We start from the raw sequence: 60,703 nt of genomic DNA, 5'->3' as shown, positions 1-60,703 counted from the left end.
CTCCTGTCACTGGGCCCCTTGGGAAACACACTTGTGAACTCTGGGTAGCAGAGGTCTTACACAGTCTACTGAGCAGCTCTGGGCGTGGGAAAAATCCCTCTGTATCTTTATTCAGGCAATAAATAGTGAGCTCATATGCCAGCAGGATCTGTAACAGGTCAGGTTATAGCCAGTGATAAGATGGAGCTGATAACAGAGAGGCATCATTAAGTCAGAAGAAAACCACTAGTGATAAGAGAGGAGAGTTTTTGTGTTTGTATTGAATATATTCAAGAAGTGAGATTTCCTGACCTCGTTGGCCCCAATGCTTCACTGCTGCAACTGTAGAAAAACTATTTCCTAATATCAAACCAGAATGTCATGTATTCCAGTTTGTGTCCATTACCCTTTTTTCTTCTACTGTGCATATTTGAGAAGAGCCTGGCTCCATATTCCCTACTCTATCCTACTAGGTGGCTGCAGATAGCAATAAGATTTCCCCTTTGATCTTCAGAAAAGTCTGTCTTTATCCTCCACAGTGCTCTGAAACTGCCACCTTCAGTTCAGCAGGAGAACAAAGCAGTTGCTGGAGAGTTTGGTGCCCACTCTGTTAGAAGCAGTCTCAATCCCTTGACCAAAACACAAGATCTTGATTCCTTTCCCTTATCTCACTCATTTCTTTGTGATTGATATGTTTCTAACACCTTCACTGACAGAGGAATAATTCCCTAATTCCATCTGACTTTCTGCTTTTTGTCAACACTAACTCTTTTCACAATAGATTTTTACTCATCTCATGTTGTTCCTGGGTGGCACAGAAGAATTTCCACCTCATCCAGGAACATACTTGGTTGATGCCTACAAGTCCTTGGAAAAATCCAATTTAAGCAAATGCTTGATCTTTTTTTTTTTTTTTTTTTTTTTTTTTTTTTTTTTTTTTTTTTTTTTTTTTTTTGTTGTTGTTGTTGTTGTTGTTGTTGTTGTTGTTGTTGTTAGCCTGCAGGTTACTAACACAGCCTGACAGTCTGTGCCATATGCTGCCTCCTCAGGATTGTTTCTCACATATAAAGTCCTGTAGGTGGGCAAGAGCTTTTTAAACAATTGTGCAATAAGAATCCATCCAGATCCATTCTTAAATCTCAGACTGTCTGTTTTTCTCATACTAACCCTTCAAGAAGCTGTACATCTGCTGGATATCTGGTAAACAAATCCACTCGATGAAATGCAAGATTTCTTATCCCTATTTGTAATCCAGGGTTTCACATTCTGGCCCTTATTTTAACTTTTGACACCCAACAAGTCCTGGAACCACATTATATGAAAGTAGAGGAAAAACACCAGCAGCATTTTTATTCTGATTCATTAGATCAAATCAATTTTGATGAATATGGCATCTCAGTAAATTTCAGACACCTGTGGCACAAGTACACAGGTCGACAGTAGTCCTGATAGCCACTGGAAGTTATTGACAGAAATAGGAACCTCTGGGATGCAATTCCTGCTGTCCTGAACTCATCTTAATATTTCTTTTTCTTATCATAATATTTTTATGTGCAACACATATCTACAGGTGAGACAGTGAAGCAAAGATCAACAAACGAAATTGAAAACTTCAGATTAAATAATAGATTTCCCCAGAGGGAAAAAAAAATACTGTGTCTGAAATACCAGTGGAGAAACCTCATCTTCAAGATGAGAAAAAGCCACTGAACTAGAGACAAGTGTGACCCATTTAAAAGGTCATCTAATCCTTCCTTTATTCTAGGCAGGATAAACTAAAGCTACATTGCTTTTTTACAGATGTTTCATTAATCTCTTCTTTAAAGCTTCCAAAGGCAGGCATTTGAAATTTTCTGTAGCAATTTATCCTTTGTGCTTAACTATTCTTAGCAGAAAGTGCTGTCCCTGTAAATCTCCTTGGCAATAATTTTAGCACATTGTCCAACTCCAGCAGAAATGGAGAACAGTTCAGTTCCTACCCTCCCTGCAGTCCATTTTAGGAATTTGAAAATCATTAAGATACAACCTTCGTCTACTTTCTAGATAAAAATAAATCTGTTCTTTACAACTTTTTTCAATAGGATACAGGTGTTATTTTACCTCTTTCCCTCTCACTGCCTTCTGCTGTGGCTCCTTGAACTGTTCACTGTTTTGAAGGGAAATTGTGTGAAGAATTCCTGCTGATCTCTAAGAAGTGCGAAACGGAGCAGAAGGATTAAATTCAGCTTATTTTAACACATAATCCACTTGTTTTTACAACAAAGAAGGGCAATAATAGAAATCATAGAAATCACAGAATGGTTTTGGGTTGGAAGGAACCTTAAAGAGCATCTATATCATTCCAACCTCCTGCCATGGGCAGGGACACCTCCCACTGTCCCAGGCTGCTCCAAGCCCCATCCAACCTGGCCTTGGACACTTCCAGGGATCCAGGGGCAGCCACAAACAGTGTTGATTCATGTTTAGCTGGTGGTATGGTGTTCAGCTAGTCCTGTGGTGCCTGATCGTTTTCTGATGAAATTATACTTATTCTGCATCTTGCTCTTATGGAAATGTCGAGGGCTCGGCTGTTATTGAGGTACAGAAAGAAATATAACTGAGATCACAGCAAACACTGTGATTTTTTGAAGGAGTAGAGTTCTGCTGAAGAATGAGAAAATTTTGAACAAATGATGGTTTGACTTCCCAGTTAAGGGCATAGTGACTCACACTACAACAGAACCCCAGTGCTACAACAGAAAATAGATGGAGCTCCAACAGGTGCTGCAGGAACTGACCCCTTCATCCCAGTGGTGAACACCTCCCTCAGTCAGGTTTCTTGAAGCCAGAGCAATTCAATGAGAGATACAGCAAAAGGTTCATGTCCCTGTGAGATGACATACATTCCTTTGCCCTCAGAATTCCTTTCATGGTGGTGATTCTACTGATGCATGAGGTATAGAAGTGAGCTGGTGCTGGAAGTTAAATGAGCAGTGGGACTTGTTTGGTTCCAATGGCACATTGACATAATCTCTAAAACCAAAGGAGTGGAAGCTTTATAGATGAATGTGTGTGTCAATGACAGTGGCATTATTCTACCCACAGCAAGCAGCACAACTCACTGACATTCAAAACAGAAACCTTTTTTTTTTTCCAGGTCAAAAGCAAAGAAAATAACAGAACAAAATCAACTTTCCTCTTCTGTCTTCAGCCTTTCCCTAATCCCTGAGGCAACAATGGCAAAAAACAGCTCGGGAAAGAATGTTCTGATATACACTGCTGCTCTGGGGATGGGATTTGCCATAAGGACCTCCTGCTTCTTCCTGCTCACTGTGGCAAGGACTTCCTCTGCCACCTCCACGGGGTGCACACCATAGGACACCTTCCTGAAAAAGACTGGAAACAAGAGAGGAGTGAGAGCTACAGACAGACAGACAGACAGACAGACAGACAGACAGACAGACAGATACTCTGAGGAAATGGTGTTGAGAAGATACACATCTGTGAATCAGCCAAATCAGTTTAATTTCTGTGCATTTTCAATCCCTTCCCCACTCCACTCTCCTCATCAGTATGTGGCCAAGATGTTTTTGCAATTGAGGTAAAATCCTTACAGTCCCTAAGAGAAGGAGCAACCTGAGTGCAGTGGAATTGTCACTGTGGACCTTTTGTGCTCTCCTCCCCCTCCATTCCTGATGCCCTGATTTATTTATTTTCTCACAACATTGTCTCATTCCACATCCCTTCTCTTTTTACCAGTCTATATCACCTCTCCAACATCTCTTTTCTTTTGCTTCTCACACCTGTTCATCTTTCTGTCATTTCCACCTTTTTTTTTTTTTTTTTCCTTTATTTTCACCCTGGAAAAGCCTCCCTCCTGCTTTATGTGCCTCATCTTCATCCACCGAAACTCACATTTCCAAATGGATGCCTCCCAGTTTCCTGGTGCTGGCGGACGATGGTACGAGCAGATGAAGGTTGGACTCACAGTGCTGACAGAAATATCAAATTCTTCCATTTCAGCTCGAAGACAATCAAAAAAGCCTACAGCAGCATGCTTGGAAGCAGCATCTAAAAGTGAAAAAGCATACCAGTTTAGATACATGGTTTGCATGGAAGCAGGTGTATAATAAAGCACCAGTGTTTGGGAAAATGAGCGTGGAATGATAAACCAAAATGCAAAAGGATTATTTCACCCAGTGAAATGATCATGGGACATGTTTAAAACAAGCAATAAGAAATTATCTCCACAGGACAGTTGGGCATAGAGTCTCTTGGACGTGTCAAACAGCACGTTGTCTGCATTTCCCAGTCAGAAATAGCACATCCTGGGCTGGGAAATAACAATTCTGTTATCTCCAAAGTTCACAAATGTCTTTGGTGGATGGAATTGTCCCTGACACGAGTCCTCACACCTCCTGTTTCTTCAATTTGTAACACATCCATACAATGCAGTTAAATACATGTCCAGTGCTGGAATGCAGTGCTCCTCATGCTGTGTAAACTGATTAGGACTTTGCCCTGCAGCAGCAATCTGAGCTACTTTTAATGCTAAAGTGAATCTTAAAGTAACTGAACGTCAAGACTTTTTTATCAGCTGAGGTCTTGCAGACTTTCTAATCCAGAGCCCATTGCTCACTCTGACTTTCTGTCAAACTAAAAATGTCTGTTTACATCTGCCCCAAGTTTCAAATGTCTGTTTACATCTCTCCTATATTTTATGTCCACTGATTCTGTATTTTATTAATGCGCAGACCTTCCATCATAGTTCAGAACAGCCTCGATTTTTTAGGAACTTTGGATTAAAGACCTTGAAAATTTTCTGGAAAGCTAAGCAGAAAGCAATTCCTACATCTCCTATTAAACTCCCACACCTAAATACATTATTGCTTCACAAAGCAGTAGCTCTTATCTACTCATATTTTATATTTACACACTATTCTTCATGAAGGTTTCTATCAATATGCACAAGTATAGATCAGACATAGATTTTAACTACACAATTTGTTTTTATATATATATTTAAAATTTACTCTCAAGTCCCCTAGGCAGCAGTTCCATTTCGCCATTTTAACTATTTCAAGTTGAGTTCCAATTTAAAAAAAGATCAGCCAAATGCTGTAATAATACTGAATTTGGATACAAAATAGCACTTTTAATAACCTATGATGAGTGTCATGGACTCCTCACAGCTTGTGCATTAGAATGGATGTTTTTGCAATGGATAACTTACAGGCTGCACGAAATGGAATTCCTATTTTCCCTTGGATGCTATTAATTAGAACAATTTGGCCAGTTCTTCTTGAGATCATGTTAGGAAGAATGGCTGCAAAAAGATAAATACAAGAAAGAGCCACATAAGTAAAAGAGCTGAGTGTAATTAGGGAAAAGGTGAGACAGCAAAAGTGGAAATAGCACAAATTCAATGGAGGTTGTCTCAATACTGCAAGCAAAAGTATCACAAAATCCAATAGCTGGAAATTGTTTTCTAGACTTCACCTGAATTCCACATGCAGAGTTGGTTGCAGCATTAACCCATTTAATTTTCAATGTGCTTTAAGTGGTAACAGAAAAAAAAAAAAAAAAAAAAAAAAAAAAAAAAAAAAAAAAAAAAAAAAAAAAGAAGAAAGAAAGAAAGAAAAATTTAAATACCTTTGGTTAATGTTATAGGTCCAAAATAGTTGGCATCCATTATCTTTTTATCAAGTTCCAGTGAAATGCTCTGCACTGCTCCTTTCACCTTCATACTTGCATTATTGATCAGGATATCCACACAGCCATAGCAGTTCAGGATTTCCTTGGCTACATCTCGAATGCAGCTTATGTCTGTGATATCCAGGAGTATCAGCTTTGGTGCATATGTCTGATGAACAAGAGACTCATTTCAATGGTACTTGCTATATACAAACTATAATTCTATTTCTATAGATATTTCTATTTTTATTTCTATATGTATTTTTTATATATATTCTTATTTATATTTATTTGTGTCTTAATCTTTGTCTTGTTCTTTGTCTTGTCTCTGTCTTTGTCTTGTCAGCTATGTCTCTGTCTTCTTGAATTTACCTTGATACTCGAAGTGTTTTTGTCATTCTCACATAAATTTAAGATTTTAAGATTAACAGTCTAGAAAGAAGATCTAGAGCAATGAGAGCTGGGGTTGTTCAGCCTGGAGAAGTCTCTAGGGGACTTTAATGCTCCTTCCAGTGCCTAAATGGGCTCCAAGAAAGCTGTTGAGGAACTTGGGACAAGGCATGGAGTGACAGGACATGGGGAATGGCTTCCCGCTGCCAAGAGGGCAGGGATGGACGAGATATTGGAGAAAATGCTTCCCAGATAAGCTGTGGCTGTCCCTGGAACCTTGGAAGTGTCCAAGGCCAGGCTGGACAGGGCTTGGAGCAACCTGGGATAGTGGAAGGTGTCTCTGCCCATGGCAGGGGGTGGCACTGGGTGGTGTTTAAGACCTCTTCCAATCCAACCTATCCTGTGATTCTGTGAGGATGGGTATTCATTAATTGACTTCAGATGAAGCAGAACAGCATGGGAAGGGTAAGCTGGACTATCTCCTAGTGAGTTTTCTCTCTCTTGTAATCAGTGGAAACAGAAAATAGACACAAGGGTGACCCCTACCAGTTCAAGTCATGGTCTTTTATGGGAAGAAGCCTTTGCTGACAAGGGACTGGGGTTAATGCTGAGACAGATGAGCTACATACACATGAGGGCAGGAGGAAGGTAGGAATGGTTTGGTTTGCTATAGGTTTTATGAATGGATACATCATGGATAAATCATACATTTCTATGATTTCTGTAAAAACAGATTTTACCAACTGTGGAACAGAGGAATGAACTTGAAGTTTGGGGTTTTTCCCTCACTGTATTACTTAGACAACATAATGCAGAATCCTTAGTCATACTTAATATTTTTTCCTAGTTGGATCTGTGCAGGCTAACATGAAGACACCACTTTTGTGGTTATTTATGCAGATGAATGAAGCCCACTGAAAAAAAAGAATAAAATCCTCCCAAATATTTATAGGTCTGATGAGTGATGGCTGCAAAAATGTATGTGATGCCTTCAGGAACAGCTGTGCCCTGGAAGGAGTCAATGTGTATTGGTGACAGAAGGGAAGCTTTGCCATGGGCTTCAAGAAACACCTGCCAAAGAGCTGGAGCAGCGGCAGTCCTGCATGCCCCCATCAGTGTCCTTTCTACTCCAAATCCCTTCTACCTGGGACTTTCTTCCCCAAATAGTGGAGAAGCTCAAAATGAATTTGATCTTTAGACCTATCTCCCACTCCTTGAACACACTAATCAATGATGGCATTTCCTGTCATTAAATGAAGCACTTGGATCCCTCTCATCCAAATTATCAGAGAAATTCCTCTGCTGAGGGTTTCTCTCTGGGTGGCTTGTTCAGAACACAGGAGCACTCAGATGCTTTAGAGAATCAGCTCCAGAGAGCAGGATTTTGGCACTGTGCTGTAAAGACCTTCAGAAGTGTCTTCTTTCTCTGTCTCTCTGTGTCTGGTGTTATTACCTGGGTGACCAAAGCCACCACTGACAGCAAATCACGTTTCTTGTACATTGTTTTACTGGATCTAAGATGACATTCTGTCCCTGAGTGTAGCTGATGGCAGAGATCTTCTGTCCCACGTGCAAGAACTGTGAACCTTGGGGTTTGTGTCAATGTAAAATAGAGCTCTATTGGCACCAGCATGGTGTACATCCTATTAGGATTCAGAATCCTCAAAAAAGTACGAAGTCATTGAATTTTTAGGTGCAGTTGGTCAGAAAGAAGAAAATAGCCCCCGTTCCTCCTGCTCTTAGGGAGGAATATAGAAGAGAATTTTTGAGAGAATCAAAAGAGATTCAAATTTGCAGAATTGAATGCAAACAAAATAATTTAATGCCTTATATTTGGTTGATTCCAGAACAAATTTGGGGGAAAGCAAAAAAAAAAACAAAAAAAAGGCAATGCTACTTGAACTTTAAACTAGGCTTTAGGGCTTCTCTTACTAAACTTGCATTTCTACCTCATGTCTCTGTGGATTTATGTCTTCTATTTTTTTCAGAAGGTTCTAATTCAATCCTCACATTTCTGGACACTCCTGGGCCTGTGTGGATTTGCCCCAGGGGAATTCATACTCCAACACCTGAGCCAGGTTTGTCCCAGGCTGTGAATACCTACCACGCTGGGGTCTGTCACGCTAATTAAGGCATCATACAAAGCTTCCAACTTTTCCCATGTCCTGCCACACAACACAAGCCTTGCTCCTCCTGCATGAAACACACGAGAACATTCTAGGAGAGAAATGCATTAAAAAAGAAAAATTACAATACTGGCAAAATCATTTTACTTATTTTGCTTGAAATGGTTTTGCTCAGGGTGTTGAATCCATGCTTTAAAATTCATTAATTTTGAAATAAAATGGAAAAAAAATTCTTTTCCTCACCATCCTGTCTGTTTGACCAGAAAAATGTATTTAAAAACATCAAGTATAGACACGCCATGGGCATCCCTGAGAAATTCACTGTTAGCTGGGTCCCTCTGGCAGCTGTGGGCTGCTGTTCTAGCTCAGCTGAATTGAACAGTGATGCTCAGTCTAGGAATCCATCAAGGCTGTCCTCCTAACCAGGAAAAGTTCACAACTGCCTGCCTTTTTTTTTTTTCTCAGAACAGATAAATTCTTGCAGGTAGGCCTGAGGGTGCAGTGATGATGTGCCCAAAACCAGAGGTCTGCTCTGGGTGCAGCCAGGGAGTTAGCTGGCAGAGGATCACTTTATGTGCTCATATGACTGAAAATCAAGACTTATTTTTCCTGATTGCGTCATTCTCAGCCTTGGAGCTCTCCTCTTTGGTCCCTAAGCAAATCTCTATGACAGCCATTATCATAATCAGCATGGGAAGAAAAGGAACATGGTCTTATAATGCTCTGCCAGCCTGTTTGGTTTGTCTCAGCTCCCATGGATAGCACAGGGTTAAAATGTTTCTAAAATCATGGGAATTTTATACAATAGATTCAGGGGAGGTGGAAAGAAAGGTTGGGCCTGGATAGGCCTGGGAAAGGGAACCAAAACTACGCAGGGCCTGGAAACAAAGATTAGGTTTTGTCTTTACTAGATAATGGGAAACTGCACCTGCATAATCATCATATGATAAATGATATGATTGTTAAATGTAATGATTGTTTGGTAATTGAATATGATTATTGTTTAATCTTAACAAGAATCATGAGAAACGATGTTTGGGGGGGCTGATGAAAGCTACAAGAATTCATGCTTGGATAAGATCAGTGTATACAATAGAACAATATGGGTTTAATAATTAATATTATATAATTATATAACGAATGGGTATAAAAACATGTCCATTTAGAATCCATATGGGAGTCATATTTGGGTCTGTACCCTGTACCCTGATTCCCAGAGCTCTTCAATAAAAGCACCTGCACATAATCATTCTGTGATTATGAGTTTCAGCACTGACACCATGGCCTTTGCTGAATGGGCAACAGAACAAGCCCAGGGCAATGACTTGCTGTCCTCCAAAAAACATTTCAATACCCACAGGAAATCCAGTTAGGCCCATCTACCCATTTTAGATTTCTTAAATGATCATGTTAGACCCTTAATATCTGTATGCCAGTATTTATGGATCCACCCTTGTGGTTTTGCAAACCTGTGCAGCTGGGAGCTTTTATTTAAGAAATCTTTTCCATTATTTACAACAGTAATTTTATGAATGCCTTCTATTTTCTTTTTCTTTTTTTTTCTAGCACAGAAGGATTTTTAATTTAATGCCCGAGAGTATTTGCCAGAATATTTACAGCAGTATTTTCCCTATAAATAATAGTTGAGATAATCTTGTGAAAAACAAAAGGAGAAAAAGACTTCTATGTGAACAGCAATAAAGGTGAAAAAGGGAAACAAATTATGTTTTCCTCTAGAACTTCCCTGTACTTTTCTGAGTTCCAGCACTCAGAAGAAACAGGAACTAAGTTTCAATAACAACCACAAACCATTGAAAACATCTTCAATCATCATAGATTTGTTTCTCTTTTTTAACTTTGATGACTCTTGCCTTTAGTCCAGAAATTCTGGCATGTAGGAAAAGAATTTGGCTGTTTCCTTAGAGCCCACATCCACAGCAGCTGGCCACACAGCTGGTATTTTAAAGCTTGGAATGAATGGCCATCACATATGCCTGAGTGGAAAGTTAATTTTGCATTATTTGGAACCATTCAAGCCTGCAAAAAACATCCTGGTGCCAACCTATGGGGTACTGGTCATGGGTATACTTAGGATAATAAAAGGCCTTTGAGCTACCTCATTTTTCATCTACATGAAAAGGAGTGTGGGGGCACCACACACACACAGTTGCCTTTCTAGCCTCAACTGACAGATAACAGCTAGCCACAGGGGGAAAAAATAAATAAAAATGAGGAAGAAATGTAAATAAGGAAACTGAAGTTAGGAAAATACTCCCCAAGGGTCATGCACTGCTGGAGAAAGACAGCTGGAGAAATGTTCAATAAATTTTCTTTCACCTTGGAGTATTCCAAGATTTGGCTTCATGCCTCAGCCAAACAAATTCAGCACTGGTGATATTTCTGCTCCAAGTGAGATTTTTTTTATCTAGCAACCCAGACATCATATAATTCTACAATACATCCAATCTCAGTGGAATACTCTAAACCATGTCCCTCTAAAAGAAATTTGAAATATAACTGCTCCGGTTCTGGCCAGAACAGGGTGAACCTTGCAGCAGCCAGAGGGCAGACAGGACCCTGGGGTTGCTCTATCCCATCTCATCCAAGGAGTTGAGGAGTCAGAGGGAGGTCACAGATTCCCAGAACATCCTGTGATGGACCATCGAGTCCAACCCCCAGCCCTGTACAGCACCCATCCCAAGAGTCCCATCCTGTGCCCAAGGGGATTGTCCAAATGCTTCATGAGCTCTCACAGCCTTTGGTCTGTGACCATTCCATGGGGAGCCCGTGCAGTGCCCCATCACCCAGGGCCACCCCTGCCATGGCAGGGACACCTTCTACTGTCCCAGGCTGCTCCAAGCCCCGGTGTCCAGCCTGGCCTTGGGCACTGCCAGGGATCCAGGGGCAGCCACAGCTTCTCTGGGCACCCTGTGCCAGGGCCTGCCCACCCTCCCAGGGGACAATTCCTCCCCAGTATCCCATCTAACCCTGCCCTCTGGCAGTGGGAAGCCATTCCCTGTGTCCTGTCACATCAGGCCACTGCCCAAAGTTCCTTTTTGGCTCTCTTGGAGCCCCTTTAGGCACTGGAAGTGGCTCTAAGGTCTTGCCAGAGCCCTCCCTTCTCTGGGATGAATAACGCCACTGCCAGCCTGTCTCCAAGGTAGAGCCCTCTTCTCATCTTTGTCACCTCCTCTGGACTAGAGATGCTCAGTGGCTGGCCACCCAGGCCATCAGTTCTTAAAATAGATAAATTATTGCATTCCCTTGATGCCTTCAGTTTTTAGCTTTTATATTTTTCAGGTCCTGTACTGCACTAGTGTATAACTCTGAACTCCATATACAGTGTTAGCTACTGTCTTCACATTTTGGTCAGACAAAAACAATCCTTCTAAGCCTGAGATCCAAGGATACGCTGCCTCAGGCCCTGAAAAGTATAAACAAAAGTGAATTGAGGGGATAAAGCAAACTGGAGGAACATGACTTCATTACCTAAAGCTGTAATTGGACAATTAACCCCTGACATGCAAAGAGACCAAACTTATTTCTGTCTGAAAAACTGCTGAGCATCATCCACACTGGATGCAGCCTCTGGGAGGCTTTTGGCTGCCCAAGGTGCATCTATTGAAGGCCTTTAATAAACATCCACTTTATTCTCTCAACTCTGTCTGGTCTCTGTTCTAGGGAGCCACTCCAAGGCACCACCCTCCTTGTCCTCTGACTGCACAGAGCCAGGCAGCTCAGCTGGAAGCACTGGAGGATGCCAAGGGAAGAGGAGTAATTAGGGTAATAGGGAGTGAGGAGATGCAAATAGGGACAGTGGGGTGAGCATTGCTGTTCACAAGAAGCAGGAACTGTTGAAGTCTCTAAGGGCTGAAAAGGAACATGTAAAGAGTAAGGTGACACTTGTTTGTGCAGATACCCTGCAGTGACAGCCTGTGTAATGAGATCTTAGAGTAGCAAGATGTTAAAAATAGCACTCAGTGTTCTTGTAAAACTTCTCATTCTATTGAATTAAATAAATACAAAGCTCTGCAGGCTTCTGATAGTTTACCAATAGTTCCCGTGGCTGAGGCTAAAAATAGGCTCTTAAAAATCATAGGATTTGTTTATAAATATATTTATTAACTTCAGCTTCATTCAGCCAGTTCTGAATACATCCAAGGCGATGTGTGCACATTTATCACCCAGAGGGTCACTCCCTGGCTGCTTCTGTTCTCTGACACTGAGAAGAAATGAGACAACTCACCCTTGCCTAGTCCAGAGATGGCATCTGTGATCACCACCACCTTGTTCTGCACCGCTGACTTGGACAGCAGCCACTTAACTGACTGGTAAATATAAATAACTCCACTGATCCCTAAGAGAAGCAATGGTAGAGCAAGCACAGAAAAGATACCCATGGCTGTGGGAAACAAAAGACCTCATGAGAGTACAGCAATCACAATACACATTCATGATTTTTCAATTATTCCTACTGTAATCACAATACACGTTCATGATTTTTCAATTATTCCTATCTAAAACCCAATGATTTCTTATCTAGAAAATCCAGTGGTCAGCATGCCAAAGCAGCGCCCTGAAGTAGTAGGAAGGTTCTTTTCCAGTCAATGGTGTAATTTTTTTTCAATAAACAGGGTAATATTGTTTCTTTGTCTGTTTTCCTCTTTTTTGTATGGGCTGGGCAAAAATTGATTCTTTTTATGCAAAATTACTGTATGTTGGCAATACTATAATAACATATATATATTATGCATAAATGTATGTATATTCTATTATGCCTTGAGGCAAAACATAAACACTGAAATTTTAATTACATTGCTATTATTAGAAAGCAGAGAAAAAACTTTTAATCCAAATTTCAGATAAAACTCACAACAGAAGTCTTTTTTGTTGCAAAAGATAGAGAAAATACAATCACTTACCATGGCTATGAGGACTCCAGATACAGACAGATCATTCTATTTTATTTTTGCCATTTATTTAATTTAATTAAGATCCTTTAGACATTTCACAGAGCATTTGTTGAGGCTGCTTCCCCTGAATGAGAGTGGCTATGTATGGGCTGGTGTAAATGGTGTACGGTGCCAGGGTAAATATAGCCTGTCCAGTGTGATCTGCATGCCTGACCTACCCACCCCAACAGCCTGGGCAGGCACAGAGAAGCTCTCAGTACAGTATCAATCCACCTACACAAAGAACCATCTCTCCTGCTGCCCTGTGGTCTGCTGCAGTTGTCTGTGGTGCCTCAATTTCTCGTGATTTCCTCCGAGTGACTTTACATACCAAAACATTTGTGTAAACGCCGTAACGGGTCTTCAACACAACCATAAAGAAGTTGCCATTTGAAATAATCCCAGTTCAGCAATAGGAGTGAAGTACAAACGTGTCAGGGACAGGTCTCTGAGGAGGTTGGCTGGGGAGTTGTTGCTTTTTTATCTTCTTATTGCCAGAGTCGGGATTAAATGCTTGAGATGGTATTTCTTGTTTGGACTCAGATGTTTATTAATTTTCATCTATATTACAGTCTCACAAGCTGTGAGTTCCACAGCACTCCTAGATAAAAAATAAAAAATGGCCCCTATCTCTCTCTTTACAAGGCCCATTTAGGGATAAACTGTCCAATTATGAATTGACACCTAAATTATTCTTACTTTTAACCCAATAACCAACTACCCATGGCCCGCAATGTAGATTTTTCTATCCAATTACAAAACACGACCCAGAGCCATGAAGGTGAAAAAGATGGACTCCACCCTAAAACCTCCATCTTGCTTTATATAAATATATTACTATATTCTAAAACCTTAAATTCTAGGTTTTCCACCCTGTGATATCACACACTTCTATTCAAACCTCACACCTAGAATCCCAGTGCTGTCACTCAATTTTGGGAGCCTTCTCCACAGCATCAGGTCAAATGCAGTGTTTGCTTGGAGGTCATAATAAATTAAGTTTTGTTTCTTAAAAAAAAGAGCATATTACTATCTTAAAACTGCAAGTTCTGACAACCAGGTTCATAATTCTGTTTGGTCTGTGTAACTGGTCACCTAAACCCAAATTTTCACTCCCACTGTGAGAATGCAACTCCACAAATGACAGCCATTGATGTTGGAGATTTCCAGCAAGGAACAAGGACTTCATGGTTAGTTCAGCAGGCACCAGGACCGTGGTGACTTTGGATATGTGGGAATGGTAGAAGATAATTCAGGTGAGTGTAGGAGGGGGTGTTCAGACATGGTTTGCAAACCTAACTTACTCCAGAAGCTACTTCAAGAACCAAGATGTGTCCTCTTGCCTCAGAAAGGCGAAGTTGCCTGTCAAAGAACCCCTGGTTTAAGATTTCCAAACCACAGAATTCTACAATGTGTCAACATGTGAAACACTGTGTGCATTTCTAACTAAAAGACATGAATGACAGGTAGGAATAAATACCTGGTTTTCAATGCAAAATGGCCACAGTGTCCTGTAATGTACATCAGTTTCTGCAAGTGAATGTAAAAACATTGAGTCATGCCAGGCCACCTGCAGCAACAGAGAGGAAATCCAATTTTCCATCATTCCTAAAGGCCCAGCTACCTTCTCTTACTTTTAAAGCATCAGCTTTTAATAAACAAATGAGCAGTTCGCTATCAGCAGCTGAGCCAGTTTGTTCCTTCTATGGAACATGATGTGTTGTTTGTTTAATTCATTCAGGGCTTTGGAAACATTTTTCCTGGAAAGTTGAAACATTAAAAAAAAAAAAAAAAAAAAAAAAAAAAAAAAAAAAAAAAAAAAAAGCACACACTAGAGATAGAGGACTTATATGAGTTCCAAGTGATTTGTTTCCAAATGAAGAAGAATAAAGGTACAAGAACGTAAAAAAGCAAGACTAAGAAAAAGTCAGTTGAAAGAACTAGATAGCCCACAGTGTGTAAGACTGCAAAGATAAAATGCTATCATGTCCATTAATGAAATAAAAAATTGTAAAGGAAAACTGCCAGAACCATCTGGGGAAAAAAAACAGATATACAGTGACAGAACACCCAAATCTTCTGAAGCACAGAAATCTGTCTGGTGAAATACCAGAGAAATGCATTGTGCACTGCCACCTTCAGAGCACTGTTGGGAACACTAGAGGAACAAGGATATTTAAAAATCGTTCCAGAGGGCAGTTCCCACAAAAAGGGTGAACTATCTACAGAGAAACCTGAACAGAAATGAGGTTTTCTCCCTCCCTCAACTGACTCTGGAATCTCTGTGTCCTGAGCTCCAGGAACTGTCCCAGATGAGGCCAGAGCTGAACAGAGTGTGTCCAAATCTGAAACCTGATGGAGATCTAGGGGTTATTTCCTTGTAGCCCTCAGCCCAGCTGGCTGTTGGAGAGCATCAGCATGCACTTGCAAAAAAATATCTCCATTACTGACATTTCACATTGTTCAGAAGTGCTGTCATGGCATGGGATGGATGTTCTTTGATGTTTTCTTTGTGGGGCAGGGCTAAGGGTCTGTTAGTTAGGGGCTCAGAGTGCTGCAGGAGCTGAGGCTGCTGTGGGATTTGGGGTGCCTGGTGTGAAAAACAAAGCTTATTTTTTTGGAATTCTTAGAAATTTAATAAGGGGATAAAAAGGGCCAGTGTCCAGTGCTGGGGTGTCTCTGCCTATTGGCTAAAAACCCACACTGTCAGTTTTAGAACAACATTCTCTAGATATTGTTACATTACTGGAGTACATACATTTTCATGAGTTCCTACATTATTCATTCTCTTTTTTTTGTTGTTACAGGAACTCTTTTGTTTGGTTTTAACCCCTGACTTGTCTGCATGGCATCCTGTAGATTAGGTCAATATATTGTATTTCTTCTTGAGGTTTCCTCCTGTTGTTTCACACTTCCTGGTAACATGGAGTCAATAAATTCTTCTCTAATTTCTTCTTGGTGCTCTGGTTCTTGTCACATATCTTATTACTTGGAGAGATTAGACCATAGATGTGAGAAACATCAGGTAGAACTGATTGGTTTTGCACCATTTCTTGAGTTAAAGGCATTTTTAACATTCCATATGTTGCTGAGGCCTATGATATATATTCATCACTATTTACATTTACTATTCAACACTATTTACATAAACTATATTTAAACTGATAGGTTATTTTATACTAACCAGCAATTAAAAGGATTTATAAATTGTAGCATATCAAAATACTTGTGATTAATAACAGCATGCCAAAGCTGAGACATAAATGGGAAATTATATTTCCATTGATAACACTGGGAGCCCAGGGCTGGGTGCCAGAGAGGTGCCCCTGGCTGCAGGTGCCACAGCAGCTGGGGGGATGTTCTCCTGCACATCAGCACCAGCCTGCACCAGGCTGAGCTGATGCACAACCCCCACAAGTGGCACCTCACCAGCGCCCCTCCAGCACAGAAAGTCTCTCCAAGTGGGCCTGGATTCCTGGTCTGGATGTAGTGCCCCTCCTGGATCTGGATGTGTTCACCACGTTGGTCCTGGTCCCCAGCACTAATTGTTGTGTCCCCTGTGGCCCTTGTCCCAGTCCCAGTTGTTATCCTGTCCTGGTTCTGGTCCCAGCTGCTGTCCCAGTCCTAGTCCTGGTGCTGCACACACACATCCACCACCATGGTCCTGGTCCTAGTCCTAAACATGCTTCTGGTCTGGACCCCGGTCTTAGTCCTAGCTCTGATCTTTATACAATATAAGGGGCCTCTACACTGGGGCCTCTCCCAAAGCCCCAGACCCCACAGATGTCTGCAGCCTCGGTGCCCTAGAGGCATCACGGCCCCATCTCCAGCCCCTGTGGGTTCCTGCAGGCCCTGCCTGGCTCCCAGTTCGGAGATGAGGGTGCCATGTGGGACCACGCCAAAGGAGGTACAGCAGTCCGGGCAGGAGCCACTGCTCAGTGCTCCCTGTCACAGAAGGCCAGCACACGGGTCACACAGCGCTCGCCCTCAGTGAAGCCGCGCTGGAGGCTCGGGTCACTCTTCACTGCCGTGAGTCCCGCGCCATCGCATCCCGGCCCGCCAGACCCATCCCTGCGCTCTTCCAGCCGACAGGTCCCCGCTGCCCTGCTGGATTCCTTACACAGGGATGGACGGCGAGCTTGTGCACTGAAGTGCCCTCTGGCAGCTGTCAGCTCTGGTCGGCTCCGGCGTGTTTAGGGACAGTTTCCCGGGCGATCTCACCCACGAACTCTTTAACCAAACCGGGAGGAGCGCCCGGCCCGCCATGCTGAGCGCCGCCACTTCCGGCTTGGTCATGTGGGCACCGCGTCATGTGACCTGCGGCGCGGCAGGCAGGAGGTGCGGGAGGAGCGACCCGGGGTGGGGGACCCGGGCTGGGACCGGCGGGATTGATGGGTGGGGATAGGGGGGACCGTGGGGTGGGGACCGGGGTTACCCGGTGTGGGGATCGGGAGGACCCGGGGTGGGAGCGAGGGGATTGAGGTGTGGAGATAGGGGGAAGCGCGGGGTGGGATCGGGGAGATTGAGGTGTGGGGATAGGGGTGACCCGGTGGGGGGATAGGGGGGACACGGTGGGGAGATCGGGGGGACCCGGGATGGGACCGGGGGGATTGATCTGTGGGGATCGGGGTGACCCGGTGTGGGGATAGGGGGGGCCGTGGAGTGGGGACCAGGGTCACCCGGTGTGGGGATAGGGGGAAGCGCGGGGTGGGGATCGAGAGGACCCAGTGTGGGGATCGGGGGTCACTGCCGGGGCCATGGGAACCCCTGGGATCGAGGGGAGCCCGCTGCGGCGATCTGGGGTCACTGCCGGGGCCGTGGGGCTGCGGGAGCCCCCAGGATCGCCCCCCGCCCCCGGGTGCTGCCTCACTGACGCCCTCCGTGTCCCCCTCCAGGTCATGGCCGCCCCCCGCCCCCCCCGGGTGGTGCCGGGCGAAGCCTCCGAGAGCGACTCGGAGCCGGAGCTGCTGGTGGGGACGGCAGGGGAGGCCCCCGGAGCCGGGCTGAAGGTGCCGGGCGAAGCCTCCGAGACCGAAGAGGAGGAGGAGGAGGAGCAGAGGCCGAAGACGCCGCCGGTGCCGGCGGAGGAGCCGGCGGCCGTTTGGGGGGGCGGCCCCTCGCTGCTGCAGCAGCGGCTGCGGGAGGGGACGGGGCGGCTGCGGGGCGCGGTGGGCAGCGCCCTCCGGCAGAGCTACGGCAGCGCCGCCCGGAGCCTGGGCGGGCTGGGGGGAGCCCTGGGCCGGGCGCAGGTCACCGCCGCCGCGGCCGCACACTGCCTGCGCCTGGCCCGCCGTGACCTGCGCGCCGTGGCCGACACCATCGACATCGTCACAGCCTGTCACCTCCTGCCCGACATCCGCGGGCAGCTCTGAGTGGCACCGCGTTCCCCATCCCCGCTGCGGCTGACACCTGTGGGCACCGACACCTGTGGGCAGCTGCCGGCATCGCTGCTGTCCTTGGCATCGCTAGTACCGCACCTGCCACAGCAGGGTCATCCCCGTCAGGATCATCAGTGCAGCATCCTGCCCAGGCTGGAGTTGTGGTGGCATCAAGTCGTGTTTGCAGCACCCCACACTGGCCCTGAAGACTGCCTCACCACGGTGACATCATCACCAGCCTGGCCACAGGGACACCGAACAGTGGCTTTGGCACACAGACCACGGCCCTGGTGCCCCAGGACCTCAATGCTCTGGTGACATTATCACTGCTGGTGCCCTGGCCAGCTGCCACTATCCCTGAACTGGTGCTGGCTCATCACCACTGGCCCCAAATGCCAGTTTTATGTGACATGGAACTGAATAAAGCCATGGTGGTGTCAGAGCCATAGTGGAGAGCTGAGCCAGTGCTGTGAGGACAGTAGTGTTGCAGGAGGAGGGACAGGGACAGAGCAGAGTGACATAGGCGCTGGTGTCACACTGCAGTGGCCTTTGAGTTCACTGGTAGCCCGGGGGACAAGATTGGTTGGCATCTGGGCTGCATCTCACATGTCCCCAAGCACTGGTACTGCCACCCTCTTGCCCCTGGTGCCCCCAGCCCCAGCACTGTGTCCCTCCTGGGGGACACCATCCCTGCCCCCATCCCAAGAAGGACACATTCTGGGGCCACACAAGAGTTTATTTGAGGGACATTTGTACCACACCACCATTGTGAGCCCCTGAGGACACGGAGAGGGTGTGTGTCCCTGGCGGGGGTCACAGGTGGGTGTTCAGGCTGTCCATGTACTCCTGCAGAGCCTGCAGTCGGGCATCGATCTCAGCCAGCTCAGCTGAGGGCTCCTTGGAGCGGTTCTCTGGGGAGGCCAGTGCAGGAAAAAAGGGTTAACAAAGGCCTGGACTGGGCCTTTGTTATCCATCAGATATCCAGGGGCTCAGATGGGGCCTCACCTTTACCAGAGCATTTGTTACCACTCCTGCACACTGGCAGCTTGTGGCTGACAGCTGGGCGAGGCACCTGGGGGAGGTTGGGGGTCACCAGTGACCTCCTGGTCACGCTGCTTTGGGATGAAGACCGGGGGGGAACCCCAAAGGGGCAGCCACTCACCATACAAGGGCCATTGCAGGACGAGGTGCTCAGGGGTCTCCGTGTACGGGTCACTCTCCTGTCCCTGCCCAAGGTGGGGGGGTTAAGGGGTGCTGGAAGGGATGGCCAAACATCCTGCCCAACCCCAGCATTACCTGCAGGGTGCAGGCTCGGGGCGCTCACTGGTTTTGCTGCCAGAGCTCCCTTCCAAGCGCCAGCTCCGGGAGCTTTCAGCTGTAGGGAGAAATGAGGATGGGAGGAAGTTAAAGAAGGAGCCCCAGCACGCTGTGGGTACCTCCCCAGCCCTCTTCATGTTCCCCACTCACCAGACGAGCTGCGCTTGTGGCTCCTCGCTGGGCTGGTGCTGCCAGAAGCCACTCCACGCCGCTGGCTGCACCCAAGGGAGGTGGTGGTAAGGGGAAACATGGGGCTGAAGGGGGGAGGAGACTCCCCAAGTACCAGGGAGGGATGGTGACAAGCTCAGTCACCACCACTTACTTTCTGAGCTCAGCTTCCTTCTGCCGGCGCTGCCGGGCCCTGACAAAGGCAGTGGGGTCGAAGCGTGGCTGGCGGGAGCCTGCAGGGGGAGGCAGAGCAGGGGGTCAGGGTGAGGAGGGGGTGAGCCCTGTCCTGTCTCCACTCCTGGGTGTGTGTCCCCAAGTGTCCCATACCTGCAGGTGACAGGGACTTTGGCGAGGGGCGGCCCCGGCTGCTCCTGTGGCTCTCCAGGGAGGCTGAGCGTTGCTCCTGGGGACGTGGGGCCAGGCTGGCAGATTTCTGGCGGCTGCCAAGAGGACCAGTACCATCAGGGGCAGACAAGGGGACACCTCGTGGTCATGAGGGTCCTCCTGCAGGGTTCACCCCAGCCTCACCCCCTCCTGTAGGAGGCCAGTTCAGCTGTCAGGTTCTTCACCCGCAGATGAAGCTTCTGCTCCGACGACTTTGCCTGGGTCAGCTGCAAGGGGGCAGAAAAGGTCCACTGTGCATCTGGCAGCCCCTGTCCCTAGCAAGAGCAGCTCTCACCCTTCCCAGCCCACCTCTGCAGCCAGCTGCCGGTACTCGCGCTGATGCCGGGCCTCTGCTGCCCGCTTCTCCTCCAGTGCCTGCCACAGCCTGGGAGGGGATGGCAGGGCGTGGTCTGGGGGTTCCTTCCTCACTCTATGGGACAGGAAGCCCAAACCCTTCCGGATGTCACCGGCCCCACTCACGCGTCCCGCAGGTGTTGTGTCTCCTCCAGGCGCCGGGCCCGGAGCTGCGCCAGCTGCTCCTGCAGCTCCCGCACCAGGGCCACAAGGTCCGGCCGCCCCGCGTAGGGCAGCGGCAGCGGGTAATGGATCCTGGAGGAGAGCACAGGGAGGAGGTGAGGCTGGAGTCACTCCCCTGTGACCCCTGCCTGGTGTCCCCTGTCACCTATCGAACTCCACAGAGTAGACGAGGATGAGGTAGCGCTTGCTGTTGAGGGGGGAAGAGGTGGAAGGGGGAGGCCGGGTGACTGCCCCCACTTTCCGGCTGTGCAGGGTCTCCAGGTCGCTGTAGGTGAGGAGCTCCAGGCTGACAGAGTCGCTGCTCTGCAGAAAGTTTGAAAAGCAGGAGGGTTTGGTGGGACACGCACCCCACCCCGGAACCCCCAAAAACGCCGTGTGGGGGAACAGCACGGCCACACCTGTGTCAGTGCCGACTCCAACATGTTGCAGAAAATGCCAAACTGCTTGAAATTCCCCGTTTTGCGGGTCAGGTCCTCGATGACTGCGAGGAGGGGGCGGTATTTCGATCAGTAGCAGTCGTGGCAGATTCCCCTCAGCACCCCCCAGGCTCCCTCCGACACTCACAGGCGGCATCGAACTCGCCCCTCCACAAGTCGGCGGTGCCGTGAGCCTCCACCTCCACCCGCAACGTGGAGCGGGTCAGGGTCACCCGCACCGTGTGTGCCCCGGGCCGGAACGAGCACTCGGCCTGCAGGTAGCGCGGCTCCCCCATGGCGCCAGGGGGTCTGTGGGCAGAGGGCACCCCAGGGGTACAGAGGGCACCCTTGGCAGACGGGGGCACCCCAGGGGTACAGAGGGCACCCCCAGAAGGCGGAAAGGGCAGTTGGAGGGCTCGGGACAGGGGTGAGGTGGGGTGGATTCTGCGCTGCTGAGGGAGCAGAATTGATGGGCGCGCACTGACAGGGTAAGAAGGGGAGCCCACAACACCAGAGAGCTTAGAGCTTTTGTTGACTCGGGCTCTGCTGGGGGCGGGCGCAGTTTAAAGGGGTGGAGAGAATAAAGAGAAACAAGGGGAGAGCCATGGGTTTGGGCCTGCTGCCTGGGGACTCGCAGGGATCCCAGGGCTCCGGGGGCCTGTTCTGGGGGTACCGAAGGAAGGGAACTGAGGGTGGCCCGGACCCGCGGTTACGCTCAGGCGACAGATACCGGGAGCGACCCTGCCGCATCGGGAAAGGCTCACCGCCCGCCGGGATCCTCCGCGCCTCAGCCGCGCCCCGCCCCGTCGCAGCCCGTCCCACCTCATTGGCTGGCCGCGTCGCACCCCGCCCCGCCTCATTGGCTGCCTGCACCGCTCTCTGCCGCTCATTGGCTGCGGACGCCGCCAGTCATCGTAATGCCGTTAGCCGCTCTGCCTGCCCGCCAGCCTCCCGCTGCCATTGGTTGTCAGGTGAAGCCCGACTCCCACTCTCACGGCGCTATTGGTTATTTTAGCTATCACTCATTTATGGGGAAGAGACGGAGCCGCGCCTCCCTGATGCCGACCCCGCCCCTCTTCTTGCTCTCTGGGGGGCTCCCCTCGCCACTGATCATGGCCGTGTCCCGCTCCGATGTGGCATAGGGAACGGGGCGCGTTACTGGGCTGGGACAGGACGTCTGGGCTGGCCATGGGAGGAAGACAGAACCGGAGGCAGTGGAGGAGGGCACCGACAAGTTGCGGAGCAACTGAGCCTCAAACTTGTTTTTATTTACCAGTGAGAGACTGGAGGAAGTCTCTCTAGGGGAATGCCCCTAGAGGCCCCAAGACTCCTCTAGAGGACCTCAGTGTTTGGGAGGATCCCCTCCAAATTACAAGGTTATCCCCTAAATGGTTGGAAGAGGCAGACCCAAGGCTCCAGATCCTCCCCCAGGATGTTGCAGGACGTTGGCCTCCACAAAATATGGAGGAAAAAGCAAATACAGCACCCTCAGCACACCCCGACACTGCCCCTGAGGCTTCCAGCAGCCCTCCTCAGGCAGGGCTGTGTCCGTGGTCCGTCTGTGCAGTGGGTGACACTGATGGCATTGTAAGTACCCCAGATCGAACTTGGGGCCTTCAAACTGACACTCTGGGCCCTCTAAATGAGCCTTTGATCTTTAAAAAATACAAACCTTGGAATGTATAAATGTGATTTTGTAGCATGAGAATGTCGGTTTGGGCCTTAAATTGATTATTCGGCCTTCCAAGTGTAGGCTTTGATGATTTAAAACTGGCGCTGTTTTCCTTACTTTTGAGGATTGCATTGTATAAATAAAAGTTTGCACTTGAAAAACCTGGGGCTGAATTTGAAGAGCAGCGCTTTAGACCTTAAGCACTGGCAGAGGCAGGACAAATCCAGACCCAGAGTGACTCAGATGTTTTTTACTGCAGGGGTGACTGAGGCTCCTTGGGCAGGTTCTGGAGTCTCCACCTGGGGACACTAAAAGGCCAACTGGACACAGCTGTGGTCATCCCCTTGGGGCTTGCCTTGGACCCCAGCACACCCTGAAGGACTCTGCTTCACCCAAGGGTCTCCCAAGCCCCTCATGACCCCGTGCTGGTCTCTGCTGTGCCCTGGCAACCCTCAGGAGCTGTCCGTGGAGGGGCACAGCAGGGACAGAGGGGGGCACTCACCGTCCCCCCCAGGCCAGCTCGTGGAGCCGGAGGGCAGCATCCCGCAGCCGCCCGCGGTACTCGAGGTGGCGGTGCAGCCCCGCGGGGACGGCCGCCAGCCCGGCCCGCAACCCCCAGCAGCCGGCAGCGATGGTGCCCGTGGAATCGCTGTCCCCGCCGTGCAGCACTGCCCTGCCGCACAGCTCTTCCCAGCTCCCGCCGGCCGCCAGCAGCGCCTCCAGGGCCACCATGGGCGCGTCGTGGCCGCTCCGCCCTGGCCACCCCTCCAATGCCCAGCCTAGGTACTCCGTGTCCCTCTCGGCTGGGGATGGGAGGGGTGGCACCCGCGGCGGGCCACGACCTTCCAGGAGCCCACGGGAGTCCAGGTACCTGCAGAGACATGGGGACATTGAGGTCATTGGGGACATTGGTGTCACCAGACAAGGGGGTAACCAGTGACACTGGGGGTCACTGGGCTGTGGCTCTCCAGCAGATAGCTCTGGGGACACTGGGGACAATGAGGAAACCTGGTGGGTTGCAAGGCACTGGATGCAATGGGGACACCAGTAACACCAAGAAAACTCAATGTCCAAGGAACCCCAGGGATACAGAGGTCACTGTCCCGGAGGATGGCATCTCTGGCAGGACATGAGGGACAATAGATGCAGCAGGGGTAGGATGGGCACTGCCAGCCCTGTGGACAGACTGGGCATCAGGGTCAGCAGTGGCACCAGTGATATCACTGCGAGGCACTGCCAGGACTGGCAGAGAGCCTGACTGGCACCAGTGGTACTAATGGACCCCTGAGCCCTTCTCAGTGTCCTTCCCGGCCCCACCTTGTGCTCCCAGCGTTCCCCCAGAACCCTCACCGTGCCCCCTCACCGGTGCCACGCCTCCCCAAAGAATGGCCAGGCAGCAGCATTGTCCTCCACGGCCACCCCGGTGCCCTCCACGTAGTCCCATGCCAGGGGCAGGACCCGCAGCAGCTCAGCCCCCCAGCGCTCTGGGGGTTCACCCCGAGCCCCCAGTGCCCCAAAGAGGGCCACCGCCAGTGCTCCAAGGTACCCTGTGGGGACAGGGGCTTCAGGGGGGTTCTGCTGTCCCCTCCTGCCCTCCCCTGCCAGTCTGGAACTCACCAGTGGGGTGGTGGTGGGTCATGCGCCCGCTCTCGATGCTCACCCGGATCAGAGTCGGCAGCTCCGAGGCATGTGGGTACCTGCACTGGCATCAGAGCAGTCCCCACTCCCCTGCTCCTGTATTTCCAACCTCATCCCCATTCCCATACCACCACCCTTGTCCCTGCTGTGCTTGTCCCCGCTGTGCCCATTCTCCTAGCCCCATCACTTCCATATCCCACTCCCAGCTGTTGTGTGATTTGTGTCCCTCTTCCCTATTGCTGTCCCAGTGTTCTCTGTCCCCAATCTCCCAGCTCCAGCACGACATGCCCCCAAGCCCTGGAGACGCAGTCCTCTACAGCTCTACCAACCCCATGTCCCCACCCCACTCTGTGTCTCCATTCCTCTCCCTCTGACATCCTGATGTCCCTCTTACCCTACTCCCATCCCTTCAATGTCCCTACTCCCCCAGCTCTGATACCCTCATTTCCCCATCCCGTGTCCCCACTATCCCCCCTGTCTCCTCCATTCTGACACCCCCACATCCCTGTCCACATCCCCCCAGCTCTGATACCTACATCCCCGTCCCCAAGTGTCCCCAGGTGTCCCGCAGTGTCCCCACCTGAGGCCGATGGCCAGGCTGCGCATGGCGGCCCCGCAGCCGGTGCCTCGGGGGTTGAAGGGGATGCGATATCCCTCGGGCTCTCCCGGCCGCAGCTGGGAGGTGCCTGGCGGGACACGGGGGTGTGAGGCTCCCTGAGCCCCCCTGCCTGTCCCCGAATCCTTGGGCTCTGCTCACCTAGCATGCTGCTGGGTCCGGGCTTGCGTCCCTCCATGTCCCCCATGGCGGCCACGTAGCGCCGAGCCAGCTCCTGCAGGAGGGGTTCCCCCTCCAGGCCTGCGCCGGGGTGTAAAAACCCACCTAGGTTACCCAGGGTGGCAGGGACAGGCCCCATGCACCCCCCAAAACTGAAAGGGGAGAAGAAGACTCGCATTGCACTACCCCCAAAAATGTAGGGAAAGAGAACACTGCCCCACAGACCCCCCCCCCAAAAAAAAAAAAAAAAAAAAACAAAAAACAAAAAAAAAAAAAAAAAAAAAAAAAAAAAAAAAAAAAAAAAAAAAAAAAAACAAAAAAAAAACTGGAGTGGGAGCAGGACAAGTTTTGTTGAGAAATGGGGAATCCTCCTGATCACTCCAAACTGAGTGAGAAAGGGGTACCCTGCCAGGTTCCCAAAGTGTGAGGGGAAAAATGTCCCCATCTCCAGCACCCAATATGGGAAGAAAAGGCACATAAAAGAGGAAAACCACACAGAGAGAGACAGACTCACAGTCCCGATGCCACCCCCACTGAGAGGAAATGAGGATACACATCCCTCCAAGCCTCCCTGGAAACCCCTAAAGAGAGGGTGGACGTGCCCCAAAACCCCTTCCAGAGCTGGACCAGGCCCCCCCAAAGCTCCCCCCCCCAACAATCCTCCAGTTTGAATCAGGGATGTAAAGGGGAACCAGGGCTGTAAGGGGATACCCAGCCACACCCCCGGACACCAACCACACAGCCCAAAGAGGAGAATGGGACATGCCGAGGACACCCCACTCCAGTGCCAGCCTGGGGCACAGTGGGCACCCCAACCCCAGGGACCCCTCCCTTCCATCAGTGGGGTGTCACCTGTGGCCAGCCCCTCGGCGGTGGCAAGGTGCAGCACGGTGTCATCGCTGACGGGCCACTCGGGGAGCTCGAGGCTGATGGCTTCCAGCCCCCCGAGCTGGGCCAGCTCCGCGTGGATCTGGGGGCCCGAGGTGCAGTATTCCCAGCGGCCTCCCCGGTAGCCCAGTGCGTCCCCCACCCCGCTCAGCACCATGGCGGCCTCGTAGCTTTCCACCGAGGGCACCCTGTGGGAACAGAGGGTTCAGGGGGTGCTGGCGGCGGGGAAAGCCCCAGGGATCCTGGTGAACTCACGTCTCCTCCATGCTGGAGCAGCTGGGGATGCCTGTCAGGCTCAGGGCATGGGGCCAGTGCTGGCCAGGGGCCCTTAAAGGGATCAGAACAAGCTGAGGATGTGGGGTACAGGGCTGCTGACCCTACAGCGAGAGGGAGGACGCCAGGGGCATCCTGGGTGGGGAGGCAGAGGGAAAAGAGAGGCTCCAGGGGCCTCAAAGAGCATCTCTTTTTAGGGGCAAAGCTTTAAACTGTGGCAACAAAACATCCTTTGAGGGCACCAAACCTGACTTCAGGATTCAAACTCTCTATTTTCAAAGCTCAATTTTTAGGGCTCCAAGCCCTCTTTTTAAGATCCAAATCTTCTTTTAGAGGGTCCAAAGCCCTCTTTTACCACTTAAAGTTTCCACTGGAGTGCCTAAAGCCCTCTAGTCAATGCCAAAGATTCACTTCTTGAGGCCAGAGGTTCACCTCCATTGCAGGGTTCACAAGGTCATTTGTAGCATCCCACCTATTATTTTTTTTTCATGCCTAAAGCCTCCATTTTGGGGCCAAAATCTTAAATTTTGGGCTCCCAACCTCTCTTCTATTAGCTGTTGCTTTTTTAGGGCACAGAGTTTAGTCTTTTGGGCCCAAACCCTTATTTATTGGACAGAAATCCTGCCTGGGCTACAAAGCTACATTGGAATGGTCCTAAACCTCATGTTTCCTTCCCAAGGTCTTAATTCTGACTTCCTTATCAGCTCATTTTAAGCTACAAAGTCTCATTTTTAGTGTCCAAAGAATGTTCCAGCTCACAGCTTCTCTTTTTGTGAGTTCCAAGCAGGGTTTTTCCTCTCTAAAGCTTTCTTTTCAGGCAGTTTGGCTCTTTTCCCGGTTAAAAAAACAAAACAAAACAACCAGACCCCTGTTCTTTTTTGCTTGGTCACACTCTACATAATTTATAGTGCCACCTCAGACAGGGTTTGGTTCTGAAGGCAAATTTACTGTTTGAATAATAACCTCCAGGTTGATGATCATGAAATAACAGAATTCTCAATAATTGGTAAAAACAAGGAGGGGCACCAGAAAAAACTTCCACACTGATCTTCTGCAGGGCAGACTTTGGCCCTTTCAAGGAACTGATTTGAAAAGTTCCTTGGGAAACAGCCCTTAAAAACAAAGGGGTCCAGGAAGGATGGATGTACTTCAAGAAAGTAACCCTGAAGGCACAGCAGCAGGCTGTCCCTGTGTGCTGAAAGACGAGCTGTCGGGGATGACAACCAGCCTGGATGAGCAGGGAACTTCTGAAGGGACCTCTGTTCTTCATGTCCAAGCCTCACTGTGGACCAGTGACCAGCTGGCAGAGTTGTGTGAGTTTCTGCAATGTCCCTCTGAGTGCTCCCTTATTAGAGGCAGCACTGGGAGGAGAGTCAGGGTAGTTTGCTGGTGCTCTTTGTGCAAGCTGCTCCCTACCAGAGACTTCCTGCACTCCTTCCTCTCTGGCATCACAGAATTCAGATCTGTCTTAGACAGGTAGAATTATAAAAGAAAGGCCTCATAAAATCAGGCCTGCTCTATTAAATTAATAGCTGGCCTGTCATCTCTTTTAAGTGTAGTTAAGCAATTTGCAAGCTTGCATGCGAAAATAATCTTGGTATGAGAACTTGTTAGCATGACAACCTATTCTTGGGTTGGAAAACAAATGCACCTGCAATAACAAGGGATTTGTCCCATGAGAATCAGTAAAGAAAATATGTAAACAATCCAAGAATAGAGAGATTTGGTGGACAAGTAGAATACCTTTTACTAACCAATGGAGTAATTGGCAGGAAAGCTATTAACTAATTAATGTTGCACACAAGGTCTGTAAAAACTGTATGAAACGAGTTGTGTGAATAATGAATGGGGCTTTTCCTGCATGAAGAAAATGGAGTCTTGGCTGACTTATTACAACCAGATCATCTGCTCCTCCTTCACCCAGGCTGACAATCTGCCCTTGTCACCACTGTAGTGGCACAAGTTCCCTGATCCAAGCACCTCTCCTCCTGGTGTCCTCTGCCAGCTTGCTGAGCTTTCTCTCTGCCCCAGCATCCAGTGAAGAAAGACATTAATCAGGATCAGCCCCTGACCCTTGGGAGATGCTATTTGTTCCTGGCTCCATACTCAGGACCTGGCCCTGAGCCCTTTTCAGTCACTGTTGGCACATCCAGCCCACGTCCCTTCGAGTGACTTGAACTCCATATTTAAAAGCAACAGATTGCTGGAGGGGCACATGCAAGCACACAGCTTTCAAAATCCCATCACACAGACTTCACACAGTGGGTATTTTCACCAGCTGCCCCAAAACTTATGTAGAAGGAACCACCCTGTAAATTACTCTTACAAGACCATGTCACAACCCATCAGGCGGAGGCATGATGTTCACTGTAAATTGTCATCAGGCTCAACAAAGACACTGGATGATTTGTCAGGGAATTCTTTATGTTTTATTGTTGCCATAAGTCTGGCAAGCCGCCCAATATTAAGGCTCAAAAGATGTTGGCTAATGAACCCTTAAATTCTACATTAGGCTTCCACAAGTGGTGGCTGACAAGTCCTTAATTTCAATAATTTCTCAGCTCCCACCACAAGCTCCTCAAAAATGCTGGTAAACAAGCCACAAGTGCCCCACTCCCACAACAAACTTCAGTATGGAGCACAGGGTAGAATATCATAGCCATGCTTTGCCCAAACAAAGCAAGGGAGGAGAGTAATGAAGACAGAAGAGGGAGAGAGAACAAAGTTTGTCACCAGTCCGTCAATCCTATGTTGGTCCTAGTGTGGAGGGTCTGGAGCTGTGTCCTCCAATGACTGTTCCTATTGTAATAATCAGAATGTTTGTGACAAAACATACTTAGATCTGTGGTTCTCCACAGGCCAACAAGGAGTTTTAACTCTGCCTTTGGCTTTTCCATCTGTTGATTCCAAACAGGTGGGGTTTTGTTTGTTTCAGATGCTGTGCTGCTGCACCATCCAGGCTGTGTTTGTCTGACATGCATCTCTGGAATGCTCAAACCTCCTCACTGACTGGTAAGAGTTTGTGATCTCTACAACCTGGCTCCAGAGACCATAGTCCTGCCATGAGGATCTGCCCAGCCCTCTCTGGAGTGGCAAGGTTTGCACCCAAGCAAGGCTTGGTACAGCTGCCTGCTGGCAGATCCTGTTGGAGGGCCCTGGAGCTGTGTCATTCCTGGGAGCACTGTCAAGGCCTAAAGGACTGGTTCTCTTCCTCCTCCTTGCTGTTAAATTGCTGCAGTTGGTGCTGTTCACGATCCAGCTACAGAGATCATGGCCCCACTGTGAGAATCTGCTCCGGGCCCTCTCCCTGGCACAGCTCCTCTGGCTGCACATCACCTTAATCCTGCCAGGCAGACTTTGTGGTCCTGGAGAACCTGTCTGCTGGTGGCTGGTCCCTCCCTGTCCAGGGATGGAATGGGTATATGCTGGTGCTGATGAGGAAGCTGTCGTTTCTCTTATTTTCAAATCCGAGCACCTGAAGGAAATAAGAGTTATCTCTGCTTCAGGCATTCCTTGTAGACTCCTCTGGGATTCAATAATTTTCTTGGAGCAACAGAGAGAAGACTTCACCAAGGTCACCAGTGGTAAGTTTAACTAGGGTCTTCCCACCAGGTCTGCCACTGTCAGAGTGAGTCCTCGTCTTTTTACCCCCTATGGCCTCCACTTCATAGAATCCTAGAGTCTTCATTAAAGAAATCTCATTCCAACTCCCATGCCATGGGCAGGGACACCTTCCACTATCCCAGGTTGCTCCAAGCCTTGTCCTTGGACACTTCCAGGGATCCAGGGGCAGCTACAGCTTCTCTGGGCACCCTGTGCCAGGGCCTGCCCAGTCTCACAGGGAAGAATTTCTGCTTAATATCTAATCTAAATATTCCCTCTTTCCCTTTAAAATCACTTCCCCATGCCCAATCACTACACTCTCTCACAAGGAATCCCTCCCCATCTTTCCTGGGACTCCCTTTAAGTCCTCTGCTCTACATGAACCAGCTTCAGAGGGCAGACAAGGAGCAGTTTCCAGAGGGCAGCATCCTAAAGCCCAGCAGGGAAAGAGGACTGGAATGGGGTAGCTCAGAAGTGACAGCATTGAAGGATGCAGGTGTTTCTCCTGTTGCAGAAACACTCAGGAGGATGAGAAGACAAACAGCTAAGACAGGATAAGGAAATGTTTTCTGACCACATATTCCTGGTTATTACCTGGCATAAAACAGCAAGTAGGCTTGCTGCCCTAGGACTGTGTGAATGTCACAATTATCCACAGACTCATCATCCATCTTGTACCACAGCCCGTTGCTGGCCTGCAAAGAAAGGTGTCCAGTTCTGGAGAGGAACTGCAGGGTTTCTCCACAACACCAAAGGCAGAAAACTGCCAAACCAGGAGTACACAAAAATAAATCCAATTGAGTTTCAAAGGAGACCTTCTCCCCCAAAACCTTGGCTGCCAGTTACACTGCTGGGAAAGTTTGTCTTTCCCAACACACATTTCCCCTGTCAGGAGGAAAGTTGCTCTTTACCTTTGTGTAACAGAAGAAGTGTCCTTCGAGACAGGTGTCCCCACTGTGAACCACGATGGCATATAAGGAGCAGAGGAGGGGTTCTCCCGCTGTGTCAGACATGTATGGCCGAAGATCCAAGTACTCAGGATACTCCACAAACTGCAGAGAGACCAAGAGGGCTCAGAAATGATCCTCATCTACTATATTAAATAGCCTTCAGCATTAATAATGGCTTGGGTGGCAGGAAACTGCTCTCAGCCAAAGCAGCTCTGTCAGAGCATGGTCCAGGCTTGTCTTCCCATGGGAATTCTCCTCTCCCCAGAAGGGAACACAAACATCCCAATGTGAAGGTCTTGTGACAGACCTCTGGGGAATCTTCTCCTTTAGATAGTCACCCTCCATTTGCACACACACCTTGCTGATCTTTGTGCCAGTCCACTGGTCAGCCCTTTCCAGACAGAATGTGAGGACTCTGGGTGCGCGATGGACTGTAACCTTCTTGGAGGCAGCAGCTTTCTTCTTACACCTTGAAACCAAGCACACAGCCAAGTGCTGAAATGCACCTGATCTTCCCCCAGGAAGGCCAGGCAACCTTTCCCCTGTCTCACACATCCCTAGGCTATTTTAAGGTTATTCAGAGGCATATTAAAAAAAGTTGTGTCTTGTTATTGTGCATTAAACGTCCTTGAGAAGATGACTTGTGTTCAGTGCCATGCAGCCCCTCATGCAGGATCTGGTGTTATTATAATGTGTAGAATCATCTTACTTGCTACATCTGAAGCACTCTTTCTGATCTAGCTGCTTGGATGTCATACAGTTCTCCAGAACCGTGATGAGGGATGAGGCTGCCTGGAGGAGTGAGAAAGGAGCTGCAGGAAATGCTGTCACCCAAACACTTCCCAGGAGCTGACAAGAAGACCCAGGCAGCTGATGTTGAGCAGACCCAGCACTATCCCCGAAGGAGGCAGAAGGAAGGTGGTGATGCTGAACATTTCCCTCATGTCTCAGGGGCTCCCAGAGTCATCTAGAGCTCCCTCTGTGTTGCCACCACTCAGTTCAGCTACCAGTGGCATGCAGGGGCATCAACAGTGAAAACTGATACTACCTATGAGCCTGGGAGCCAGGTGGGCATTGAGGAAGGGCAAAGGGAAGGAGTAGGAGAGTATGTCAAAGGTACAGAGGGCGTAATGTTTGCACGTCCAGCCCAAAGTCAGCACCACGAGGAGACCAGTGCCACAGCCTGTGCAGGAGGACACTGAGGACACTGTGCTTTCCTCTTCCCACTCACCACCAAGCTCCCTTGTGCTCGCAGTATGGGTTTTTAAGACAAGTGGTTTGGTGCTGGAAAGCTACAAGGGCCTTGGGATGTCTTGAAGCTCTGTTCCAAACCTCTTACTCTGATATCCAAAGAGACATCCAGGAAGGCCTTGTAGTAATCAACAACTGCCTGGCAGCTCGAGCACGTGACTGGAAGGAAAATCAAAATGCTGAGTGAAGTTAATTGTGCTGCTTTATTCTCACGGGCTCTCCTACGCCAGTCATCACAGGACCTTGTCATCACAGTCATCACAGGGCCAGTCATCACAGGACCAGCTGCTTGTCACAGGAAGACAGAAGGGCACACACAAGCCAAGTGAAGCAGTGTTTGTGGAAGCTCACCTCTAATTTTCATGAAGCCCTGAAATATTCGATGGACGATGGTAGTTTCTTGTGAAGAGACATCCAAGCTGGAAATAAATGGCAAGGCAGAGAGTTACCTCCTCTGAGGGTTTAGCACTGAAAGTTCTGGATGTCAGTTTTCCTTGATGGGAGCACATCAAGGAGTCCAAAGGGTTTGGGAAGATTGAAACTTGTGATTTGCTTGTGCTTACTTGTGGCGTGCACTCAGACAAGCTCTGTGCATGGCACTGAGAATACAGCGTAAGAACTCGTGGGCGTTTTCCTGCCTGCCATATTCAAACTCTTCTCCTATGGCTAAGAAAGAATTTAGTAGCTCTCCCCTAGAAGAAGGGAAGACAAAGAAGAAAGACCTGTTGGAGCACCTGAAACCACTTACATTTGAGGTCCCTGAGGACAGCTCCAGGCAGGACGGTGCTGGCTGAAGAACACAGGACCTTCCTGACATGCGCTTCCATGGTGCACATCATGCAGAAGCCTTGCTGCTGACCTGAAGAGGGAAGGAGGGAGGGAGCAAGGAAGGGAGGGATAGAAGCCTCTCAGGGTAACAAAACATCTCGCTTTCTTGGGAAGGCTAATGGAGACCTTGAAGTCCTAAGAACAGTCTCCATGTCTTTTCTCTCAAACTCCCAATGTCCCAACAAGCCCAGGATATTTTAGTGCACAGAAAACATAATTCAGAGGGTGGCTAAACTGGCAGAAGCATTCTGTGCAATAAGCCAAGAGAGTTCAACTTGCAGGGGTAGAAACTTTGGGCTAGAAAGAGGTGTTCTGATGAAGGGGAGTGCACCTTGATAGGACAAGCATCTTTTAGCTGATGCTCAAAGAACATAAACTCACGGGGCCAACAAAGAAGGGCTGCTGTTCTCCTAAACCTTATTCCAGGTTCTGGGAATCCTTGGGATGTGCCCAAGAGATTTACAAGGAGATGTTCCTACAAGTACTCACACGACTGGCTGTGCTTGTGAGAGAGCAGGTAGTTGGCCAGAGGGGGTGTGTATGTCAGGCACTGCAGGATAACATTGATGTAGCAAGTATTGCCCAGGTTTAAGAGTCCTGGTCCAGGTCTCTGTCTTTGCTGCCAGTCCATGCAAATCTTCTCTGGGGGAAAAATCCTTTGTGGCAGAGCCATACCCTCGGCAATGTCTGCAGGGAACACGACGTTTGAAAAGAGATGAGACAATGTGGTTACTTAAAGCCATATTCAAATGTTAAGTTTTGTCCAGGAGCACCAAGGACAACAGCTGTAGTCACCAACTCAGAAAAATCAGGGAAAGCCTGACACCCTGGTGACATCTGCTGGTAGGGAAGCAGTTTTGGAAAGCTGTCTGTTCCCCTGTGTACTCTGACAAAAGTCCAACAAACCAGCTCTGATTTCTGGGCCTCAGGCCGTTTTCCTTTTCCTCTAGAGTCTTGTATTTCCAGGACTCACAGGAGCTGTTCCACCTTTCAGCCATTGCCCCTCTTGGGAACAGAGGGGAAATCTTTGGACAACAAAGCTCCAGAAAGATCTCCCCCAAAAAGATCAGCTCAGCACCAATCCCATCACTTGAAGGGAAAGGAAATAATTGTAGCTCAACAAAATTATTTAGAAACCCGAAAAATGATTCACAAAGCACCTTCAGCTATCGAAAAAGTTTTGGTGGTGCTTGTAGCTGTTGTCAAGGATGAAGAATTCTTGGAAAAAAGGCAGGCCTGCAGTGGAAGGAGCTTAGATATCCTGAAGGCCAGTTCAGCCCAGCTAGCCTTCAGTGGCTCACCCCTCAGGAAGCCAAACACTGGGCAGGTGAGATCACAATTGCTGGACCAGGGCCATATCTCTGCCCCTTTGTGACATGAGGCCACAGAACCCCATGGCTGTCACAGCCCGGGCACCTCTCCCAGCTGAAAGTCACTGCACCAGGTGCTGTGGGCAAAGGGCTGTTTGTCTGTCAGCAGAGCTCCTGCCTCTTCCAGGAGCCCCAGCAGCCAGAGGAGTTAAAGGCTGCTGAGGGCTGTAAATGAGCCTGGTCATAGTTTTGGCTGGCATTGGGGTGCTGGAGCTTTCTGTTCCACTCTCCCCAGCTTCTTCCAGGCTTTTAAGCCCCTAAAGATCCCTTTTTAGGAGGAAAAAGCCTTCAGCTGTGTCAGTGTCCCATCCTTTGAGGGCACAAAACCTAACTCCAAGGCCCTAATTTTCATTTCCAAAAGCCCATTTTTAGTTCTTGCAGACCCAGCTTGAAAACCCAAAGTCCCTTTTACAGGACCCAAAGTCCCTTTTAGAGGGTCCAAAGCCCTCTTTTACAGCCCAAAGCTTCCACAAGAATGCCTAAAACCCTCTAGTCAGCATCAAAGTGTTGAGTCCAGAGAGGAACCAGGAGCTTCACCTCAAATTTGTAGATCTGGGCTCTGCCAGAGTGAAAAAATTTCTTAGCACAAATTAATTCATGTTGCCCTTTGGGTGTGGTGCAAATAAGAATTTGTACTTAGAAGGGGAAGGTCTGTGAAAACTTTCAGTCCTGACACAACTGATTTGAGGGCAGGGACATTTGGGGTAATTTCGAGCTGGGCTCGGAGTGTTTCCCTATTTTGCCAGTCGGCAGCGCTATCGTGGGGTTGTTTTGATGAGCTCTGAGAGTGCCCAGGAAAAAGCCTGGCACGGCTTCTCTGTCCCAGCGCCATCCGTGTGGGAGCAGTCCGTGTGAGAGCTCCCTTGTGGCTCTTGAAGGCTTGGAAGGACGTGATCCTGCATAGGGCTGGGAAGGGAGATGACTCGTCTCGTTGTTGGTTCTGCAGTTTATGGGCTGCAAAAGGAAAGTGAATTCCAGCACTGCCTCTTTCTTCTACAACATTTCGCGTGGGACCAGCTGTTGAACGTTTTTAGTTTTGTGACTGGATTCTGTGAGACTGAAAACTCACCAAAGTGCATCGAACTGTGCCGGGACAGAAAAAAAAAAAAAGCGTTTGGCTCTTTCCTGGGCACTGTCAGAGCTCATGAAAACAACCACACGATAGCGCTGCCGACTCGCGAAAGGAGGGAACGCACCGAGCCCGGCTCCAAACCACCCGGAGCGCCGAGCCAAGCTGGAGCGTCCCTGCTCTCAAATAACCTCTGTCAGGACACAAAGTTTTCGCTGAGCTTCCCCTTCTAAGTACAAACTGTTATTTGCGACACGCCCCAAGGGTGTGACACAGCCTGAATTCCTTCGCGCCAAGATGTCTTTTCACTCTCGCAGAGTCTGTCTACAAACTTGAAAATATCCGGCAAAACCAGAGCTCACCAAAGTGCCAGTTTGAGAAAACTCTTGCTGCCTGCAGCTTCAGCTGCACCCATCAAACTACCCTGGTGTCTTCACTTTCCTTCTCAGCACTGTGCCCTGTCATAACCCCTCAGTCTCACAGAGTCAGGATTTGATCTGAACAGCACCAGACACTGCTCACACTCTAAAGGTACCAGGGCTAAAAGCTCAACAGCCTGGAGTTTGCATTTCCACCGTAACAGTTCGACAGGTCTAGCCCACAGAGCTGCCAACAGGAAAAGCAATTAAATTCACCAAGGACCGCCCAATGTGTGGAATAAAACTTGGTTTTCTTTGCAGAAGAGAGGAACTATGAGCCCATCTCAAAAGAAATGGGATTCTCTCCTCCAAAATAGAAAACATCTGGGGAATGATCCCGTAAAAAGGTGCCAGAATACTGTTACTGGGCATTACCTGCCCTGGTGGGGCAGGCAGGGACAGGGAGGGGTAGGCAAGGAAAGAAAGGCCAGGGAATGGGTAGGCAGGGCAGGGAAGAGAAGGAGTGGGTGTGCAAGGCAAAGCAATTGAGAGCTAGACAAGGAAATGAGAGTCAGGAGGAGCAGGCAGGGCAAGGCAAGATGAGGGAGGGAAGAAATGGGCAGGTGAAGGTGAGGGGTGGGTATAAAAGGCAATACAAAGCCAGATGTGTAGGCAAGGCAAGACAAAGTAGGGGATGGAAAGGAATGCAAGGACAAGCAAAGTTTGGTAGGAATGACAAGGCAAAGCAATAGACTGACAGGAAAGAAGAAAGCCTGGAGGATTTAGGAAAAGCAGGACAGAGGAAGGCAAGCCCAGTGATGGGTAGGCAAGGCAAATCTCCCAAGGCAAATCAGTGGCAGGGTAGTAAAAGCAAGGCAAGGGCTTAGAACAGAAATGTAGAAAAGTCATGTCGGGTCATGGTCTCTGAAAAATGAAAATGAGATTTCTTTTCCAACAAGAAAGAAATCCTTTAACCCCAGTGTTCCAGGTGCAGATGAGAGGTGGCCCAGGGGAGGTCACACCCTGCCAGGGCTGTCTCTGCTAGCTGCTTTTCTCTGGGATAAATCCTTGGATGTGTTGAGATTTGGAGGTGCAATGCAAATTTCGGCCATGGGCTTCTGGATGAGGAGGGCAGTTCTCTCCACAGGAACAAAAGCACAAAGCCCCAGTGTTCAAGGAGCAGATTCTCATCCGAGGCCCACAAGAGGACAAGGCCAGCCAGACTCATCTGTCCTAGCAGCTTTCATGTGTGAGCAATCCTTGCATGTATTGGATTTTAGAGGTGGAATCCCAATTTCAGGTTCTGGACAAGAATGGCAGTTCTTTGCCATAAGAAAGAAATCACAGGGCCCTGGTGTTCCGGGTGTAGATAGGACACATCTCAGAGGATGTCAAGATCAGCTAATCCTATCTGTCCTGGTTGATTTTGTCTGGGAGCAATCCTTGGAGGTATTGAATTTTGGAGGTGAAATAAAAATTTTGACCGTGGGCTCCTGGATGAGAATGAGAGTTCCTCTCCACAGGAAGGAAAGAACACAGAGGAGAGGCAAGCCACAGGAGGTTAGGTTTGGTGGGTTAGGGTAACATTTGTGCAAGGACTAGGGTTATGATTAGGGTTAAATGAGGGTTAGGGTTAGGTTTATAGAAGGGTTGGTGTTGTGTTTCGGGACAGGGTCAGGTTTAGGATTTTGGTTATGCAAGGCTTTGGGTTAGGTTTATACAAGGGTTAGAGCTAGGTTTGGTTTTGGGGTTCAGATATTGATTATATAGTGATTAGGTTTATGGATAATTAATGGTTAATTTTTGTATAATGTAGAGTTTGGTGTTATGGTCAGTGTTGGGATTAATGATTTTTTACATTCCAGATTAGGGTTATGGTTAGTTTTAGGATTTTATGATTGGTTTATGTCTGGGTTTAGGGTTAGTCTTTTGTGATGAATCAGGATAGTTTTAATTTTAGTGTTAGGTTTAGGGTGATTTTTAGGGTGATTTTTTTTAGGGTGATTAGGGTTTATTTTGGGATTGTGGAAGGTTTTGGGCTAGGATAATGCGAGGTTTACCATTGTGGTTAGGTTTAGGCTAAGTTTAGGCTTCAATTTTGGGTTAGCATTAGTGTTATGATTATGGTTAGTGTTAGATTAATGTTTAGGATAAAGTTCAGTGTTAGGTCTGGTGTTAGGGTTAGTTTAATGCTTTCAGTTCTGGAGAGTTTAGGTATTATGGCTGGAAAACAAAAAGTAAACTCAAAATTGTAGCGATCACCTTGGGTGGGAAGAATAGGAAGAGCTGGGTGTGTGAGCTGGCTCATTAATTAACTGGTTCCCTCATTAGCTTCAGGGGGGTCTGGGACTGCCATTTGCACACGGAAATAAAGGGCCTCTTGGAGCAAATGCCCCTGGCACACTGGTAGCTGGAGCTGGTGCCACACAGGAGCAGCTGCTCTGGCAGCAGCTGGTGAGTGGGGTGTCAGCTGAAACCCAGGCAGGGGACAACCTTTTCAGGGGTGACCTCCCACACAGGACCTCCCCATGGCTTCCAACCCATGGGAGGTTAGGGTTAGTGGGTTAGGGTTACATTTGTGCAAGGATTAGGGTTATGGTTAGGGTTAAATGAGGGTTAGATTTATAGAAGAGTTTGTGTTGTGTTTAGGGATAGGGTTAGGTTTAGGATTTTGGTTATGTAAGGCTTAGGGTTAGAGTTAGGTTTATATAAGGCTTAGTTTGAGGTTTTAATCAGATATTGATGATACACTGATTAGGTTTATGGATAATTAATGGTTAATTTTTGTATTATGTGAGGCTTGGTGTTATGGTTAGTGTTGGGATTAAAGTTTTTTTTACATTCCAAGTTAGGGTTATGGTTGGCTTCTTCCACCCTTGGGAGTAGCACTTGAGTCAGAGCTCCCAAATTTGGGTGAAAATATGGGGTGGACATGCACCCATGCTAGCCAGAGCTTCTTCCTCATCACAGGACTGAACTTTAACCAGCCTCTGCAGCTCTTCTGGGTTTTCTCACATGGCCTAAAGCATTTTTGGATAACGTGCGACTGGGGCTGATGGAGTTCAGCATCTCATGAGCAAGTGCTAAACGGCAGCAGAACATCCTGGGGCAGAGAGTGAGGAGGGCTCAGGCTGCAGCATGAAGAGCAGGCGCTGTGCAGCCTCTTGCCTTCCTCTCAGCAAATATTTATGCTTCAAGCTTCCTCGCTTAAAGGCCTAATTGGAGTCTAGGTGAGCTGGCACACTAGAAGGGAGCCTAATAGAGACATTGCAGTGCTATTAGCACAGATGGTTGTCATATGTATGCAAATGAGGAGCAAATTGAATTTGGTGTCCCCTCTCACCAGCTGTCCTATCAGCACTGGCTCCTGCAGCAGCAAAAGGCACTGCCACTGCTCTGCTAATCTGTCATCGCAGATTAATTACAACTAACACATTAATCTTCATTTGTTTCCCCATACAAAGGAAGTATCCTGTTCTTTCAAGTACACTCTGATGGGACGGGGTGCTCCAACCTGGGAAAAGAAAAAAGAAAGGGAAGGAGGGCCAGGCAGCTTCATTAGTGACAGCCCCGGGGGCTGGGGCTGCTGGAGCCTTAGTGGGGCTTTCGTGCTCCTTCTGGCAAAGCAGAGCCCACTGGGGGCACGGGCAGCCTCAGCCACCTGCCGGGAGCTCCTGGGACCTACACTTTGCTCCGTGAGCCTTCCTGGGACACGTTTCCTTGCTTGGCTTTGTCCTCCAGTGCCAGTGTCACTCTTTCCCCAAGCTGGCAGCTTCCAAGGGGGTGGTTGGTGTTAGCACAGGCGTTTGCTGCCTCCCAGTAGAGCGGCTGTGATGGGTGTGCTGGGCCAGGGAGGCCCTTCAGGATGCTGCAACCCTTCAGGCAGTGGCACTTTTACTGCTGCCTTGGGTGGGAAGAGAGCAGCTTGCTTCAGTCTCACCACTAATTTTGACATTTTGATGAAAAGCAAAATAATTCCTTCTGGGTTTTTTTTAGTTTTTGGGGTGGTTTTTTTTGATTTTTTTTTCCCCAAGTGAAAATATTGCAGCTGAGACATTTTACAGGCTTCTGGAGTTAGCAGCCGCTATGGTTTTGGGTAGAAGTTTAGTTTCTAAGTTTCTTCCCCCACAATTTTTCTGCTATTTATTGGAGTAACCCGTAGTTCTCTTCAGTTCTCCATTAGCTTGGTGTTTGGCCTGCTGTCTGCTCCACGTGTGGTCTCTAATGCTGTGAGCTGAAGTGTCCTGATGACAAATGTTAACAATGTCTATTTAATCAGTTGTAGAAGCTCAAACCCCATGTATCCTATGGGCTGGACAGATGCTAAAGGAGCCAAGGTGAACAACTTCCAGCCTGCTTGAGAAAGCAGGAGCTGTCTTACAGGCAGCAGCAACAGACAAACAAGCACTTTCAGCCATCATGGAGGTGTTTTCACACGTCCACATGTCCTTTTGATCCTAAATCCTATTCCTCTTGCTGGGCTGCTCTACCCCAGCCCTGTCCAGGATTCACCATTCCCTTTGAGTGCCCCTGCCAAAGACCCACACTGGGTGGATTACTGAAATGGAATTAAATGAAAGCCTTGTGATGGCATCACTTCATTTCTTAAGCTGGTCCTGCATTAGCAGACACCTGGTTGTTACTCTGCCCCAGCTCTGTGTGCTATGCTCTGAGAGCCACCCAAGAGTCCCCATTCCCTTCTTTTTGGGCCCTTCTTTTTGGGCCATGGAGCTGCTGCTGTTCAGGAAAGAGGAGAGGCTTGGCACTTTCCCACCTCACAGCAGCACTCACTTTTTTCTCTGCCTTCCTGATGCCATATTTGTGAAGTTTGGTAGAAGTGACACTAACACCAGGACGATTCTGCTGCAGAGATTGCCTGTCAAGGTGTTAAACCCAACTGCAGGGCAATTCCCAGACAAGAAAACCCGGGAAGGTGGAGTTGTATTTGTGGGAGTGGGTCAGGACTTTGTGAGGGATAACCATGACTGCAGTGTGATCATTCCTGACCTGGCATAAGCAACAACAGGGATTCAAAGGCACAAAGTCACCTTTTATATGGAACCTTTGATGCCTTAAGTTTTATCTTTCCTGTATTTCAGGTTCTGTGCTGCCCAGGGCTGCAGTTCTGAGCTCACAGTCCGTGTCACTCAGCTCTGCACAGAGCAGGGACACAAAACAAATCCTTTTCCTGCTGCACACCAAGGACAACTTTCAGGCCCAAAAGCACAAACAAGGGTGGCTGAAGGGAGGAACAAGAAGGATGGGACTTCATCACCTGAAGCTGTAATTGGACAATTAAACTCCAAGATGCAAATGAACCAAAACTTATCAAAGTGTGAGACCTGGTGACAGTTTGTCCATTTTGTGACCATTTTGGGTCCACCTTGGATGTATCCCTGGCCAGGCTCTTGTCCTGCCCAAGGTGGATCGTAAAGGCCTTTTAATAAATATCTACTTTATTCTCTTATCTCTGTCCAGTCTCTGTTCCAGCTCAGCCTTCCCAAGGCATCACCTTCAGAAGGAAGCAAACCCCACAACTATGAGAAATGTTTGCAAGGACACAAACAGCTGCAGAATCTGGTGACGACATAAATCATTCTGCAGAAATTAATGGAACACACACTTCTGTTGTTCTAAAATTTAATGTTTTGTACTGTTCCACTGATTTTTAAGTCATCGGAAATTGCATTTCCTGCTGTTCTGATTGTCATGCCTTGCTCCCAGAGAGCTGGAGCTAGCCGAGATGGCAGTGGAAGAGAGAAGGGGCTGTGTGGGGTATCCTGCTGGAGAGAAAATCCAGTCACTCAGTGCTTTAGTAACTCCTCACAGGAAAGTCGAAGAAAAATGTTGATTAACAAGAAATGGCAATTCTAGCATCTAAACAGTTTTTGCTGGAAATTTCCCATAGTACCTGAAATACAAAGTTTGTTCTGAAGACTGAAAATGTATTTGTTTGGCCAAAGCACAGCCATGTCTCATGCCATGTTGGATCTAATCACCAATAACAGGACAGGGTGACCCAGAGGCGTTCCATGAGTTTTTTTATTTCATTATCAGTCTCAGTGAAGGCAGAGACATAAAAAATGGTAAAACTCACACCATAACAACAGAAGCTAAAATTCTCTTTGTTCCAAGGCCTTTTAAAAGTTTTTTTTTAGCCAATAGGCTGATGCTAAAAGCTTACAAGCATCTACTTAAGCCAGTCAATAAACACTGCACATACACCTTACAGCATACAAGAGTTACTTGTTCTGTATTTTTTGCAGCTCAGAAACCTTCTATGCTCCAAATATTTCAATTCCTAAAATTCAACTCTGTTTCAAACCTCTATCTGTGTGAGCTTATTGCAACGCCGTGAAAATGCTCTGCTTTTTCAGTTCCCACAATGCCAGACTGGTTTCCTACCATGTTCTCCCTGGGATGAGCAGTGTCCTGTCCTGGTACTGTGGTGACCTGTCCTGGTGGTGAACCCCAAGGGCTCTGTGCCACACTGCTGGGCAGGGCAGAACAGAGGGTCCTGTGGCATGTCTGGCCAGCTGTGCGGTTTGGGGACAAGGACATTTCCAATCTTTATCAAGGAATGCAGATTAATGCATTTCTGACTGCTTCTGGAGTAGGTTAATGATGTGTTCAGTGTTGAATAGAATGCTGGATTTGGGGTTCATTCCTGGTCAGGGTGCAGAAGATATTTTTTTTAACCTTGTATGAAGTGCTTGTATCAATACCAGCATGACCAGGGCAGCCCATTTCTGTCCCAATCTCCTCCTGCAGGTGAGGGGTGCTGTGCTCTGAAGGAGCTGCTCAGTGTGGGGTGTGTGCAGTGAGAATCAGACCCACCAAAATGGGAATGCCCACATCATTTTGGGGTCACCAAAAGTAGTCTCTGGCATGATGTGGGCCTGCCACATTGGAAAAAGATCAGGAAAGGCACAGAGCACACTTCAGTGTCTTCAGAGGCACTCTGTGCAGAGTTGCAGCAATTTTTTGGAGCTGAAGTTTGTGGGGCTCTGCTATTAAACTTAACTGGCATTTGCATTTCTTTAGAGATGGGGTTTAACTCCAAATTTCTGCTGCTTTTTAGAGAAGCTCTTGCATTCCAGAGGGATGGCTTCTGTTGGTGGAACCTGGGGTCAGTGCAAAGACAGCTACAGAGCTGTGCTTCAGGACCTCTGCCACAAGCAGCCATGCCCTGTGTCTTTGATCAGGTTAGATCAGTGAGACAAGAGCCCTCAGACCTGTCAGGCAGCTTTAAACTTCTGCTCCTGATGTGCCTGTCTGCCTCCTGACAGCTCCAGTGCCCAGGCTCAGGCTGGTGACTCAGTTTCTTGCAGATGACTCATCATGGGATTATCCTCCTGCAGCCACAGCAGGACAACTGGAGCCACATCCTTAATGAACGAAGTGTTTGTCACTGCTTGGCATGTTTGCTTCTGCCAGGCTGAGCTCTTTATCTGTGCAGAGTCCTCCAGCTGACAGAGTGTTGCTACCTTGTGTGGCCCCCATGCAAGCAGAAATCAAAGGGGCTGCAGGGAAGCCCTTGAACAGCCAAAAATGGATGTTTCCAGCAAATTCCTTGCACAAGTTGCACTTCAGACTGATTTTCCTGCTCCATGAGAAGTGCTTCCCTCTGACACACAGAGTGTTTTCTCTAGTTGTGGAAACTCAAGATATTCCTTTCTAACAGGGTTTGAAGCTGTCAGAAGTTGGGAGTGTTTCTATGAAGTGCAGGCTTCATACCCAGCCCTTAATTCATGCTGGGCTGGCAGGAGGCGTGGGGGGAGTGCCTGGCATGAGGGCAGCACTTGGGGTGTCCCTGAAATTTGTATACTTTGGCTGAAGCTTGCTTGTGGGCAGAAAGGCTTTTGGGGCTTAAAAGGGTCTTTGAGTAGTTGTGCTCAACACTCTGTAAGGGTTATGTTAAAGTGTCCCTTTTTTTTGTCAAATATGTGTCTAGACAGCAAATTCGTAGTCATGGCCGAAATGTTTCCCTCCTGGCCTCATAAAAACATACCATCACCTTTAAAACATCATGCTCCTGTAGAAAAATTTGCTGCTCTGGAGTTACAAGGAGCACTTGAGCATCCCTGTAAGTGGAAAAAGCAGAAATAAAAATAAAGTCTGGCTTTCCAGGGAGGTTTTGGGCGGCACGTGGGGCATCATCACACTTACCAGAGGCACATCTTGGTTGTTCTTTACAATTGTTCATATTTTATGTGAGTGTATTCCTCCCATTCCAGACAATAGAGCAGTACCCAGGTACTGTGCACCTTCTAAAAGGTGATTTAGCACTGGCATCTTTTGTAGGATCAGAGGTGCCTGCATCTCCCTAAACAGTAACAAACCAAGCTTTCAGCAGCAATTCTAGGACTGAAATGACCATTAAGGACTATACCTAATATTATCCAATATTCTGATCCAACATCCTGCTGGATCCAGAGCTCCAGACAAACCAGATTCTCCTTTCTCGCTGCTGCGGGGGCAGGAAGGACCGGTTCACCTCCATAACCTCCTGCGGTTTGCATAGGCAAAGAGATGCAAAGCGCATCCCGGGAAGGCGACAGTGCCTCGGTGCCACCCCTGGCACAGCTTTTCCAGGTGACAAGGTTCTTGCAGCTCCCCGCCCTTGTCCCCGAGGATCGGCGTCGCTTTGCATTCCAGCCGCGATGCCCGGAGTTTATTGGGATGCAAACGCGCAATGCGGGTTGTGCCACGAGCGGATAAACAAAACTCTTTATTTGGGATCCGCGGCCCCACCTGTGCCCGCCGCGCGCGGTGGGAGATGAATGGGGCGGGGTGGGGGGGACAGCTGGAAATTCAAGGCTTTTCAGTGACCCCCAGCAGGGCCTGGATGCTGCCCAAATCTCTGCTAATTGGCCCCGGGAGAGCCCCATTTGCTGCACCCTCATCAGTTTTCTGAGCTTGATGAGGGGTGGGTAAAAATCCCTGGATGGAGTGCGTGGGGCAGCACTTTGTATTCACATTCAAATGGCACAGGTTTGGGTACCAGCAGCACCTCCCGAGCCTCTGGAGCCCACCTGATGCTGACACCTCCCAGTTTGCTCCAGCACAAGCAAAAAGATCGGATTTGTCCCCAGGGCTGAGTTTTCCCGGCAGAACTGGAGGTGGGGAGCAGGTGGGAGGAATTGTCGCTGGGTCAGGGTGGTTTTGACAGTGAGTAATAAAGAATTGCAGCTTGAAAGGGAGAGATTTGGGGCTGCCGTGCTGCTGCATGACAATGAACTGCCAGCCCCGAGGTGGGTGAGGTGGCCTGGAAGTCTGGGCTGGCAGGGAAAGAAATCCATCACTCCTGAGCAACCTGAGCCCACCCCTGGTTTGCCACGGGCTCTGCCAGCAGCTCTGAGACAGCAGGGAAAGGTTTCCCCCTGGATTTAGCTCCCACTCCAGACTCTGGAGCCACCACCAGCCGCAAGAGCAGCTTTGAGCTGATGAATGAAAGTTCTTCTCTCCCTCCTGTGCACGATTTGATTTGGGCCCCTGTGCCACTGCCCTGGCACCATCTCTCCTTCCTCTCCGGTGCCTGATGAGGTTATGGTTGACTTCTCCTCTGGGGTTTGTGTCAGCAGGGTCCATCTCTGCCTTGTTTGTTTATTTCCTACCAATTTGTAGCTTATCAGAACCTCACAAAAAGCAAAACTCTGACCCTAACCCTAATTTGCAAAAGCAAATCCCCTTGTAGCAAATATTGGAGATAGGATCTGTGCAAACCGCTGACTTTTTATTTCATGGGACCACCTTATTCCCAGGATAAGATTCATTCTGGATTTATCTTAATTCATCTCCTGCAAGAAAACTTAAATACATATTTTTAAGTTTATTTTTTTGTTTGTTTTTTATTGGTTTGGGGTTGGTTGGTTTGTTTTTCTTGGGGGGGGGAGTAGATCAGGAAAGCATTTTGTTTGTCTCAGCATGCTCAGTATTTGATTTTCTCTGTTGCCTCCTTTTTAATTTTTAAACAGGAGTATCTTTTGAAACAGAGCTTGGTTTCCAAATGAAATGTCAGAAAGTTTTCCTTGAAAATACCAAGGAGAACGTGTTTTGGTGTTTTCAATTTTGGCATATTCCAGAGGAATATACCAAGATTTCCATTTGGTATATCCCATTTTTCTTCCTGATTTTGTTGCCAAATAACCCAATTAATTTAATGTGAATTTGCTATTGGTTTCAATCAATTGTAATTCAATTTATTTTTTTTATAAGAAATGCTTTCCCTTGAAAACAGAGGAAGGGGGAGGAAATGATGCTCATGGCAGAGCAGGATTTTGAGTATTGCCTTCTGACAGCACAGAAGAGTTTATGGAAGGTGGAAACTGGAGTTGTAAATATGAAAAAAAAAACAACCCACCAACCCAACTTTTCATCTCTAACCAGGCAACAGTTTCTCTCAGGCAAATCACAGAGATCTTACCAAGACCCCAGGAAGTAGCTGGAAATGTTCCCACACCATAAGTACACTTGACATCTGCCATTGAACAGTCTGTTGTGTGAAATGGAGCCAAATTGGATGAATTGTGGATCTGTTTTCTACTTTGCAATGCTCTGTGTTCACTCTGTGCTACACTCTTGCAGTTTTTGGATACTTTTTTTGGGATGGGGTATCTTTTCCCCAACTGATGCTGGAGTGACCTTGTCTCCAAGGAAAGGAGCTGCTGCCACACAGGCTGTGGTGGGGAGTTTTGGATGCTGCCAAACTTGGTGGTTTCTGCTGCCTCCCAGAACCACAAACAACTTCTCCAAAGTCTTGTGGCACCTTCTGTGCCCTGGATGGGAACTTGGGGATGTGGCTCCTTCCTTCTCCAGGCAGATAGGTGCAAAAGAATGTCACAGAACCTCCTCTCAGGCTTCAGACTCGAGGTTTAATGGGCTTTCAAGTGTCCGTTGTTTTCTGGTTTGTTCTCTTTGTGCTCAGCACCTGGCACTAGGAAATGTGCTTGGAAGGACAAATAAATCATCCTGATCATCCTGATGGTCACAATAAATCACACAGGCCACGGGAATTGCTCCCAAAGACCCGGTGGGAGCTGGGTGTCAGGTTTTTTAGTCCAGACCCTCAGTTCACAACAGATCCCTGCAGGTTTTGGTGCTTTACACCAAGAGCTGATCCCTCTGCTGTGGCCCAGGCTGGGATGGAGGCAGAAGCTCAGGGTGGGTCCATCAACTTTGGCCTTGCTGCCCCAGCAGCTCCCAGGGGTGGTGGGGACATGACCTGTGAAATCACCCAGCCTGGTTTTTTCTGCTTTTAATGGGGGCAGAAAGTAAATAAATGGACTAAGTAACAGAGCAGAGTTGGCTACCCAAGTGACTGAGAACTGTGAAGCAGAGGCGGGAAAAATAAATTTAAAACTCATGCTATTTTTGGGAAACTGATAACACAAGATTTCCTTTTGGCTCTTGTCTTTTGATCCTTGTTCTGCTTGGGATTTTTTTGTTCAACCTGACTAGAAACCTATTATTTTGTTTAAATGAAAGATGATCCTGATACCTGGCTGGGGAAGCCATTGCAAAACAAACTTGCCAGCTTGCAAAAGAGAATTGCAACACTGGCAAAGAGCAGTTTAAAAATCCTCCTCATCTGATGGCCCCAAGCTATTATTACAGGTAAGAGGGAAAGCAATCCACAGCTCTCCCTTCTAAAGTGACTCATGAATGCTTTTCCCATTAAAAGTTTTCATTTCAGCAGTTCCTTCTTTGTGCACAGGAGCCTCATTGAGCCATGGTCAGCTGCCTGTCCTGTTGGATGTGTTGGTTATGGGTCTCTGCCTTGCTGGGACAATTTTGGGAAGTTTTGGTTCACAGCATCAAGGTTTGATCTCCGTGGTGGGTGGATGTGAGAAAGAGGAGAGACAGAGGAAGTGAGCTGTGGTGTGGCAGCAGAATCAAGTCTGGATAAAAGGCAGCAGAGGATAAATGGAAACACTTGACTCCCCTGCTCCGTGTTTCCTAGGAGCATTTTCTTTTAATTGAGTGTGCCATTGTTTGCTGAGCACAACCTCTTGCTTCCCTTTGTGAGTGTGCTACTCCCTGTAATTAAGAGGGATGAAAACAGGCTGTTCCATCTTGCAGAGGGGCAGGAAGGGGTGCAGCTGAGGCTGCTCTCTCCCTTGCAGCCCTGTACGGCTTGGCACACTCAGCTGCATCATCCACACTTACTGGGCAGCACTATATGGGGTGGGCAGCACCTGCACTGCCTTAAAATAGCCCAAGGCTGGCCATTCCAGAATCATGGAGTGGTTTGGGTTGGAAAGGACCTTATAGACCATTTTGTTCCAGCCTCCTGTCATGAGCAGGGACACCTTGCACTGGACCAGGTCATTCAGGTTGGGCTGCATGAGCTTGGATGGGGTCAAATCCTGGCTCTGGGGCGCAGAATGACACTTTGGCTGCACTGTCTGGGCTGCAGAGCCATGGATATAGCCAGCACTGGGCTGAGCATCAGCGGGTGCCTCTGGGGCTGCAAGTGGGGACGTTCAGTGGCTGCCTGGCTGAGATGATTGGCAAAAAGATGGTTTGGAAAAGCAAAAGCACGAGGCAATGCAAGCTTTAATACCTTGTGAAGGAGGATGCTGCCCATCCTGTACTGAAATTGATGCCTGATGGGTTTTGGTATTCTTCTTTTATATATTCTCTGTATCCATAGAGACTTTATACCTGATTTTGATTTAACTTCAAATCAATTCCCAGGACAGGAAGTAATATGGACTTCATGTAACTTGCAGGATATTTTCACGAGTATTGATGGGTAATGGGCCCAATTCACTGATTTGGGTCTTTCAAAATCACATCTAGATATTTAAAAATACCCAAACCTGGAAAGGAGATTTTTTTACTTCTTCTTGGTCCATTCTTCCTGTATTGCAGAAATCATGGAGGAGGTGCAGGTGGAAATGTGCAGGCACATATATTTGGAGCTCTGTAGCCTTTTACTGCATTTGTAGCTACTTTTCCCAGTACTTTTCCCTGCCCTGATAGGCAGAAAGACAAAACATATTCTAAAGCCCCTGTCCTATCTTGGTTCTCCCTGGGAACCAAGGCCAAAAAGCAGCTCTTTGAGACACATTTTCATCAACAAAGTACAGTCCCATCTGAGGGGAGGAGGATTTAGAGAGGGCTTGAACTGGAGGGGAATTGCATCACCAATTGTGCTCCTAACTGTTCCTTTTTGTCAATTATTCTAATTTAAACTTATAAAACTGTATTCACCCACATAGGGGGTGGGCAGTTTTGTGGACATTTTCTATATCTGTCCCTGGAGGCTTCCAATAAAGACCAGGCTTTATATCACCTTCTATACAAATATTATCTCCCAAGTGTGTGTTGATTCATTTTTGGGTTCATTAGGGCATCAGGGTGAATTCTGAGCAGTGCACCTGCATCAAGGGCAGCCAGAGGGATGTGGAACAACACCAAACAGAGGGATCTGAGCCCTTCAGTCCTGGGGCCACTTGCAGTGCTATGCACTGAAGGGTTAAACTGCCCGTGTCCCCCAGGTTTGTGCTCTGGCTTTTTGGAGGATTGATGTGTTTGGCACATGCACACCTCCCTGCAGATAGTGCACAGGCACACTGAGCTGCTTTGTGTGCCGTGGGTTGAGGTCACCTTTGTGCTGAGGGGGAACATATGGTTTATGTATTTCAGAGCAGGGAACAGGAGATTGAAGCTCGATGTGTGCTGCACAGGGGTGAGGCCATTGCAGAGCTCAGGGGCTGGGCTGTTGGTTCTCCAGACCCTGAAAGAAAGGGGGAGAATTAAATGGGTATTACCATGTGTCACCTCTGTTGATCACCCTCTGTGTGTGCTGTTGGTTCTCCAGACCCCAAAAGAAATGGGGAGATTAGTTTAAAGTGGGTATTACCACATGTCACCTCTGTTGTTCACCTTCTGTGTGTGCTGTTGGTTCTCCAGACCCTGAAAGAAATGGGGAGATTCACTGAAGTGGGTATTACCTTGTGTCATCTGTGTTGTTCACCTTCAGATTTTTCCTCCATGTCATGGCCAGAATCTGGCAGAATTGCAGGCAGAATCTGGCAGGGAAGGGGGCAAACCCCTTGCTCAGGGTCTCCTTTGAGTCATGCTGGTGTTAAACCCTAATAGCTCAAACACAAGCACAGTTATGAATGCTGAGCAAGTGGCTTCCCACCCCTTCTAGTGGGATCCCCTTCCCCTTCACAGAGGCTGAGGGGACAGGAGTCCTGCAGGGAAAGGCATGGGATGAGAAGATGGTTGAGGTTTGGTTTTGGCTCAGTTCTTTCTGTTCTAAAGACCAAGTCCAGAAACTAAAGTTAAGGTTCCTGTTGTGATGAATGGACTTTACACCTGATTTTGATTTAACTTCAAACCAATTCCCAGGACAGGAAGTAATATGGACTTCATGTAACATACAGGGTATTTTCACTACTATTGATGGGTAACGTGCCTAATTCACTGATTTGGGTCTTTGAAAATCACATCTAGATTTTTAAGAATACCCAGACCTAGAAAGGAGCTTTTTTGCTTCCTCTTGGTCCATTCTTCCTGTATTGCAGAAACCATGGAGGAGATGCAGGTGGATAAGTCTGGCAGAATACAGGAACAATATTTTTGCTGTCCCAGACTCTCTGAGGATTGCAGTAGATCTTCAAGGTAGTACCAGACACTGCTTTTGCCTTTGTGTTTTTCATTAGCTCTTTGATGGCCTTTCAAAGGGAAGAAACACTCTGAACATGGGCTGTACAAATATGCTCTTTTCCATCTGGAGAGAGGAAGTGATATTTTTTAATGCCTGTGATTAGTCTGCAGCAATTTGTTTGTTTGCCTGTTTGCTTTTTATTTTCCCATCCCCAAAAAGAAAAAAATCTTGGTTTTCCTGCAGCCTGAAATGCAACCTTTTTGTTTCCATGCCTTAGTAATTAAAGGTTTACATTATTGCTGCTACAGCCTTTTTCCCCACATTAAATCAGTAATTAATGCTCTGTTGCTGGAATATTAGCAGGTTTGAGCTCTGCTCTGTAGCAGAGTTTCTCCATCAACATATGAGAGAGACCTTTTGGTCTTTCCTTCTGTTAAGAGTCTTGCATGGGCTATTTGAGAATCCACTCAGCTAGAAAGTGAGCATAAGGCAGATTCTCCAGCCTGGTGGTCAGGGTGTGCTTTTGGGACCCAGAATTGCTCAGTTCCAGTCCTTGCTCCAATGGAGCTGACATTGAAATGCTGACAATGAAAGCAGCTTTATTAATACTGCCAGCTCAAAGCGTTCAGAAATCATGTGCCAGTCTTTCTAAATGTTGAGGTAGGGGGAAATACAGCTGAATCTTTGGCTAGTTTTTATTTCCCTTTTGGTTTGTAGCTTTTGAGGGACAGGTTTTCAAGCTTACGACCATGACCAGGGCTAGGAAAAGCTGTGTGCATAAACCCTTCCCCTCCCTTCACAGCAACCCCCTTGGAGGGAGTTTTTCCTCCTTGTTTTATTTTATCAGCTCCTTTGTACCCCTCAGCAGAGGAAGCAACCTTCTAGTGATGGCACTTTAAACTCCAGAGCAAAAGAACCATCTCCTCCCCAAAATCCTTGCCTCCAAAGGGGATATTCATACCTCCCTTTTACACTGGTGCTGACTTTAACTCACCAGTTTTAAAAGGAATAACCTTGAGGTGTGTTTTAGCACTATTCCAGACTGGAATGATTGCTCACCTTTAGTTTGCAGCAGAGCCTGATCAGATTTGCTCCCAGCACCCTCATTGGAGCATCACTGTCAGGTAATTTTTTCCTGCTTTCTCTCTGTATATCAATATTGAATCAACAACTTGCCATTAAACAAACAAGTCCCTGTTGATCTAGAATTTAAATTTCAGCTTTAACCCATTGCTTGGAAAGATTCAGTGACGCTTCTCAATTAAAAAAAAAAAAATCTTCAGTGAAGATGATGAAAAGGTGTCAGACCCTGCAGTTACAGAGAAGTCCAAGAAGATGATTTGGGGAAAATGCCTCACTCCTCATTTCTGCCATTAATGTTAGAGAAGTGGGGTGTCAGAGGCAGTTAACTGAGCATTTTTTTAAAATTTATAAACTAAATAATCAGCCTTTCCAAAAGCAACAGGGCATCTCCATTTATTTAGAAAGAAGGTGTGAAGTGCAAGGAGCCTTCCCTTTCCGACTTGTGATGCCAAAGTAACAAGGTGAACTGGGTTAGAAGAAGGAAGTGGTAAATAATAATCTTGCTTTGAATTTCACCACATTTGAAGAAGTCCTTCAAGAATTCCTACAGATGCCCTGGTGACTGATTTCAAGCTATCTGCAGCTCAAGAACCTGCTCTTGCATGATCCTAAGAGAAACCAACATCATTTATTCTCATTTTGAGTTACTATAAGGTTACTTTCCAGAAGTGGGACCACTCTGAGAGGCATAACTGCAATTTCAGAACATAATTCCCTTTCCCTACACTGAATATTTCAGTCTTTGCAGGCTCAAAAGACGTGGAGAAAATGAAGCAGCCTTTAAGCAGCAGCCCCACACTCACCTCTGGCTTCCTGAATCCCCAGTTGTAACCCTCACAATGTTCAACTGTTATTCCTCACATGGATATTTTAAAGATTGGTCATGCCCATTAATACCTTTGTTCCAGCCCGTGTCTTGCTGAATGGTGTGATATGATACAAACCATGATTCATAAAAGTTTCTTGGAAGTGGCTCAAGGGAGATTTGGTGTTTTTCAAACAGCTTTTTTTGAAATGTTAATGGCTGTTTCAGAGCAGCGCCGAGCGGTTTCAGCTGGGGATGGTTCACTTGAGGAGGTTCTTGAAGCAAGTTTGTAGGAGTCAGAGAGACTTAGAGAAAATAGGAAAACTGGTATTTTGCTTAAACAGTTCAGAGTGGGAATTGCTGCTTCTTTAGAAGGGAATATATTCCTGCACATTAAAAAACACTTTAAAAATCAAGAGACTTTGTTGAGACCAGAAACTTTCCAAAGTTACCTGCTGGTACAAGGCAGAATCGGAGCAGGGGCTGGAGGTGCTCCAGCTTCACCCTTTTGATAGAGAGAAGGATTCCATGGTGGTTGTGCTGCCTTCAGGAGTCCCATCATGGGCTCTTGATAGAAAAGAGGGTCTGTATTTGTATTTTGTTACCCTGCTTGTGTTGATCCTGGGTTGCACTGGAGTCCGGATTCCTGCACAGGCACCATCTGGAAAGGCTGAATTCCTTCTGCTGGGGAGGATTCTCACTCAGGACCTTGGGCAAGTCATTTCATCTGTGTAATGGGAATAATCATGTTTCTTGTCAGAGAATTGCACAGTTAGGCACACTAAGACCATAAAACTGAGTAGAGGGATGTATAAAACCAGACCTATATAGAATAGTGACCTATATGAAATAACTGATCTGTAGGAATAACATTCCTGACCCTGGTTAGCTTTGTGTGTTCTCAAGTGCTTTGCCTGAACCAGCAGCTTAACTCAAGCTGGCTCACAAAACACATATCCATGTCCTAATCTAGAGAAAGGGTTCTGAATGGGAAAGCCAGATTCCTTAATTTCAGCCTGAAAAGGATTGTCTGATTCAGGAAAACCAACCGGAACTGGCTGTATGGTTGTAAATGACCTTTCAAATGGAGATGTGGCATTGGCTTTCCCTTCCTCACTACCACTGAAATGCAGCTGGAAAGAAAGGAACTTTAACCATCTTTATTGTGATAAATTTTCAGTCTATCAAGGTTGGACTTGCAGCTCTAGCCCTGAGAACAAGCTGGCAATCAAGAGGAGACTCTGGTGTGTCAGAGTGATACTGTCTTGATTTTTGCCTCTTTTTCTTTGATACATTCTCTGTATTCTTTACACAAATATTTGCAGCTTTGTAGTCTAATACTGTAGCTTAGCTTCACTATTTTCCTAGGCAGAAAGACAAAACAAATCCAAGACCCCTGTCCTATCTTGGTTCTCCTTAGAAACCAAGGTTGAGACCAGCTCTTCCAGACAAGTTTTTTATAAACAACATTCAGTCCTCATCTGAGGAGGGAGGATTTAGAAGGTGCTAGAGATGGGAGGATTACTTCGTTGGGCATGCATCTAATTTGGGATTATTATCAGATATGCTAATTTTCAGAATCTATAAAAATGGCACACACATTATGTGGAGTGTGCATCTTTGGTGATTTTCCCACCTGACAAAATGTGCACCTAAAGGGTCCTCGTATAAAGATTTTTAACACTCTAACTGTGTCTGGCTCATCTTTCTAGCACCAGAGGAAAAGGCATCAAGAGCAAGAGGGTTGTGTGGAGGAGGGACCTTGCTCCTAAAGGAATGAACAGTCCTCAGCATTCCTCGTGTGGAGGTGGCTCTGCACGCCTGGCACACAGTTCACTGCCCATGGAAAAAGCCTTCCCAGGAGGAAATACTGCAGCAAGAACCTTCTGAGTGCTCAAAACCCAGCTGTAAAGTTTTCCAAGGCCACTGGTGCATAAATAAAAGGTTGCAAAAGCTCAATTTAAAGCCCAGGGAGTCATGGATATTCCTCAAGGCCAGAAAGCAAAGAGAGGCAAGGTTGGGGCACAGTTTATTTCACAGAACGGGGAAGTCTGGGCTGTATTTACCCAGCTGGAAGCAGGCTTCACATCCATTCATGCCTAGGTTTGCCTCAGGTGCATACTCTCCCATTAGGTGTAAGTGGCTGGAAAAGGCCAAATACCTCTGAGGTCACTTTTGGCTAATTAATATGGCAACAACTGCTGATTAATTAGTTTGGGCCTGAAATTAGCTAATTTTTTGCAATGGTATAGGCCATAGATTTACGAGCACTTCTTCTCCAAGACAAACAATACTCCGAAAACGCTGTTTTTGGGGTGCATTCATGCTGAAAATTACTACCTGGATTTCTCAGAACTTCACCAGTTACTATTTTATTTCATGTAAATGCATGTTTTAATTTAGTTTTACCTGATGGAAAATCTTACCACACGCAACATCCAGTGACAATCACTAGCCTTATCCTGATCCACTCTGCCTAGTGTGTACCTGTATGTCAGAGCAAGTTAAAAAACCTTTGGACTGAGGTACAGATTTTTTTTTTTTCAGATCAGCTGGACATCATAGCAGGCAAAGGGTGTTGAGGCCTCAATGAAAAACATTATGTCCTCTGGTCATCAACATGCTTAATACACAGACTTGCTGACTTCAACAACTTGGTCAGTGAACTACCAATTTTGGCGATGATTTCTCACTGTGCTAATGTGGGCTATGCTGTGTCTGACTTGTGGATACCCAGAAGTCCAGGAGCTCAGAAATGATGGGGGAAATTCCCCTTCCACCTACACAGAGAAACTCTGCTCTTTGCAGATAGGATATGCTGTAGGTGTGGATTGCAAACACATTGTCAGACTAATAATTATGAAGTTGATGTGGGCATGGATAGTGATGCTTAAGAAATATTGGACTCTTGTTCACAGATTACCATAGCAGAAGAGTCCACCACTGTGTCTGGCTCAGGGATTCCCTGGGCAGGAGATTTAAATTGAGTTTGGCTTCCATTGTCCATCCAAATGGAACAACTTTGGAAATATAAACTTGGAAATGGAACTGGCTGCCTGTGCCCCACTGAGGGCTCAGCTCTGCTGCTGTTGCAGCAGGTCAAGAAGCAGGATTTCCTTTGCATGGGACTCCTTTAAGCTTTAATTTTGCAAATCAGGGTGAAACCATGAGTGTTCACATTCATTGTGCTCAATGAAGGAAATGTCTGCTCCTAAAAGAAAAATCCATGGAACAGCTACAAATGGCTGCCAGTTCTCAAACCCAGAAACAACCCTGGGACAACAGCAGTACCCAGAGTGAAAAACCACTCAGGTGAGAACCCAGCAAAATGCATCAAGCCCAAGGTGCTTTAAATGTTCAGGTGTAGATGTCATGTCAGTTTGCCATTGTATAGGGAGTTCTTTGTAATTCTGATCCATCCATCCCTCCGTCCCTCCATCCCTCCATCCATCCCAGGTGACTCTCCACTTCTTCAGGGGAGTGATTATCAAATTTTAGCAGAGGGACCCAATAATATTTCATCCGGAGCACATTTTTTTTGCCACTGAGGCCTCTTTAGTTGCAAGTTTTTCTCCTCCTCCTCTTCTTTTCCTTTAAGGTGGTAGGTCTGGCTGTTGCCCAGGGCCAGGAACCATCCAAACCAGTCTGGCAGGAGGCTTCTCTTCCTTGACAGGACTCTTCCCACATGAAAATTTATGCAAATTTTCAGGGCCTTCGTTAGGTGAGTCCCATGGTTAGGTGTGGAAAGGTGTGTATTGCAGGGGGTCTCTTTATCCCAGAGATGACAGAAGCCAGAGTCCTGTGGCTGCCAGGCAGAAACCACCATAGAAGAGATCATGCAGATGTGGAAACCTCAGAGAGGACTCTACAACCCAAAGTCCTTCAGGGTTCTATTTGCCAAAATTAAGTCACTAATGTCGATGCAGCCCTTCATTCCATTTAATTTCACTTCTGGGAACTGACTGCAAATCCCTGACCTTGTGTGGTCCCCCCAGAGTGGCCTGTGCAGGGCAGCAGTTACAAGCCACCAGCCCACGTTTTCCATCTCATTATAGCTGAGCACTAATTGACTTTACAGCCTGTTTGTGTCCTTTCTGCACCACTGTCCTGTGCTGCTGAGTGCCTGCCTTGTCTCATACCCCAGAGGGAACGAGGGACACGGATCTTCAGACTTCAGATCCTTGTCTCAAGTGTTTTGTTGGGAGATAAAACAGGCCAGAGTCTTCTGCTTGGATTTCCACTGCTGTGTGATTGCTCCAGTCTCCAGGTTATGCTTTATAATCCTGTTATCCCAGAGCTGCTTCAGAACATCTTGTCCCACAAGTCTCTTTCCAACTCACGTTTTTGCAGCTTGTCAAGATTTTTTTTTTTTTTTTTTTTTTTGCCACTTTCCCCTACACCACCTTTTCCCTTTTTGTGATTTCTGGGCTGCTTTTACATGAAACCACAACCAAATCCTTCCTGAGGCTTCATCATCCATTCTGCTGCTTCTGCTCTATTTCCTGGGAAGTTACAGCTGGTTTTCTCACTAAATATATTGTCCAAGTATTTAATAGCACCTACTTCTCAGCTGCATACTTGAAGGAAACCCTTAAATTTCAGTCTGTCTCTTCACTGTCCTGTTGTATGCCAAGATAATCTGAAAAAAAATGGTTGTATGAAATGGACTCTTTGCACTATTGGAACCCAAACTGGCCTGTGCAGCTTAGCAGAGGCTAATGGACTCAATTGCTCATTTATTTTCCTTCATTCAGTTGTGAAAAGGGTTTTCCAGAGAGCAATTCACTCCAAATGGTTTAGGTCTGGATGAAACATTTTTTTAAAAGTGCTTATTTCTCTTCAGCTTCCACTGTTTCCAGCCTTCTGGGACTTAAAAATTCAGTGTAGTGTTCAAACATTGGCACCTCTATTTAACGTATTCCTGGACATCATGAGCTGCACTTTGAACAGTGATGTTAGTAGTGATAAAGTCTTGCCAATTCTTAATTAAGACTAGACAACACAGCAATGCTGCATTTAGGCTGATCAAAAGCTGATCTGATCACCCGATCATATGAATTTAGTCTGATCAGATCACAAGCTCAGGCTTTTGAGAGAGACTGGAAAGTTGTATTACCTGGTAGGCATTTCTTCCCTGGTTATGCCATGCAAACTTCAGTGTCAAAACCATCAGCATATCAATCTTCATTTGGGATTTGCAGCTGGTCATGCAAACAGTTTTTAAACCCTTGCTGGCGCTTTAAACGCTGCTGCTCTTGATAGGCATTTTTCAGTGGAAAGTCCTTTAGTGGCCTCTGAGCTCCACGCCTTGTGAGTAAGACATAGCAGAAATAACAGATTGCTGCATGTTTTGCTTGGTTTGTGGTTAATACACAGTGGAACTGGGAAATTAAGGAGACCTATAAATAGCAGGTCTTGTATATACACCTGAGCCTGCTGAGCACTGGACCACCTGCAAGGAAACCAGAGCTGGAGCTGAACACCTCCAGCCCTCCTCTGGCTGTGAGCAGGCAAAGCAGTCAGGCTTCCTTCTCTCACTGTGAAGGAAAGGAGCTGAGTGTGCCCTCCGTGGGCAGGCAGGAGCTGGGTACTGCCTGTGGGGCTGCAGCTGCTGGCAGCATCTCCCAGCCAGGAGGGGAATTCACAGAATTCACAGAACTGCCAGGTTGGAAGAGACCTCCAAGATCATTGAGTCCAACCTGGCCCCAACACCTCAACTAAACCCTGGCACCCAGTGCCACATCCAGTCTTGTTTTAAACACATCAGGGATGGTGACTCCACCACCTCCCCAAGCAGACCATTCCAGTACTTTATTATTTTTCCTGTGAAAAACTGGCTCCTAATATCCAACCTGTATTTCCCTTGGTGCCGCTTGAGGCTGTGTCCTCTCCTTCTGTCAGTGCTGCCTGGAGAAAGAGACCAACCCCCCCCTGATCACAGCCACCTTTCAGGGAGTTGTAGAGAGTGATAAAGTCACCCCTGAGCCTCCTTTTCTCCAGGATAAACAACCCCAGCTCCCTCAGCAGCTTCCTCACAGGGTTTGTGTTCCCAGCCCCTCACCAGCCTCATGGCCTCTTCTGGATGAGCTCAAGGGTCTCAATGTCTTTCCTAAACTGAGGGGCCAGAGCTGGACACAGCACTCAATGTCCATCCTTAACTGAGGTGGATGCACACGTAGATGTGCAGAGGCTTAAAAGGAGCTCAGTGACAGCCCTGGTGGTGCTGCTCCCACTGTGAGTCTCTGGAGTAGTTCTGGGCTGCCCTAACTTGCCATCTTGCTGCCAGACCCTCAGGAGAAAGCAGAAGTGGCCCTGCTGCTGGGGCAGGCAGGTGTGGGAACCCTAAAAATCCCCTCTGCTTTCTATGATCCCTTCAGCACGCTGGAATAAACTTCTGCTGGAACATATCATACAAAAGGCCCTTCTTGCCTCTCCCTGCTGAGCCTTACAGTAGCTTGTGTGGATGTGTGAACTTGACTGCTCTGCCTGGATTCTTCCCAAGTGGTTTTTCCACTGGAGATGCTTGTTGGGATAGGGAGCAGCTCCACATCTAAGAAGCACATTGTTATAGGCTGGGAGCTCTTCTGCATCAGCCCTTTCCCTGTGCTGCTCCCAGACTGAGGGCAGGAGGCAAGGGTTGTCTGAAATCATAATTTCCTGGGGGGAAGGCAGAGGGTGGTTTTTTTTTGTTTGTTTGTTTTTTGTTGGTTTTTTTGTGTGTTTTTTTTTTTGTTTTGTTTTTTTTTTTTTTTTTTTTGTTTTTTTTTTTTTTTTTTTGTTTTTTTTTTGTTTTTTTCTAATGGAGATAAGATCTAAATATGTCTTAAATAAAGATATTAGGTCTTGGTAAAACTAATCTGGCTTCAGAGTCCATTAGACTCAAACACCACAAAATTTTTAAACCTCTTCAGCTGCTCACCCTCTGTAGTTTACCTTGGTCCTTTCTATTCTTTGAATAGAACTTTTGAACTGGGAGAACAGGAGCTGTTGGGGTTGCTGATGTGAGCCTGCCTTTGCAGCCACAGGGCCCAGCCTGGGCTCCATGGCTGTGCTCACTCCCCATCACCCTGCAGCAAAGTGGAGAAGGGAAGAGGAGCTTTGATGGAAGGTTGATGGAATGTGTCAGATCGAAGGAGGAAGTTGAGTTTGCAGGAAAGGAGGAAAAGGGAATGTAAAAAGGTGCACGGACATCAGCAGCTGGTCCTCAGAGCACTGGGCTCAGGCCATGTGGTGTGCTGGGGCTCCATGGAAATGCCTGGACTCCAGCAGGACCCATCACAGCGTGTGCTCTGCTGGCCCCACCAGCCCAGGATTCACTTCCTTCTGCTTCCATCTGGAAAGAAAATCATTGAATGCAGTTTGGATGGTGATGGGATGGAGAGAGGCAAGTGACAGATCATCACAGCATCATATACAGAGGTTTTGGTTCATAAGGAGGTGCAGGCTCCAGGTGAAACTTCCTCTGGATCACCCCTTTCATGGCAGCTCCCTGCTAGGAGGGCTGAACTTCTCTTTGCATGTTTCCCTCTCCAACTCACTCACCTGGTTTTGCAGCACTGGTGGGAGCTGCAGACCTGTAGCAGCAATGGCCTGGAACAGGTGATGGCCCAGAAGTGGGTAGGAGACATCCACACACAGAGAAAAGCTCATGAGCTTCATCCTCTAAAGAATCCAGGATGAAGAGACACGGAGAAAAAGTTTAAAGCTTTGTCAAGGAGAGCTCAGTGGTGCCTCTGGTAATGTTGCTTCAGTGGAGTGAGTACATCATATTGCATATTTACATGTTCAAATCAGTCACAACCTCTATGCCTTCCCCACGTGTAGATCCCATCAATAGCAGCTTTATGCAGGCAGGAACAGAACCTGAGGACTGGAGCACCAACACAGTGTCAGGGGAAGTCAGTACAAATTGCTCCATCGGCTGGACATGAAAGCAAGGAGTGATATCACTCTTAAAATAAGAAACCTAATGTAATGTGCTTTAATAGCTGAATAATTGCTGTGAGCAAAGAAAGAGGCTTTTGTGAGGGAGGATCAGTGAGAGCCAGGAGTGAGTGCTCATGACATCACGGGCAGTGCACAAGAGGAACTTTATTCTCACAGCTCCACAAGAACGGCTCGTCGAGCTGCCAGTCCCAGATAACTCGGTGGGAGACTTTAGAGAAGAGTTAATAAAGTGATTGATTTGCAGCTGGA

The 60,703-nt window shown here is 47.6% G+C and overlaps 4 protein-coding genes across 7 annotated transcripts; 1 reads left to right on the top strand and 3 right to left on the bottom strand.

The window, feature by feature from the left end:
• Window positions 1-1,366: 1,366 nt before the first annotated feature.
• On the bottom strand, window positions 1,367-13,227 carry DHRS7C (dehydrogenase/reductase 7C). The gene is made up of 7 exons (XM_083874865.1): window positions 13,091-13,227; window positions 12,415-12,570; window positions 8,147-8,259; window positions 5,611-5,821; window positions 5,192-5,284; window positions 3,874-4,029; window positions 1,367-3,354 (listed from the first exon to the last, which is right to left on the bottom strand). The coding sequence occupies exons 2-7, from the start codon at window positions 12,566-12,568 to the stop codon at window positions 3,146-3,148; spliced, it is 936 nt and encodes a 311-aa protein (XP_083730991.1). The 5' UTR covers window positions 12,569-12,570; window positions 13,091-13,227; the 3' UTR covers window positions 1,367-3,145.
• Window positions 13,228-17,430: 4,203 nt separating this feature from the next.
• BLOC1S3 (biogenesis of lysosomal organelles complex 1 subunit 3) lies at window positions 17,431-18,940 on the top strand. Of its 2 annotated transcripts, none has more exons than XM_083874782.1 (2): window positions 17,431-17,458; window positions 18,016-18,940. In XM_083874782.1, the coding sequence occupies exon 2, from the start codon at window positions 18,019-18,021 to the stop codon at window positions 18,490-18,492; it is 474 nt and encodes a 157-aa protein (XP_083730908.1). In that variant the 5' UTR covers window positions 17,431-17,458; window positions 18,016-18,018; the 3' UTR covers window positions 18,493-18,940. The 2 variants fall into 2 exon arrangements, with proteins under 2 accessions (XP_083730908.1, XP_083730909.1); XM_083874783.1 differs by lacking the exon at window positions 17,431-17,458 and adding an exon at window positions 17,465-17,479.
• A 283-nt stretch (window positions 18,941-19,223) lies between these two features.
• On the bottom strand, window positions 19,224-22,106 carry CCDC61 (coiled-coil domain containing 61). 3 transcript variants are annotated; one of them, XM_083874753.1, is made up of 14 exons: window positions 22,024-22,106; window positions 21,469-21,629; window positions 21,303-21,385; window positions 21,050-21,207; window positions 20,848-20,976; window positions 20,677-20,752; window positions 20,512-20,594; window positions 20,311-20,423; window positions 20,138-20,216; window positions 19,966-20,030; window positions 19,795-19,873; window positions 19,661-19,724; window positions 19,504-19,570; window positions 19,224-19,409 (listed from the first exon to the last, which is right to left on the bottom strand). In XM_083874753.1, the coding sequence occupies exons 1-14, from the start codon at window positions 22,068-22,070 to the stop codon at window positions 19,312-19,314; spliced, it is 1,302 nt and encodes a 433-aa protein (XP_083730879.1). In that variant the 5' UTR covers window positions 22,071-22,106; the 3' UTR covers window positions 19,224-19,311. The 3 variants fall into 3 exon arrangements, with proteins under 3 accessions (XP_083730879.1, XP_083730880.1, XP_083730881.1); XM_083874754.1 differs by having other exon boundaries at window positions 19,661-19,718; XM_083874755.1 differs by having other exon boundaries at window positions 22,085-22,096.
• Window positions 22,107-22,338: 232 nt separating this feature from the next.
• On the bottom strand, window positions 22,339-33,871 carry LOC310916842 (ADP-ribosylhydrolase ARH1-like; the record flags this gene model as incomplete). The annotated part of the gene is made up of 13 exons (XM_083874711.1): window positions 22,339-22,483; window positions 23,495-23,863; window positions 24,356-24,539; window positions 24,610-24,689; window positions 25,211-25,316; window positions 25,388-25,486; window positions 26,258-26,481; window positions 26,549-26,620; window positions 30,764-30,864; window positions 31,081-31,221; window positions 32,459-32,529; window positions 33,119-33,229; window positions 33,688-33,871. The coding sequence occupies 13 exons, from the start codon at window positions 33,869-33,871 to the stop codon at window positions 22,339-22,341; spliced, it is 1,887 nt and encodes a 628-aa protein (XP_083730837.1).
• Window positions 33,872-60,703: the final 26,832 nt, after the last annotated feature.

Source organism: Zosterops lateralis (assembly GCF_965231275.1).
Source record: "Zosterops lateralis genome assembly, chromosome: 18".
Lineage (NCBI taxonomy): Eukaryota > Metazoa > Chordata > Aves > Passeriformes > Zosteropidae > Zosterops > Zosterops lateralis.
Note: the sequence above shows the minus strand (reverse complement) of the source record. Positions and strands in the feature narration are given on the sequence as shown.

What these genes read in the sequence shown, in the direction of transcription:
- DHRS7C (XM_083874865.1), bottom strand. Translation starts at nt 12,568, where the DNA reads ATGGGTATCTTTTCTGTGCTTGCTCTACCATTGCTTCTCTTAGGGATC. An exon ending in GCGTGACAGACCCCAGCGTG is followed by an intron (nt 5,822 to 8,146) that starts GTAGGTATTCAC and finishes CTTGTTCATCAG; the next exon opens with ACATATGCACCAAAGCTGAT. An exon ending in AATTCCATTTCGTGCAGCCT is followed by an intron (nt 4,030 to 5,191) that starts GTAAGTTATCCA and finishes TTTCACTTTTAG; the next exon opens with ATGCTGCTTCCAAGCATGCT.
- BLOC1S3 (XM_083874782.1), top strand. Translation starts at nt 18,019, where the DNA reads ATGGCCGCCCCCCGCCCCCCCCGGGTGGTGCCGGGCGAAGCCTCCGAG.
- CCDC61 (XM_083874753.1), bottom strand. Translation starts at nt 22,070, where the DNA reads ATGCGGCAGGGTCGCTCCCGGTATCTGTCGCCTGAGCGTAACCGCGG. An exon ending in ACCGGCAGCTGGCTGCAGAG is followed by an intron (nt 20,595 to 20,676) that starts GTGGGCTGGGAA and finishes GCCCCCTTGCAG; the next exon opens with CTGACCCAGGCAAAGTCGTC. An exon ending in CCACAAGCGCAGCTCGTCTG is followed by an intron (nt 19,874 to 19,965) that starts GTGAGTGGGGAA and finishes TTCTCCCTACAG; the next exon opens with CTGAAAGCTCCCGGAGCTGG.